The sequence below is a fragment of the Rutidosis leptorrhynchoides genome, chromosome 9 (assembly GCF_046630445.1).
Source record: "Rutidosis leptorrhynchoides isolate AG116_Rl617_1_P2 chromosome 9, CSIRO_AGI_Rlap_v1, whole genome shotgun sequence".
Taxonomy (NCBI): Eukaryota; Viridiplantae; Streptophyta; class Magnoliopsida; order Asterales; family Asteraceae; genus Rutidosis; species Rutidosis leptorrhynchoides.
Genome location: NC_092341.1, coordinates 44,538,708 through 44,610,796, shown reverse-complemented (window position 1 = coordinate 44,610,796; position 72,089 = coordinate 44,538,708). Strand labels below are relative to the sequence as shown.

The 72,089-nt window shown below is 33.8% G+C and overlaps 3 protein-coding genes across 3 annotated transcripts; 1 reads left to right on the top strand and 2 right to left on the bottom strand.

Moving 5' to 3' along the window:
* Positions 1-38,006: 38,006 nt before the first annotated feature.
* On the bottom strand, positions 38,007-39,385 carry LOC139865764 (uncharacterized). Its single transcript, XM_071853863.1, has 3 exons — positions 38,856-39,385; positions 38,553-38,784; positions 38,007-38,473 (listed from the first exon to the last, which is right to left on the bottom strand). The coding sequence occupies exons 1-3, from the start codon at positions 39,261-39,263 to the stop codon at positions 38,007-38,009; spliced, it is 1,107 nt and encodes a 368-aa protein (XP_071709964.1). The 5' UTR covers positions 39,264-39,385.
* Positions 39,386-39,480: 95 nt separating this feature from the next.
* LOC139867650 (L10-interacting MYB domain-containing protein-like) lies at positions 39,481-40,892 on the bottom strand. The gene is made up of 2 exons (XM_071856016.1): positions 40,405-40,892; positions 39,481-40,304 (listed from the first exon to the last, which is right to left on the bottom strand). Exons 1-2 carry the CDS (start codon positions 40,720-40,722, stop codon positions 39,609-39,611), a joined length of 1,014 nt encoding a protein of 337 aa, XP_071712117.1. The 5' UTR covers positions 40,723-40,892; the 3' UTR covers positions 39,481-39,608.
* A 4,168-nt stretch (positions 40,893-45,060) lies between these two features.
* On the top strand, positions 45,061-47,034 carry LOC139867992 (uncharacterized). The gene is made up of 2 exons (XM_071856335.1): positions 45,061-46,096; positions 46,154-47,034. The coding sequence occupies exons 1-2, from the start codon at positions 45,061-45,063 to the stop codon at positions 47,032-47,034; spliced, it is 1,917 nt and encodes a 638-aa protein (XP_071712436.1).
* The last annotated feature ends 25,055 nt before the right edge of the window (positions 47,035-72,089 follow it).

The following is a 72,089-nucleotide window of genomic DNA, read 5'->3' as shown; positions in this document are numbered from 1 at the left end:
CTGACGATTCACGAAGCGTTATATATAAATAGATATGTATATGTATATATATATTATAACTTGAGAATATTAATAAAGTATTAAACGTATAATACTTTACACGAACGTATTTGTTTCAATATGATTTTCGACGAAATTAAAAAAAATATATTAAATGATTGAATTATCAGAAACATTGAATTATGATTACAAGTCTCTGTTGAGAGGTCCACTATGATTTGAGAAAATCTATTCCTCTTAACAATATTCAGAATAATTTGTAAAGCTATTTATAAATAAAAACAAAAAGTGTCATTTACGAAAGTTAGACAAAAGTTAGTGGAGAATTGGTTTCCATAATATTCTATTAATCTATTTTCAAACGTACAAAGACGTTTTCAGTTTAAAAAGAACTTTATTATTAAAACGTATATAACTTTTATAAATATCTAGAATCACTTTTGATAACTCATTACTTAACCAGTATAATAAATATAACGATATTTATATTTTATTTCATTAAATATATATAACGATTTAAATTAATATTATATATATTTATACGCGTATTATACATACATAGTTTTTATACTTTTACTATACTTTAACTTTACCTTTACTTTACTTTTACTTTACTTTAACTTTAATAATTCACTTTAATAATTCATACTTTAATAATTCACTTTAATAATTCATACTTTAATAATTCACTTTAATAATTCATACTTTAATAATTCATACTTTAATAATTCACTTTAATAATTCATACTTTAATAATTCACTTTAATAATTCATACTTTAATAATTCACTTTAATAATTCATACTTTAATAATTCACTTTAATAATTCATACTTTAATAATTCACTTTAATAATCAAAAATCTATTATAAATAGAATTCAATAGGTTTCATTATTTCATAGAAACTTGAAAATATATTTCTCTAAACTCTCTCAATCGATTTATATATATATATATATATATATATATATATATATATATATATATATATATATATATATATATATATATATATATATATATATATATATTTGCTCTGTATTATTTCAAGATATTATTAGTATACATAAAATATTACGACGGAGTGCTGTCCGAGTGATTTCAAAATAGTTTTTTTGAATGAGTCGAAGCTAAGGAAATTATGGGTTATAGCTATGGAGGTGATGGGTATGGTTCATGGGTATGCTCATGAGGTCAATCTAGTGTTTATCATCTCCGTTGCGTCTACGTACTTTCCTGCAATATTGAATCTCAATATTGATACGTTCGTGAATCCGAGGCCAACCTTGCACTTGTTAAATGACATTATATGTATTTTTACTACGAAATACAGTATTGTGAGTTTCATTTGCTCCCTTTTATATATATTTTTGGGACTGAGAATACATGCGCTGTTTTTATAAATGTTTTACGAAATAGGCACAAGTACTAAAACTAATTCTACGTGGGTTTAAACCAGAAATATACCCTTAGCTTGGTAACATTAAACTACTTGTCTATGTACGGTAGGTGCGAATCCTAAAGATAGATCTATTGGGCCTGACAAACCCCATCCTGACTATGGGATGCTTTAGTACTTCGAGGTTATTTTAAACACACCTGATCTGGTGTACTTCAGAGGGTAAAACATGAACGTTAAGGCTTGTTACCTGGTGCCTACAACTTATAGAATACTTTTATACACTTGCGAGTGTACATATATTTATAAACAGAAATCTTGTGGTCTATTAATATATTGAAATGATTGTTATGATAAACCTATGAACTCACCAACCTTTTGGTTGACACTTTAAAGCATGTTTATTCTCAGGTATTAAAGAAATCTTCCGCTGTGCATTAGCTCATTTTAAGGATATTACTTGGAGTCATTCATGGCATATTTTAAAAGACGTTGCATTCGAGTCATTGAGTTCATCAAGATTATTATTAAGCCAATTATAGTTGGATGTATTATGAAATGGTGTGCATGCCGTCAGCTTTCGTTGTAAAGAAAGTTTGTCTTTTAAAAATGAATGCAATGTTTGTAAAATGTATCATATAGAGGTCAAATACCTCGCGATGTAATCAACTATTGTGAATCGTTTATAATGTATATGAACGGGTCCTTTCACAAAGTGCTCTGGTGTCAGCCAGTAAACTACCTAGGGAAGAGCTGACTGAAATGTTGTCTCAGCTTGATCGACCAGCAAGAGAAGAGGTATATGAGAGGCTGGCTACTTTGGAACAGATCAATGAGCAGCCATACTATCACTATTTTGGTATGGCTCCAGCTGCTTCTCCATGGCCTGGTACATGGAGGCCTCTCAAGTTCATCAGAGATCCCACTACTAGTAAGTTTATCATGCAACAACTTCCTGATTCGCCAGTACCTTCTGATTCGTCAGCTTCTTCCTCATCATCTTCTTCATCTGATGGTGATGCTGCTAAAGGTACTGGTAAGGAAGAGCCAGTCATTCATGATAATGTGACTGGCTCCAAAGATAAACCAGTGGATCTCACTGATGATGCTGGCAAGAATACCAGTGGTTCTAAACCTTCGGGTGAAGGTAAAAATGGTGGTGATCATGGTGACGAGTCAGATTCTGACATTCCACCTCCACCACCCCACGGAGGTACTCCTGTGTTAGCTGCTAGTGGTCGCCCCTCAACCAGCTATACTACGTTTAATGCTGATGAGGTGGCTGCCATCTCTACTTTGGCTGTCTATAAGACATTGGTTGAAGTTACACCGGATCTACAGAACACTATTCGATCTGCTATTGTTGATAGAGTGTCTGAAGCAGTACGCATAGCTGAGGAGGCTACCACTTCTTCTATTGAGAACAAGCTCAAACAAGTGTGTGCCTTTGCAGATCTAGCTGTGGAAGCCATTGTCAAACAACATGAATAGGAGGAGGATTTAAAGAAGCGAATCATCTCTCACAATGAGTATACTGAGGACATTTCCCGTTTTCAAGCTGATTTGGATGCTGCTAATCGCAGAATTCTTTTCCTTGATGAAGAAAACAGGGTATTAGAAGAGAGATTGGATTCGCAGGAACGACAAATGGCCACTATGATTCCTGCCTCAGCTTATGTTCAAATGGTGGAGTTAATGCAACACATGGCTGATCTTCAAGCTGGTGTTAGGGCTGATGTCCAAAACATGGCCATGGGTGTTGCTAGAAATGAAGTTCGTACTTCTAACCTCTGCCTAAGACAATATGGTGTAGATCCTGGTGCCCATCTGAAATGTCCCGTTCTTATTGATTAAAAACGTTCCATATTAATTGATTTCGTTGCGTGGTTTTGACCTCTATATGAGACGTTTTTCAAAGACTGCATTCATTTTTAAAACAAACCATAACCTTTATTTCATAAATAAAGGTTTAAAAAGCTTTACGTAGATTATCAAATAATGATAATCTAAAATATCCTGTTTACACACGACCATTACATAATGGTTTACAATACAAATATGTTACATCGAAATCAGTTTCTTGAATGCAGTTTTTACACAATATCATACAAACATGGACTCCAAATCTTGTCCTTATTTTAGTATGCAACAGCGGAAGCTCTTAGTATTCACCTGAGAATAAACATGCTTTAAACGTCAACAAAAATGTTGGTGAGTTATAGGTTTAACCTATATGTATCAAATCGTAACAATAGACCACAAGATTTCATATTTCAATACACATCCCATACATAGAGATAAAAATCATTCATATGGTGAACACCTGGTAACCGACATTAACAAGATGCATATATAAGAATATCCCCATCATTCCGGGACACCCTTCGGATATGATATAAATTTCGAAGTACTAAAGCATCCGGTACTTTGGATGGGGTTTGTTAGGCCCAATAGATCTATCTTTAGGATTCGCGTCAATTAGGGTGTCTGTTCCCTAATTCTTAGATTACCAGACTTAATAAAAAGGGGCATATTCGATTTCGATAATTCAACCATAGAATGTAGTTTCACGTACTTGTGTCTATTTTGTAAATCATTTATAAAACCTGCATGTATTCTCATCCCAAAAATATTAGATTTTAAAAGTGGGACTATAACTCACTTTCACAGATTTTTTTACTTCGTCGGGAAGTAAGACTTGGCCACTGGTTGATTCACGAACCTATAACAATATATACATATATATCAAAGTATGTTCAAAATATATTTACAACACTTTTAATATATTTTGATGTTTTAAGTTTATTAAGTCAGCTGTCCTCGTTAGTAACCTACAACTAGTTGTCCACAGTTAGATGTACAGAAATAAATCGATAAATATTATCTTGAATCAATCCACGACCCAGTGTATACATATCTCAGTATTGATCACAACTCAAACTATATATATTTTGGAATCAACCTCAACCCTGTATAGCTAACTCCAACATTCACATATAGAGTGTCTATGGTTGTTCCGAAATATATATAGATGTGTCGACATGATAGGTCGAAACATTGTATACGTGTCTATGGTATCTCAAGATTACATAATATACAATACAAGTTGATTAAGTTATGGTTGGAATAGATTTGTTACCAATTTTCACGTAGCTAAAATGAGAAAAATTATCCAATCTTGTTTTACCCATAACTTCTTCATTTTAAATCCGTTTTGAGTGAACCAAATTGCTATGGTTTCATATTGAACTCTATTTTATGAATCTAAACAGAAAAAGTATAGGTTTATAGTCGGAAAAATAAGTTACAAGTCGTTTTTGTAAAGGTAGTCATTTCAGTCGAAAGAATGACGTCTAGATGACCATTTTAGAAAACATACTTCCACTTTGAGTTTAACCATAATTTTTGGATATAGTTTCATGTTCATAATAAAAATCATTTTCTCAGAATAACAACTTTTAAATCAAAGTTTATCATAGTTTTTAATTAACTAACCCAAAACAGCCCGCGGTGTTACTACGACGGCGTAAATCCGATTTTACGGTGTTTTTTCGTGTTTCCAGGTTTTAAATCATTAAGTTAGCATATCATATAGATATAGAACATGTGTTTAGTTGATTTTAAAAGTCAAGTTAGAAGGATTAACTTTTGTTTGCGAACAAGTTTAGAATTAACTAAACTATGTTCTAGTGATTACAAGTTTAAACCTTCGAATAAGATAGCTTTATATGTATGAATAGAATGATGTTATGAACATCATTACTACCTTAAGTTCTTTGGATAAACCTACTGGAAAAGAGAAAAATGGATCTAGCTTCAACGGATCCTTGGATGGCTCGAAGTTCTTGAAGCAGAATCATGACACGAAAACAAGTTCAAGTATGATCATCACTTGAAATAAGATTGTTATAGTTATAGAAATTGAACCAAAGTTTGAATATGATTATTACCTTGTATTAGAATGATAACCTACTGTAAGAAACAAAGATTTCTTGAGGTTGGATGATCACCTTACAAGATTGGAAGTGAGCTAGCAAACTTGAAAGTATTCTTGATTTTATGTAACTAGAACTTGTAAAATATATGAAGAACACTTAAAACTTGAAGATAGAACTTGAGAGAGATCAATTAGATGAAGAAAATTGAAGAATGAAAGTGTTTGTAGGTGTTTTTGGTCGTTGGTGTATGGATTAGATATAAAGGATATGTACTTTTGTTTTCATGTAAATAAGTCATGAATGATTACTCATATTTTTGTAATTTTATGAGATATTTCATGCTAGTTGCCAAATGATGGTTCCCACATGTGTTAGGTGACTCACATGGGCTGCTAAGAGCTGATCATTGGAGTGTATATACCAATAGTACATACATCTAAAAGCTGTGTATTGTACGAGTACGAATACGGGTGCATACGAGTAGAATTGTTGATGAAACTGAACGAGGATGTAATTGTAAGCATTTTTGTTAAGTAGAAGTATTTTGATATGTGTATTGAAGTCTTTCAAAAGTGTATAAATACATATTAAAACACTACATGTATATACATTTTAACTGAGTCGTTAAGTCATCGTTAGTCGTTACATGTAAGTGTTGTTTTGAAACCTTTAGGTTAACGATCTTGTTAAATGTTGTTAACCCAATGTTTATAATATCAAATGAGATTTTAAATTATTATATTATCATGATATTATCATGTATGAATATCTCTTAATATGATATATATACATTAAATGTCTTTACAACGATAATCGTTACATATATGTCTCGTTTAAAAATCATTAAGTTAGTAGTCTTGTTTTTACATATGTAGTTCATTGTTAATATACTTAATGATATGTTTACTTATCATAGTATCATGTTAACTATATATATATCCATATATATGTCATCATATAGTTTTTACAAGTTTTAACGTTCGTGAATCACCGGTCAACTTGGGTGGTCAATTGTCTATATGAAACATATTTCAATTAATCAAGTCTTAACAAGTTTGATTGCTTAAAATGTTGCAAACATTTAATCATGTAAATATCAATCTCAATTAATATATATAAACATGGAAAAGTTCGGGTCACTACACCATCTTTCTCCTGCTGATGCTAACTGGAACAACTTTGCTTTCTCTGTTCCTCAGTCGGATAGTGACCTTGATGCACAGGTCTCCCCTGCTCACCCTTCTGCCCCTGCTGATGACAAAAAGGGGGAGAAAAAGTCTAAGAAAAAGTCTAAAAAGAGAAAACAATCTGAGGGGGAGCATGAGCATGAAAAGGCTCCTAAACAGCAAATGAGAGATGGTGATGATGGTGGTGATGGTACTGGCACTAAGTCCAGCAACGTTCATACCGAAGCTGGTGTACAGGCAGCTGGTGAATCTCAACCCAGTGTGTCTGCCACATCAGTGGATGATATTTGTTCCAGCAGTAAGCCCAGTTACGTGTCTGAATTGGCTATTGCTGAATCTTTTGCTGTCTCTCAAACCATTGAACGTAAATTGAAAAGAAAAATGGAGAGACATCAGAAGAGACAGCAGGAATTAGATGCTTCTTTCAACGCTAAGTTTGGGGCCCATGCTGCTCTAAAAAGACTTAAAATGGAGCGTAGGCGAACCCTCACTCCTGATAAGCGTGAAATTGATGATGATCTGATCAGCATTGAAGAATATAAAAGGGCTACACTGAAAAGAAATGCTAAGTTCATGATCAAATATGATAAAAAGAAAGCCAAGCTGTATGCTGAGCGAGCAGATAGAATAAAGAAGATGACTCCTGAAGAGATGAAAGATTACTTAGCTTCTACTGGGTTAGGAGGAGTTAGAGCTGATGTATTTATGAAATGGCTGGATGCAATGTTAGAAACCAGCTCATCTTCTCGACCAGTATCATCTACTCAACCAGCTACATAACAACAGCCAGCAGATGTTGATATTCAGGGGGAGCATCTTGCTATTGTTCCCTACATGCCACCACAAAAACCAGTATCAACACAAGAACCATCAGCTGAACCCATGCCAATTGACAACCAAAGGGTGAAATCTGCTCCTAGGGACAACCAGCCCCTAAGGAAAGGACCCCTATTTGAGGAAGCTGATGAAGATACTGAGGCAGGTGTGCCAGCTGATACTAATCAGTCAGCTGGTACTAAAGACACAGCAAGGAGTGCTGTGAATGAAGACCCAGCCAGTAGTGTGCTGCTGGGTGAAACAAGTGTTGAAGACCCAGCAAAGGTGGATATGCTGGGCGATATTCAAGATGATGATACGGTTAATCCTGCTGACTTTACTGTCTGGGGTAGTGGAGATCACTTATTTGTTCAATCACCTATCTCTCCCCGGACCCTCACTTATTTTAACAGAACACAGGATAATCGTGTTAATCAGTTTCCAGTGAGTTCATCTGGCATAGGTGAATCAATCATGTATCCTCCATCTTCCCCAAAACATCATGGTAAACACAGAACTTGGGAGGATGATTCAGTTGCCCGTGGTGAGCCAGACTTATTTAAAATGAATCCAGATGAAAGAGATGCTTACAGGCTGGAGATCGCTGTTCCAGAATTGCTTGAGCAAAGACAAGCTACTATTAATGAAAGGATACACCAAGTTAGATTGCTGCATCATCCTCTTGATCAGCCACTCTACATCACTGCCTTGACTTATGGCATTGAAATTGGTGTATACTTAAACAACAGTGGTCAAAGGCTCTCTACTGGTGAGGAGAAAGCTCAATTTCAAGAGGCTCGTCAGCTGGGTATAGATCTAAGGGAGTATCGAGCTGCCTTTAGAACTGAAGAGGGTAGAAAGATGATTGAAACAGCAAAGTCCCTGAAAATTACTGCCGATGATTATTTGTTGGGCTTACAAGCTGAAATTCAAAGAAGGGAGGCTGCTGATGCTGAACTCGCTGAGAGGGTAATGCTTCAGGAGATAGAAGACAAATTGGCTGCTGATAGAAAGCTAGATGCTGAGTCCCTCAAATTAGCTAAAGCCATTATCAAGGAACAGGATAAGGCCCTTAATGAACTAGAAGCTGCTGAGAAAGCACCTGCTATTGCTCCTATGGAAACTGCCTGAACCATAGAACTATCTGATCATTATTATAGGAGCAAGTATGGTGATGTGATGAACAGAAGATCAAATCCCAGCAAGATCATCAAGGTGCACAGAGGATCAAAAAGAGCTTTCAATATCAGCAGGGAGAATAAAGTTCAAGAAAGGATAAATTATGATGAGTTGCGATCTTTAGGATTCAGTGAATGGATGGAGATATTGGAGTATTTCATTGGTAAAGCTGAAAGTGGTATTAAAAAGTCTTTGAAGCCAGAACTCCAAGATCTCTTCAACAAAGCTACAAAATTTGGGAATGCACCAGTGGTAAACGTAGAAGAAGTACTTTCTCAAAAACCTAAAGGAAAGAAATCCACTGGTGAAGGCCCACAAAGAAGAGATCGCATTATACTACCTCCTCATATTCCTGTATTTGATCCTGCTGATATACCTATCCTATTTCCTGAAGCCTGGAGAATCAAACAAGAGGAGCTATCTGAAGAAGAATTAGATAAAGATAAAGATAGATAGCCCTCTAGTGCTTAAATTGTATCTTTTGTTTATTTCATTTTTCATTATGATGTTCCTGTAATTATTGTATATACTCTGTTGTAATGAAAGTGAAATGAGATATGGATATGGATAACTCAGCAAAAGATCCCAAAAACAAACTTAAAATGGGACAAATTTACTACCTATTCTTCATTAGGTCCCTCAGTGCTGACTTTAGTGTTTTCTCTATATGTCACAGGTTTTGTCATCATCAAATAGGGGGAGATTGTTGAGTCCCCAAAATAATTAAGGATTTAATTATGACAAAACTGTAATTTATTTGCACTAAAATGTTATGTGCAGTCCGCACAAGTTTGTTCATGTATAGTCAGTAGATATTGCTGTGTCGAGTGTTTAGTTTGCTGCTCAGTCTACCAACACAAGGTAGACAGTGTTCTTCAATCAGCACATGATGTGTACTCAGCAATTCAAGAATATCAAGTGACTCAGCAATGAAGAACCAGCACAGCTGGAATGCAGCTTTCTACACAAGACAACTATGCTCCATTATAAGCTTAGTAGTTTCCCGAGTGGTCTACATCAATGGTACTATTCAACAGAAGTCAAAGACAAAGTTGAACAGAAAAGGACACGCATCGACGGCTGACAAGTGACCTTACAAGACCACGTGGGAATGCAAAAGTTTAACGCATGTGCAGACATTGGTTATACTTTGTCAACACCTAGGGAACACAACATTCTATTTGTTTAAACAATTAGTGGTGCCAAACTGAATTGGGGTGTTCCTGCAAATAGCTACCAAAGAGGAAAGAGGAGAGCATGCTCTCTGATGCAGTTATCCCCACAAGTACAGACATCCTATGTACCAGTGGACAATAGAACCATTACACGGTTAATAGGACTACTATAAATTGTTGTATCCACTATTGTAACAACTAGTGGTGTGGGTTTATTTTTCTAGAGTCAAAAACGTGTAATAGCTTTTAGTTTACCTCTTAGCTATAATCTAGGTAATCTGTATCAACCAACTATCATTCCGCCAAGGATAGTTGTGATTCTTTGTGATTCAATCAATAAAGAATAACTGTTGAAAATTACCCGTGACTCTATTTATTTGCATGCTTGAATACTAATCGTGTTTAACTGTTAAGTTATTTAAAAGAAATTGTATTCACCCCCCTCTACAATACTCCTGTTGTTATCAAGGGACCAACAATTACATTCATTAGCAACACTTTTACATGGTTTTGTTATCAGACATTGGGAAAGAAATGTCTAACTGCATACAAAGGAAGGTCGAGGCCTAAGGATCACGTTGTCATTCACTATAAGCGATCGTATAAAAAATCTTAGGCATATTTGTAGTTGAAGATAAGTTGGTAATACGTGTAGGATGGTCAGAGTTAGTTACGGATTTAAATTGAAATCTGGAGATTGCGTGATTTTTTATGCAATTGATGAACTTAATCTCGAGATGGTAATATATAACCAAGATGGTGTTGAAAATACTTGCATATTAAATTGTATGATAGATGTAATGGATTGTGATGACCCGGGAATTTCCGACCAAATTTAAACTTCAATCTTTATATATTTCCGACACGATAAGCAAAGTCTGTAATGTTGAGTCTCAAAAACTTTGAAACTAGGTTTATATATTCAATTGATCTTTGACCGATTCCGACGATTCACGAACTATTATTTGTAATTAAATATGTATATATTATATAAATATAAACAATAGGATATATAATATTTTGATTTAATAATGTAAACTTTAATTATCTAGAATTTAAAATGTAAAATAACAATTAGAATAACTAAGAACAAATACAAGGACCAAACCCTATATTCAAAGGATTCAGGTAATTCTGGATCCGTTGAAATCTTTAGAGAATATCTTGCTCCGAAGTCATGTTAAAATCTTGCGGAAAATCTTTCTTCATCAACCATCGAACTTAGAAATTCCAAAATATCATCATCAATATCTTCGATATTTCTGAGGATATTTTCATAAATATTCTCGTCCGAAATTATATACCTCTTTGTGCTTTCTGTGTATCATTATATTGGAAATATTCAAGAGAAAATTTAGTACCGAAAAGCAGATTATGCGGAACTATGAAGAAAGCCGTGGACAAATCACAAAGAATAAGTTTAACTTCAAAGAATCTAAATGATTCAATGTCTGCTGAAATCTTTAGCGAATATCTTACTTCTGACTCCAAACTCTTGCGGACAAATTTTCTTCCCCATCATTCGATATTAGAAATTCCAAGATATCACAGTATCTTTCATTATAAATACCCTCCATATTTCTGAAAATATTTTCATACCTACTCTTATCTGAAATCATTAATCTCTTCGTGCTATCAGTGTTACATCATATAGAAACTGTTAGTTTCTATATTCTGTAAACTTTCGAGCTTAAAATATGAATGTTATTGAAGTAATGTTGGGAACTGATGCGTGAGTTAGTATAATATAATGACACTTGATCAACGTGATTATATTACAGTAAGTCATGCTGAGTTTCTAATGGAACGTGATGATTCACAGATCTTAAAGTCATCATGTACCATGTTACATAACCCTTTCATTCTATTTAACTTCTGAACATATCAAGAAAATGTATTCTTGATGGTTCTATCTTCTGTAATTTTGATAAATTTGAGAATCAAATCGTGCTATCACGTTCCACCCTGCTTAGAACATTATAATCATTCGAAACTCTATATCTACGAATTCTGGACCATTATTCGCTTGACTTGGAGTCGGGAAGAGAAAACAAGAGCATGGAGCTCCGGAAAATAAAGAAAAAAAAAATAGAAAGCCGATCATAAACACAGGAATTACAAACCGTGTATATCAATGTTTATCGCAACATAAAGACACGGGAGAATTAAAAACATTATAACCCCAAGGGAGAAGTAGAAGAAAACAGATTTCTCCGGTGATAGTTGGAAAAGGAGAATAATTGTAGCGATAGCAAGGATAAGGACAAGGATTAAAACTGGATGAAGCATATTTACTGATGATTTGAAAGTATGAATTAAAATATAGAAATTGGGAGTGGTGAGAAGTAATAGAACGGAAGAAGTTCATTTATAGTGAAAATACCAGACAGAGAAATCGAGACAGATGATCACATTTAATTATAGAGATTTTATTTTCCATAAATCCCGAAGAATAAGATCTTTTAGATTTCGAAGATTTTCTCTAAATCCCTCGAATTCCGAAATTCAACCAAGGCAACGTCAAAAATTAAAACGAAACTTCATTTATTCATTTCACTCTTTTGTGATAGCTTCATTCGTGCTCTTCGAATAATTGAATTATTTTATCTATATTATTTAATAATGATAAAAACGCTATTTATCAGCTCTTATTGGTCAGGAAAACATATTTATTGTTAGCCATGACGACCTCACTCAAATTTCGGGACGAAATTTCTTTAACGGGTAGGTACTGTGATGACCCGGGAATTTCCGACCAAATTTAAACTTCAATCTTTATATATTTCCGACACGATAAGCAAAGTCTGTAATGTTGAGTCTCAAAAACTTTGAAACTAGGTTTATATATTCAATTGATCTTTGACCGATTCCGACGATTCACGAACTATTATTTGTAATTAAATATGTATATATTATATAAATATAAACAATAGGATATATAATATTTTGATTTAATAATGTAAACTTTAATTATCTAGAATTTAAAATGTAAAATAACAATTAGAATAACTAAGAATTTTTAATATGTATAAATATGTATATGTTACTAAAATTACATAGATATAAAAAATATATTTGCTATAATTTCTTTTATTATCACTAATATCAATATCTGTATTATAAATATTACGAAAACATGTAACAGATTATATCTTCATTATGATTAAATATTATTACTATTAAAATATATAATACTCATTACTATATAATATATATTATAGTTATATAACATAATCCATAAATTGTAAAACTAACATATTAGTTATAATTGTTATAACAATATTGTTAATACCATTAATAATAATATCGATACTAGTGTTATTAATATAATTATTTTAAAAATATAATATATAGATATGTAATTTGATATAAATAAATATTATTATAAATATCATTATTTTCATTATTAATACTAATATAATTAGTATTATTATTATTATCATTATCACTAATAATATTATTACTATCATTGTCACTAATATTAATATTATTGTGATTATTATTTTAACTCTCGTTATTTTTATTAATATTATTATTATTAGTATTATTTGTATTTAGATTATTATCAATATAATTATATTTATTAATTATTAATAATTAAAAGAAAAAAATGGTACTTGTGAACTAGATTCCAATGCAGATGCACATCCCCATTGAAACTGTAGTGAGTCTTGCTTTATGTCTCTAAAATTGTACAATTGGTTAACAGCTCATATCACACTTTATTTTTTTAATTTTTTTTCTGTACGATTAAGATTCAAGTCGATTTGGTTTTTGCTAACAAACAATGGAAACTAGTTAAACTTCACTATCTGTTCTACCCTACTATTATTTTATCTGATTCATATATTTACTTATGTATTTCTGTGCTGCTCGTGTTATGTCGACACACACATCAAATCCATCCAAAACAAATCGAACAACCCTTGTTCTCTACATCTGCCATTCGACTAATCCACAATCTTTATTAAATATTACATCACTAGTATCTGATATTATTTGGCGAATTAAACAGAATTTTATAAGTATATATAATAACCGATACCTATGTTCTATAACTTTTCAGCCAGAAATCGAATTCGAAGTTCATTTCAAAATCCTTTAATGTGGTGTTGTTAGGAATGTTTTAATTAAACTTTCTCCAAAATTTTAGTCTTCAATTCCTAAAAACGAACTCGAATTCTTGAAGTCAAAGATGAGTTTCAAAAAGTCAAAGTTTGTGTTCATCGTGAAATACGTAATCGTGTTGAAGTTTTCTGTTAAATTGATGATTGAGAACGATTTTAGGAAAGATTTGAAACTAAATTCATGTTGTAAGTTTAGCTTAAAACATTCTCGAAAGCGAAGTTAATTTTTTTTTTCTTCATACATAGCAGCGAACCCTTTATAGGGTGCTGTTCGATTTTTTTTTGTTTTTAAAAAGTGTTCATTACGCTGAATTAAAGATTACAAGCGTTTATACATAGTTATGAAATCCAAAAATCAATTGATATTTTAATTGAAGAACCTCTGGTTAAGTGGTTACATGAAGAAGAAGTGATGAAACAGAATAAGCATTGATATATATATATACAGGTTGGGTATAATAACAGAAAAACGGGCTCAGCCCAACTGGTTAGGGTGTTGACGGGTTTAGGAGAGGTCGGGGGTTCGAGTCCCGGCCTGGGCAGTTTACTTATTTTTTTGAGCCATAAAAGGTAGTTCCACTTTCAATTCTTTATATTATTATTATTATTATTATTATTATTATTATTATTATTATTATTATTATTATTATTATTATTATTATTATTATTATTATTATTATTATTATTATTATTATTATTATTATTGTTATTGTTATCATTAATTATTGTTATCATTATTATGTAACATAAATATTATGGTTAATAATATTAACATTTTTGTTATTAAGAAATATCACTAAGTATTATTATTAGCATAATTATTAGTATTAATATAATTATTATTATAAGTAGGATTATTATTATTATTGTAAGTATGAAACTAATACAAACTTGTATCATTAATAATATTATTCGTATCATTTTTGAATTATTATTATTACTATTAACAAAAGTATTATCATTAAGATTAACATTAGTAATAAGATTGATACAATTATTATTGTTTTTGTGGTTAAGTTATGTATTACTATAACTATCATACTATAAATTATTATTATTATCATTAAAAATTAATTTTAACATTTCTATTACTATTACCACTAATATAATTATAAGAATCATCATTGATATTATCCTGTGTATTAACATTATATAATTACAAAAATCGTTATCATAAATATCATTAACAATGAAATTCATATTTTACAGTTATAATTACGATATTCATTATCATTACCATAACCATTAAAGTAATTATTAACATTATTATCTTTATTAAGAATAATAAGTATTATCATTATTATCGTTTTACCATTACCAACATTATTATAGGTACTACATTATTTTTAACAAAAAATTATATAAAAATATATTCAATACATATAACATAATGAAATTTATATTTTTCTATACAAAATGAATATATATATATATATATATATATATATATATATATATATATATATATATATATATATATATATATATTATTAATATAAAAATGATATAATTAATAAAATTATATATATATTTATTCGATTACAATTCTGCATATTAATGTAACACCCCAGCTTAACATGACCACAATATTGTCCGCTTTGCCCGCAGGCGCACGGCTTTTTCTTGGCGACCACACACGAGAAGCACTTTCCCAGAAGGTCACCCATCCTGGTAGTGCTCTCAAATCAATACTTCAAACCACCTCATGGAATCGAACCTAGGTCATAAGGTTGAAAGTAAATCGCACAAACCAACCAAGCTACACTCACGGTTTTTTTCATCATGTAACACCCTACCTCCTGGAAAGCACAAACCAACCTACCTCATGTAACACCCTAGGCAAATCCCACATCGCCCACGCACATGAGTGATCATGGGATTATAAGGTAATACTCATGCTTAAATGACACAACGCGTTTTGGGACCACAGGCAGAGCAGATGTGTGAGTACGTTGCAGTTAAGCGTGCTCGGACGAGAGCACTACCAGGATGGGTGACCTCCTGGGAAAGTGCTTCTCGAGTGTGGTTGCCAAGAAAAAGCCGTGCGCCTACGGGCAAAGCGGACAATATTGTGGTCATGTTAAGCTGGGGTGTTACAGAATGGTATCAGAGCCACTCATGTGCCGTTGGGGGTTGTGGGGCAAACCTCATCACGGACGATGAGTCCTTAAGGGGGGTGAATGTAACACCCTAGGCAAATCCCACATCGCCCACGAACACGAGTGATCATGGGATTATAAGGTAATACTCACGCTTAAATGACACAACGCGTTTTGGGACCACAGGCAGAGCAGATGTGTGAGTACGTTGCAGTTAAGCGTGCTCGGACGAGAGCACTACCAGGATGGGTGACCTCCTGGGAAAGTGCTTCTCGTGTGTGGTTGCCAAGAAAAAGCCGTGCGCCTACGGGTAAAGCGGACAATATTGTGGTCATGTTAAGCTGGGGTGTTACAATTAATAAATATACCAATGATATAGGTTCGTGAATCCGAGGCCAACCCTGTATTGTTCAGTTGTTCAATGTCGCCATATGTATTTTTACTACAAAATACATTAAGTGAGTTTCATTAATCCCTTTTTAAATACTTTTGCAATATATATTTTTAGGACTGAGAATACATGCGCTGTTTTTATAACTGTTTTACGAAATAGACACAAGTACGTGAAACTACATTCTATGGTTGAATTATCGAAATCGAATATGCCCCTTTTTATTAAGTCTGGTAATCTAAGAATTAGGGAACAAACACCCTAATTGACGCGAATCCTAAAGATAGATCTATCGGGCCCAATAAGCCCCATCCAAAGTACCGGATGCTTTAGTACTTCAAAATTTATATCATGTCCGAAGGAGGATCCCGGAATGATGGGGATATTCTTATATGCATATTGTGAATGTCGGTTACCAGGTGTTCAATCCATATGAATGATATTTTTGTCTCTATGCATGGGACGTATGTTTACGAGAAATGGAAAAATGAAATCTTGTGGTCTATTAAAATTATGAAATGATTATTTATGTTAAACTAATGAACTCACCAACCTTTTGGTTGACACTTTAAAGCATGTTTATTCTCAGGTATGAAAGAAATCTTCCGCTGTGCATTTGCTCACCTTAGAGATATTACTTGGAGTCATTCATGACATATTTCAAAAGAAATTGCATTCGAGTCGTTGAGTTCATCAAGATTATTATTAAATCAATTATGGTTAGATATATTATGAAATGGTATGCATGCCGTCAACTTTCAATGTAATGAAAGATTGTCTTTTCAAAAACGAATGCAATGTTTGTAAAATGTATCATATAGAGGTCAAGTACCTCGCGATGTAATCAACTGTTGTGAATCAGTTATAATCGATATGGACTTCGTCTGGATGGATTAGGACGGGTCTTCACATGGATCACCCAGAATTTTTGCAAAAAGAAGTTGTTTTCTGGGATTGCGATATTTTGATATCCCGCGGTAATGTGTTGGTAAGTAAAATATATTATCCTTTTAAATTTAAATACTCATGTTAATAATAACTTTTTATTTTTCTTTATTGGCTAATATAAAATAGTGTTGTTAATTAGTTGAATTTAGTTGACAATTTTTCATTGTAATAGATTTATATACGTATTTTGTTTTTTTTAGCGTCTTCCAAATGAACTGATGTTATTTCCGGTCCTACATAGTGGTAAAAGAGTTTCGTGTTTTAATTTTGCATGACATAGATACAAATGGATGTTGAAACAAGAAAAGTAGAAGAAAAAACCAAACCTCTGTGTGTCGTATGGATTTAGCCGATTTCGAAAAGAAAATCGACTAAAGCCTGGTACAAAATGTTTATTCACTTACCATTTTAAAGAGTGCTTTTTATCTTTTTAATATTTACAACAAATGATAACTATAATTCGTGTGATGCATACTTGAAGTAAAGGATCAATTGAATTTGTCAGTATTTTAAAGTTCTATATTAGTGTTATTTGTAGTTTAATATTTTGTTTGCAATTGCTATGCTTTTGATCAATTGATTATGTATTTTTGTAGCTGATGGTAACTGTAATTGTTCAACAATATCATCCATGCTTTTTTGATTATAATCAAAAAGTTTGTTTAATTGGTTTGATGTAGTTATTATTGGTTATAGCATTGAGCTTCCATATTAATCTAATGGGATGTAAATTCGTATAATAAATGTATTATCTCATTTCTTTGGACAACAGTGATGATGCTAAAATACCAACTCATGATTGTAAGGAGTTCCAGGCTTAATATATAAGTAGGTACTAATCAAGAAAAAGTTACAACAAAATAAGTATTTAATAATATACACGTAACTTGAAATTGCCAACCTTAAACATTCGACCACCTAATCATAAAGTAGCTAAATACCAGGGCATATTTTTCTGTAACAAAAGAGAAAAATACCAAGAAATATTTTTCTGCAAAACAGCAGGAAAATATTCTTGATATTTTAAGTTCTTCTACAAAAATCGGTTTATAACCGTTAGATCACATATTCTTCAGGCTTACTGAAAATGAAAACAGGATATATTGCAAGTGTGTTCGATTGCTTGAAAACGATGGATAGTTAACGATCTTCGAGTGATGATTTACAGGTTCTATGTTCTGGATGAGACGATCGTCGATAGGGTAATGGTAAGTGACGATTGATTTTTTTTGTGTTTGTTCTATTTTTTGAGTTTCGATAGTCCTCGTTTTGTTAAATTAGGGGTAGTTTAGGTAGATAAAACTTTGGTTAAAGAATTTCCTTGATAAAAATTAGGAAATTCCATTCCTTTTGCCTTAATTTTAACCCTAAATGAAGCTTCGTATCAAGAGGTAATTGAGTTTTAATTCGATATAAATGTTTGTAATATTTTTAATGTGTTTTCTTCTACTAAAATTCTTATCTTTGTAAAAAAAAGATACAATCTTTATGGCTTTCTTTCTTTCTTTTGTGTAATTTAATTTGAGATCAAGTTGAATCATTATGCTTATGATTTTATGATCCATCTATTCACCACACAATAAACGTATCAAAATCATATTAAATATAAACAAAACATCAACGATTGTAGCAAGGTAGAACGTATACAGATTTGAATGTTTTAATTGGATAAATGGATTTAAACTTCCAAAGTTCATTTCAAATGCTTGAAACCCCATAAATTGTCTTAGCAAGAAGGTTAATATATTCTAAAAAGCATAGATAATAAATGTAACCAAAATAAAATTAACTTTCAGCTTCATCAACATATCTAGCTCCCTAAAAACTAAACTATAAACCTAAATCATAAATCTAAACCTTAAACATACTAAATCCTAAACTCTAAACCTTAAACCCTAAACAATAAACCCTAAACTCTAAAACCTAAACCCTATACTCTAAACCCTAAACCATAAATTCTAAAATCTAAACCCTAAACCGTAACCAGTAAACCATAAACCCTAAACACTAAACCCTAAACCATAAACCCTATACACTAAACTATAAACTCAAAACCCTATATCTAAACCCTAAACCAATCCTAAAATCTAAACCACCAACCCTTCACCCTACCTAGTAAACCCTAAACCCTAAACTCTAAACCCTAAACCCTATACACTAAACGTTAAATTCTAAAATCTAAACCCTAAACTCTAAACCCTAAACCATATACCCTAAACCCTATACACTAAACCATAAACCCTAAATCCTATACACTAAACCCTAAAACCTAAACCCTATATCTATACTCTAAACATAAATTGTAAAAACTAAACCCTAAGCCCTAAACCCTATACCCTAAACCCTAAACCATAAATTCTAAAATCTAAACCTTAAAGTCTAAACCATAAACCCTAAACATTAAACCCTAAACCTGATGTTATGCGAGGGGTATATGAAATAGTATTAATTTTTACAATGAAATACTATTAAATACGATACAATTTTACACAAGATATTTATTTATTTATAGAATGGATATACGTAAACCTTGCTACAACACTTATAGGCAGTGTACCTAATCGTACAGTAGTGTAGTTTTTAGTAAGTCCGGTTCGTTCCACAGGGATCTTAGCCAAGTTTAACGCTATATTTTTAAAACTATATTTGTAAATATATAAATATATATAAGTAGTATTATTATTATAAAAGGGGGTTTTTACCGTTTAATGACCGGTTTGTCGATTTTAAAACTTTAGTCACAGTTAAAAACTAATGTAAAATATTAAAAATAAATATAACTTAATTTTAAACGTAAAGTGAATAACAATAATGAAATTGCGATAAATAAAAGTGCGATAAAATAAAATTGCGATAATTAAAAAGTACGATAATTAAAAGTGCAATAAATTAAAGTGCGATAATTAAAAGTGCAATTAAATATGAAATAAAGGAATTATGCTTATTTAAACTTCCGTAATCATGATGTTTGACGTGTTGATTTTAGTTTTATTACCATGGGTTAATTGTCCTTTGTCCTGGATTATTCAATATGTCTGTCTGGTTTTTGTCCATAACAGTCCATCAGTCATAAATATAAAGTGCGAGTGTCCTCGTCAAATTATCCTTATATCCGAAGTCAAGTATTCCAACTAATTGGGGACTTAAACTATAATTACACCAAGTGTCCTTGTATATAATTCACCCCTGTTTTAATAAGTCCATTAACTATTAATCCATTCCCGTGTCCGGTTAAATGAACGATTATTAGTACTTATAAATATCCCGCCCATCGTGTCCGATCGAGTGTATGTAGTTATTTATAGGTACGTCCAATTGTAAATCTTTATATTAAATTAACAAACTATCATTTAATTAAACAAATATAAAGCCCATCAATAGCCCATAGTCTAATTTCCACAAGTGTCGTTCTTTTGCCCAAACCCCAATTATGGTACAAAGCCCAATTACCCTGTCTTAAATATTTAGCCCAACATCACGATTACTTCGGCTTAAATAAGCATAATAATAACTTAGATACGAGACATTAATTTAAAAAAGTTGAACATAACTTACAATGATTAAAAATAGCGTAGCGTTACACGGACAGAATTTTGACTTACACCCTTACAACATTCGCTAACATACCCTTATTATTAAAATTAAAATTAAAATTAAAATTAAAATTAATATATATATATATATATATATATATATATATATATATATATATATATATATATATATATACACAAGTTTGAGAGTAAGAAGAGAAAAGATGTGTTTACATTCGACTGAAACTGCGAAATTTATAGCAATGTGGCCTCACTTTTTGGGTCATGCGACCGCATGTAATTCCCTCTTCCTGGCCATGCGATCACATAGCCAGCTGGGACAGCTCAACTTTGGTTGTTTTCTTCTTGCCGACGGTTTTATATAATAATATAATATATATATATATAATTTTAAGAATTAATTATATATTATATTATATTTATGTGTATAGTTGACTTGTAATTTTTAGTCCGTTGCGTCGAGCGTTGAGAGTTGACTCTGGTCCAGGTTCCGGATTTTCGAACGTCCTTTCGTACAATTTAATATCTTTTATTTTGCGTTTTGCGGCTTGTACTCTTCTAATTTTGAGACGTTTCTCATCAATAATTTGAACCATTTTGATTGTACTTTGTACTTTTGAGCTTTTGTCTTCAATTCGTCGAATCTGTCTTTTGTCTTCACCTTTTATTATTTAAACGAATATCACTTGTAAATAGAACAATTGCAACTAAAAGCTTGTCTTTCTTGAGGGATAATGCTATGAAATATATGTTCGCTTTTAGCATTATCAAATATTCTCACACTTGAGCGTTGCTTGTCCTCAAGCAATATAGCCTTGAAATAAAAACATACTTGAATCACTTCTTTATTCTTCACACTTTATACATCAGTGATTTCTATACGGCGTATGAACAATGGTAGTAACGATGTGGTTTACAGTCCTACATGACTATGAAAATTTAGATCCTTTAAAGAAATTGGATCTTTATGAAAACATTTGATCTTTTGAAAATTAAATCTAGCTTTTACCCTAGATAAGTTTTTCGGAATAACCCTTCACCGGTGTTTGCAAAATTGTTTTTGTGGGTTTTGAGGGTTTTGTGGGTTTCAGATTTGAAAATTTTAGCTCAAAACTTATGGTTTTGTGTCACTCACTTGCTAACCTTGTATTGGGAAAGCAACACGTCCAGTTTACTTGCTCCGTATATTACCTTTCGGTAAACTACCGTCCGGTTGTAAAGGAAAGCGTTGAACAAGCAACTGTTAAGGCAATGTCCCGTGACATGCTTTTAATTATGGTCTATATCGTGTCGGATGCAATTACTATCCTTTGTAGGAGCAATAGTAAAGCTCACCCTATAATTTTTCGGTCTGGCACAAGGTCCTGTCTTTGACCATGCTATGCAACCACCGTTCTTACGGTTGACACCCGATTTGGTTCAGGTGACCTAATGAATTCCAGGTGAATTCCTAGAATTTTACGTTCAATGGTAATGAACGCATTAAAAATGGGTTTTCAGAAAACAAATCGGTTTGTAATTTTGATCAAAATATTTTCTCGTTCAAGCTCGAGTTTAGATATCATCGAATTCCATGAGTTTGTAATTCTCAATCTTTAAAAGTCAATCTCTAGAATTGAGTAATATCAGGCTTAAAAGCTGATTTTTAATCTTTTAAGGAGATTATCCTTTTCTGGGGGTCTGATTCATTAGTCTTATCAAGCTAATTTGCCCGGCGCCCTCCCCATTTTATGAGACAGATCCTCTCATGATTAGGATAAGTCTGACCACATGGCGACCCTGTTTGATGCTGAGGTCCGTGGATTTCCAGCTGATTTTCGAGAAAACTTTTCAAGGTTTTTCGTAGGCTCTACAACTGGTCTGGACGACAACTTCCTGACCTAAATCAAGAAGCGCGTGTCTTTTTCGGAAGACTTTACTTCCTTTTAATGATGGAATTGATTCATCGTGTATATCCATCTTTTCTTTCAAATATATTATAAGAAATTGGGTAAAACTGATAAAATTGTCCAAAACAAAAGTATCTTCAGTTATTTGTACAAAAATATGTGATATATGTTTTAAATAACTTGGTAAATTTTTCCCACACTTGGATTTTATTTTCCTTTCTTTGCCTTTTTATTGTCCTCTATTCCATTTTAAATGAATTCTAACATTTTGGGTTGTTTCTCAATTTATGTCCTTTTCGAGGTAACAATAATTTCGGTGTTAACACCTAGTTTTATCGTTCATAAATATGTATAAACATGATTTTGAATTCATTTAATTGAAAATTTTGAAAAATTTTACTAGAATTAGGTAGTCAGTATATAAGACTAGGGCTGTTCTTTATTATCAGAGAGCACTAGATTCTAATACAACTACTGCGTTACTAGTATTTTTAATGGTAACCAAGTGTATAAGTCAAAAATTTTTAAAAATCCCAAAGAATTTAACCCCTTCCCACACTTAAGATCTTGCAATGCCCTCATTTGCAAGAAATCAGTAACAATTTAAATTATTGAGGGTGATTAGCGTAGAAAAATGATTAAATTTTACCAAAGTTTCCAAACATATTGGCGTTTGTTTGCTGAATAAAAAATGGTGCACATCATTTGTTCATTCCGTCTTGTTGATACATCACATTTGTTTTTCGTTTTGTCGTCAAAATTAGTAGCTTTTGCTGAACTTAATGCCAGTCTTTGAAAATGCGCTGTTTTACCCTGTTGTGTATATGAAATAAAATACATACAATACAAATATAAACATGCATGGTAATTTGAAATGGGACTTAAAATCCCACTTTCAAATCAAATATGAAATATTAGTACAACATAATAAAAATATTAAAAATTACATAAAAGTATCAATATTTGAATGTTTAAACATAAATAAATAAAAATCATAGAAATCACCAACGGGAACTATATCAATCTGGATAGGGGTTCCAGTTCATGTCGTCGGTCGGGTTCCATGGTTGGTGATAGGTGTACTGATAGACCTGGTTAGGGTCGTAGAGAGTATATGGTGGTCTCATCTCGGGCTGGTGTGGAGGATAGTAAGCGGGTCGGGTCGGTACGTAGTGATCCTGAGGTGATAGCCGACTCATGATCTGACGCTGATGATAGTCCCATCTATCATGCTGTCGTTGCCTGGAATGCTCGTACTCATTCCGGGCTTGCCACTGCTCGTACCGTCTATATCTCTCCTCGTTTGTCATTTCTACCGCATATACACGCTGGTAGACGTCAGTCATAGCCTCCCTAATGACATCCCTAATGTTATCTGCTTCCTCCATTTCCTCATCTGAACCTCTCTCTACCTGAGGATGATTACCAACATATGGTATTGCCTGATTGCGTCTGCTCTTTAATACCTTAGCACCCTGATAGACCCTCAATCCTAAAGGCTCAACCTGTTCCCTACATACCAAAAGTGGACCCCATTGATCCCTATCTATACCCAAATACTCTCCAATGAGAGTAACAAAAATACCTCCTCCTATTATTCCCCCTTCCTGTATTCCTTCCACCATCTTAGACAAATAAAAACCAACACAGTAAGGGATATTAACAAAGCCTCTTGGGTCTCGAATACACTTTAGGTAAAATAAATCATGTAAAGTCATTTTCTCCTTGTTGTGACCTCTCTGTGTAATCGAGTTAGCCAGAAATCTATGAATTATACGAAGTTCGGCTTTGTTAATATGTAAGTAGGTATGTGTTCCTGCCCGCCCAAAAACATTAAAATCTGACATACGCCTCCAGACGGCGTTAGCATCAAAATTCCTATCTACCCTTTCACCATTATAAATCAAGTTTGTACAATCGGGTAATAGCAATTCAGCGGGCGTATATATCTGTAAAGCCCTGGCCATGTCCAGCATGGACATACTGTACATCCTTCGGCCAAGTATAAATCTAAGAAAACTTCTATCATCTAACCTATCTACATCCGCATTTAACGCTATAGTACTCATAAGCTCAACGCACCATTCCTTATATACAGGCCTACGAATGGTGAATAAAAGTTCTCAATCGGGAAAATAAGAGCTGCCATACCTTTGGATCAAATGCTGTCTAACTGAGTTAACTAGTTGGACCCTTTTCAAAGGCTCCCAATCGATTACCCTCGGCACTTCTACATTTTTCGGTACGAGTTTGAATTTTTTACTTTGATATGTCGGGTAATCTTTCTACCTTCGATCAAATCTCAGATTGGGATGCAACTGTTCTTCATGAATCGTCGGATGTGCTACTATCGGATGCATCGAAAATACTATGTAGGCATCAACATATTCTTGATGTGGATCATAATAAGGTATGTGTTGATCAGGTTGTTGTTGTTGTTCCTGTTGTTGTTCTGGTTCATATTGCATTTCCGGTTCAGGTTCTGGAGCAGGTTGTCTAGATGATGATGATGCACCATCAGTATTGGTAAATCTCTGCAAAACACATTAAACACAAAATTTGTGCATCCAAATATGCATTAGTGTTAGCAAAATAACAAATTAACACAATTACAATAACATGTTTAATCCATAATAAACTTATGCTCATTTTCACAATTTTAACAATTCTACACTTTTTAAAATAAGCATATATGAAAATGTTTACAAAGTTCATAAGCATTCAACTCAAATAACATGTTAAAACAACCATTACTAGCAATTAAACAAGTTTCAAATGACATTTACATCAATTTAATCAAGTTCATGAATTTTAGACCTAAAAAGTCCACTTTAATTCTCAAAAATCATGTTTAGGATCAAAGTTTGGATCATTTAGCTGCGTAAACATGTTACACTACTTAATTTAGCAATAATTCATGATAAAAATCGGCCATAACCTATTTATGTCAAAAAGCTCCAAATTGCTCAAGAACACAAACCCTAGATTCCTAAACATTTTGAAGTTTTTGGCTTCAAATCATGTTAAATAGCATCAATCTAGGTTATACATGCATAATATACTAACAATTTAACTCTAATTACACTAGAAATTAACAAAATCAAATTAGGTAAAATATAGCTCAAGAACACTAAAAATCAAATTTAAAGAGGTTTAGGGGTGAAATTGTTACCCTTCTTGATAAACTTCTTATCAAATTCATGATTATAGCGAGAAATTTGACGAATTATGGTGCAAAATTGCGAATTTTTGAGTGTGTTTGGGGTTAGGTTCGTATATGTGTGTGTGTTTGTGGTGAAGACAGAACAACGAGCTGCTCTTGTATCTGACCAGAAATTAGGCCTCATGCGATTGCATGAGGTTGCAGTGTAAACCCCATGCGATCGCATGGGGCCCTGTTTTTTTTTATATTAAAAAACCTTATACTTTTTAAAACAAATAATTAATAAATTTTAAAAATTTGTTTCTTTTTAGGAGTGAGGGCGTTTCGAATCGTTGTCCTAGTCCGTCTCTCAACAAAATTTTAAAATTGGTCAATTCAAAACGTTGCTTTAAAAGCAAAGATTTTTGAGTTTTTTAAATGTTTTTGGCATACTTTAATTCAATAAGATTAAAAATAATGATAATAAAAGTTCTCGTCCCTCCCTTGGGTAAAGCAATTTCGGTTCAACGACCTAGTTTTCAACTCACGACGAATTTTAAAAATCATATTTTTAACTTAGTGAAATAAAGTAAATTTTTGTTTTTAAATTCACACCAAACTTAAATTTAAAATGCATAAAATTAAAAATTAATATTATTATAATTAAAAATTCACACCAAACTTATATTATATTTACATTTTTATACATACAAACTTATATTAAAAATATTAATTTTTTAAATATTTACAAACTTAAATATATTGATTTTAAAAAAAAAATTACAATATTAATTTAATATTTATATATTAATTTTAAAAACATAGTAAAAATAAAATAAAAAATCTTTTTGGTCTTTTATCCCACTTTAATCAATCAAATATTATCAAAAATATACGCCCCTCTTTTCGGTAAAGTAATTTCGGTTCAACGACATAGTTTTACTCCTGACGAATTTTTGAAATATTTTGGTTTGATTGATTAAAGATATTTATACCTTAAGAATAAACGGTAAATTTCGCAGTGATGTAATAAATTTTTGTATGATATCAATAATTTCGGTTACGCATACCTAATTTTATTGAATACCAATTTAATACTTTATAGCGAACGATTCAGCGTTTATTATCAAAAGGTTAAAAGCAAAAAAATAAAAATAAAAACTGTACATACTTACCTGTGAGAAAGAATTCTCAGAGACCTGCTTTAGCCGACTCATAGGAGAGTCGTGTGATTTGGTTTTCCATAGCTACATAAGCATAACCTCAAATCTTCAATATCTTTTCTTCTAAACATATGAATGGTCCTTCTCTGCATAGAGTAACAAATTCGGTATTTGAATATGTTTGATTGTTTGAACATTTACCTTCATGTGACCATTTTCCGCATTTGTAACATCTTTCAAGGTGTCGTGCTCTTCTTTTTGTTGCGGATTTTGATTTTCCTTTACCAAAATGTATCTTATGATGATCTTTTCTGAGTTCTTTTCTTACTCCGTCCATTTTGGCTCTTATGAATGATACCAGGTCACTCAGAAGTGTGTCATTATTACGTTTAGTAATCATAGCGTGTAGCATTAGACCATGGTTCAGATCAAAGGAATTCTTCATCTCGTAAAACCTAAAAAAAATAAAAATTCAGAATGGAGGGAGAAGACTAGTTCTTTAGGGTCTGCTAGGGAAAGACCATTCGGATTCCATTCTCGAGAACTACACGAAAACAGAATATCTAACTCTAACAGAAATACATATTACCCTAAAAAGATTCGAACCTTCCCACACTTAGTTAGCTGTGGTGTCGAAATTGTGATTAACTTCATCTTCAACTTCCATTAGATTATCTATGTAATGTTTAAATCTGTGACCATTAACCTTAAATTCAATCCCATTTGAATTTATTAATTCTACTGTTCCGTATGGGAAAACTCTTTTGACTATGAATGGTCCAGACCATCTTGATTTCAATTTTCCAAGAAATAGCTTGAATCGTGAATTGAAAAGAAGAACTCTGCCTCCTTCTTTAAATTCTTTTGAACTTCTGATTCTTTTATCATGCCATTTCTTCGTTCTTTCTTTGTAGATTAACGAATTTTCATATGCTTCATGTCTTAATTCTTCTAATTCGTTCAATTGACTTAACCGTAGACGTCCAGCTTCATGTAAATCAAGATTACATGTCTTCAAAGCCTAAAATGCTTTGTGCTCAATTTATACTGGAAGGTGACATGCTTTTCCGTAAACGAGTCTAAAAGGTGTGGTTCCAATTGAAGTTTTGTAGGCTGTTCTAAAAGCCCAGAGTGCATCCTCCAATTTCATGGACCATTCCTTCGGATTTGATCCTACGGTTTTCTCTAGAATACGCTTTAAAGCTCGGTTGGTATTTTTAACTTGTCCACTTGTTTGTGGATGATAAGCGGTTTAGATTTTATGAGTTACTCCATATCTTTTGAGAACTTTTTCAAGTTGATTATTACAAAAATGAGTACCCCGATCACTTATTAAAGCTTTCGGTGTTCCGAACCTAGCAAAAAGACGTTTTAAAAAGTTTACTACAACTCGTGCATTGTTAGTCGGGAGAGCTTGTGCTTCCGCCCATTTAGATACATAATCAATGGCAACGAGAATGTATAGATTATTATGAGATTTTGGAAATGGACCCATAAAGTCAATACCCCAAATGTCAAATACTTCACATACTTGAATGACATTTTGTGGTATTTCATCACGTTGACTTATTTTTCCGGCCCTTTGACAAGCATCACAGGATTTGCAAAGAAGGTGTGCGTCCTTGAAAATTGTAGGCCAATAGAATCCAGCATCGTAAACTTTTCTTGCTGTGAGTTGAGGCCCATAATGCCCTCCTGTTGGTCCTGTGTGACAATGGTTTAAGATTTGACTAGCTTCATCTCCGAATACATATCGGCGTATTATTCCATCGGGACAACTTTTAAACAAATGTGGATCTTCCCAGAAATAGTGTTTTATATCACTAAAGAATTTCTTTCGTTTTTGGTACGACAACCCTTTTTCAAGGAATCCACATACTAAGTAGTTTGTATAGTCTGCAAACCATGGAATTTCACTATAATCTATTTTCAATAGATATTCATCAGGAAAGTTATCTTGTATAGCCGATTCATTCAGAACTTCTAATTCGGGATTTTCAAGACGAGGAAGATGATCAGCGGCGAGATTTTCTGCTCCCTTTTTATCTCGGATTTCAATATCGAACTCTTGTAAGAGTAAGATCCAACGGATTAATCGTGGTTTGGCATCTTGTTTCGAAAATAGGTATCTAAGAGCATAATGGTCGGTATAGACCACCGTTTTAGCTAGAACGAGATATGAACGAAATTTTTCAAAAGCAAAGACAATAGCAAAGGGTTCTTTTTCATTAGTTGTGTAGTTCGTTTGTGCTCCTTGTAACGTCTTACTAGCATAATATATAGGTTGAAATCGTTTTTCAATCCTTTGTCCTAAAACGGCTCCCATTGCAAAATCACTTGCATCGCACATAAGTTCAAATAGTAGATTCCAATTTGGAGTTATCATGATCGGCGCATTAGTGAGTTTTTCTTTAAGAATATTAAAAGATTTGATGCATTTATCTGAAAAGATGAATGGAGCATCCTTTTCTAGGAGTTTATTCATAGGAGTGACAATTTTAGAAAAATCTTTTATGAAACGTCGGTAAAAACCGGCATGCCCTAGAAAACTCCTAACTCCTCTAACATTGGTGGGATGTGGAAGTTTAGCAATTACATCTACTTTACCTCTATCCACTTCAATTCCTTCATTTGAAATTTTATGACCAAGAACGATGCCTTCTTTAACCATGAAATGGCATTTCTCCCAATTAAGAGCTAGATTTGATTGTTCGCATCTAATAAGCATTCGTTCAAGATTAGCTAGACATGTTTTAAATGTATCACCGAAGACTGAAAAGTCATCCATGAAAACTTCCATGCATTCTTCTATCATGTCGTGAAAAATCGCCATCATACACCTTTGAAAGGTTGCAGGGGCGTTGCAAAGTCCAAATGGCATGCGTTTGTAAGCAAAAGTACCATAAGGGCATGTGAATGTGGTTTTCTCTTGATCCTCGGGTGCTATTGGGATTTGAAAATATCCGAAAAAACTATCAAGAAAACAATAGTAACTATTTCCGGCTAATCTTTCCAACATTTGATCAATGAAAGGTAAGGGAAAGTGATCTTTTCTGGTAGCATCATTTAATTTTCTATAATCAATACAAACACGCCATCCTGTTACAGTCCTAGTAGGAATAAGCTCATTTTTTTCATTTGTGATGACAGTCATGCCACCCTTCTTAGGTACGCATTGAACTGGGCTTACCCATGGACTATCAGAGATTGGATAAATTAAACCTACATCAAGCAGTTTAATAATTTCTTTCTTAACAACATCCTGCATATTAGGATTTAGTCTTCTTTGGCGTTGCACATACGTTTTATGACCTTCTTCCATAAGGATTTTATGTGTACAATACGAAGGACTTATTCCTTTAATGTCATGAATCTTCCATGCAATAGCTGGTTTATGGGCTTTTAACACAGAAATGAGTTTAGAGTTTTTATTTTCAGTAAGAGAAGACGATATTATTACAGGTAATTCAGATTCACCATATAAATAAGCGTATTCCAAATGGTTTGGAAGTGGCTTTAACTCTAATGTCGGTGGTTCTTCTATCGATGATTTATATCGATATCTGTCTTCTTCTTTTAGCATTTGAATTTCTTTTGTTGTTGGTTCATATCCATTAGCCATAAGTGTAGCTAACATTTCAGCTTCATTAATTGGTTCGGTTCATTCTCCTAAAGAACATTCTCTCGTTCCTTGTAATTCTGGAAATTCTTCTAATAATTCTACATGTGAATCTATAGTTTGAATATAATAACATGTATCATCTGCAGATTGTGGTTGTTGCATTGCTCTAATATGAGAGGAACTCGAGAATCTTCTTCCATGTCCAGAATAACAAAATCTACTGGAAATACTAAAGTACCAACTTTAACTAGCATGTTTTCCATTATTCCTCTAGGATATTTTACTGATCGATCGGCTAGTTGTATGCTTATTCGTATTGGTTTCAATTCTCCAAGGTCTAGTTTAGCGTATAGTGAATACGACATTAAATTTATACTAGCACCTAAATCTGCCAATGCTTCTATTGAACTAAGACTACTCAGAAAATATGGAATTGTGAAACTTCCTGGATCTGATAATTTTTCCGGTATCTTATTCAACAGCACTGCAGAATAATTAGCATTCATAGTAACAGCCGAGAGTTCTTCCATTTTCTTTCTATTAGTGATTAAATCTTTCAAGAATTTAGCATATCTAGGCATTCCTGATATCACATCAATGAAAGGAAGATTTACATTTATTTGTTTAAACATATCCAAGAATTTGGATTGCTCGGCTTCAAGTCTTTCTTTTCTCATTTTACTCGGGTAAGGAAGTGGTGGTTGGTATGGTTTAACATAAAGTTTTGCCTTAACTGTGTTATCTTCATTAACCTTTTCAACTACCGGTTCTGTTTCCTTATCTTGCTCAGATTGTGGTTCTTGTGTAGTAGGAATAGAATCATTAGAAATTACAGGTATTTCAGGTGGTTTAAGTGTAATACCACTTCTTGTGGTAATGGCTTTAGCTGTTTCATTCCGGGGGTTAGCATTTGTATCACTAGGTAGATTTTCCGGTTTTCTTTCACCTATTAACCTTGCTAGGTTGCTCACTTCTTGTTCCAAATTTTGAATAGAAGCTTGTTGATTTCTAAATGCTTGAGCATTTTGTTCATTGGTTTGTTTCTGAGATGTGAAAAACTGAGTTTGAAATTCAACTAGCTTTGACATCATGTCTTCAAAATTTGACTTTTTATCATCCGTTTGTGGTGATTTATTTTGAAAAATAGGTCTTTGCTGATTGTAAGTATTGTTGGATACTTGTTGATTGCTAGGATCTTGTTGGTTGTTGTATGGAACATTTCAGTTATAGTTCTGATTTTGATTGTAGATCGGTCTTGGCGGTTGATAATTATTCTGATAATTATTTCCAGGCCTTTGGTTCATGTATGAAACATTCTCTCTTTATTCCATTGTTTGTTCAATACTGAGATAATCTTTTGTCAAATGTGGTCCTCCACACTGCTCACAACTAATTCGTATTGAGTGGATATCTTTAGTCATCTTTTCCATTCGTCTCTTGACAGTATCTATCTTTGCGGGAATGGAATCAAAGTCATGGCTAGAATCGGCTCTAGCTGCTTTAGATGATCTAACGATATCTTTTTCTTGGTGCCACTCATGTGAGTGGGAAGCAGTGTTATCAATAATTTTGTAAGCGTCAGTTGCGGTTTTCTTCATAATGGAACCACCAGCTGCTATATCGATGTCTTTTCTTGTAGTGATGTCGCATCCTTGGTAGAATATTTGTACTATTTGACAGGTGTCTAAACCATGTTGCGGACATCCTCTCAATAACTTTTCAAATCTTGTCCACGCTTCATATAGAGTTTCATTTGGCTTTTGTGTGAACGTAACAATTTCCCCTTAAAGTCTTACGACTTTAGATGCTGGAAAGAATTGTTTAAGAAAATTTTCAACTAAAACGTCCCATGTATCAATCGCCCCTTCAGGTAACGATTCTAACCAATCTTTAGCTTCTCCCTTTAAAGTCCAGGGAAATAACATGAGATATATCCGTTCATCCTCCACTTCTCGGATTTTAAATAAAGTACAGATCCTATTAAAAGTTCGAAGATGTTCATTTGGATCTTCCTTCGGCGCACCACTAAATTGGCATTGATTAGTTACCATGTGTAAGATTTGTCCTTTGATTTCATAATCTGGCGCATTAATGTCAGGTTGAGTAATTGCGTGACCTCGGCCAGTGCGTTTAGCTCGCATTCGGTCTTCCATAGTTAGAGGTTCCAGATTCTCCATGATTGAATTTGTTGAATCTGAATCACTAGAGGATTATGATTTAATGGGTTGTTCCTCGACAATCTCCGTTTGAATGATTGGTGGTTCCGGAGGAAAGATTAATGGTTCAGGATCTCTGAATTGTCCTTGAATATCCTCCGGATTCTCAATTGTGAGATCGGGTTCAAAAAATGGATTATCGGAAATTTGAATTGGAGTACTTGGTCGACTGGATGACGATTCTAAAGAAAAATCAACGGCAACAATATTGGCTAGATGTCTTGATCGAGTTACAGGTGGTGAACGTATAAAAGGTGGTGAACGTTTTGCTCGGTGCATTCACTGAATATCCTATTAGTTATAAAAGATAAAAATTATATAAGTTATCAAATTAATAAACTTTTCTGCTTTTGCCCACGTTTCGAATAGTCAAAAGATGTAGCAGGGAGCCAAAACCCTTTAAATCGGAAGCTCACAACTCAGCCACTAACAAATTCAACTATTACTACGAAGCAGAAAATTTTAGATGTCTATCAATTTAACCACTTAAAATAATTCTTCGTCGAAGTTTAAAGAAATTTTAGAGAAGAAATAGAAAATTCTATGTCCTAATTAGTTGGATGAAATAAGAAAGAAAAAGAGCGCGTCGGAAAAACGTCGAAAAATAAAAGGTCGAAAATTAATAAAAAGAACGTAGCGCGTCGAAACTTAAAAGTCTAAAAACTAAGAATTAAAAGTTACGTCTAAAGGTATTAAAGCTTAAAAGGAATTCTATATCCAAAACGGTAATAACTTAAAAAGTACTAAAATTTATAAAACTGCGTCTCAAAATTCTAAAGCATCTAAGTCTTAGTCTAAAGAAAAAGCACTTAAGGGATTTTACGGCAAAGCCTAAAAATAAAAAAAACTATGGCAAAAACTATAACTTAGAACTAATTACGAGCGAAAAATACAAATATTACGCTAAAACAAATAAAAAGATACAAAATATAAAAATAAACTTAAAGTTATAAAAAGTACAATTTTTTTATAAAAATATTATTTTTATATTATTTATTTATAAAAGTATTAATTTTATAATTTATTAAAACTAATTAAAACAAAAAATAAAAATTAAATCTAAAAACTAAATTAATTAATTAATTAATTAACCCTAATTAGGGTTTAGAATAATAATAATAATAATTACTTCATAATTAATGCAGAACTAGGTCAACTTCGGCGTGTCAGATTCAGTCATGCGATCGCATGAGATTGGAGTTAAAACTCCATGCGATCGCATGGTTTAAATTTCCAGGCCAGATTATGGGCTTCAACAGTGATCGGCCCGTAAACTTTTATATATATTTTTTAATTTTTCTGTTTTTAAATTTATATAAAATGTATATATAACTTAAATAAAAATTTAATTTTAAAAACTAAAATAAAAATACTTTTTAACTTTATATATATTTAACAACTCTTAAAAACAAATATATAGATTTTTTTTTAAATTTTCTTTTTAAATTTTTGTATTTTTAAAATTAAAACGTATATTTTTACAACAAATTAACTAAAACTTACTAATTTTTTTTTATAGCGTTGCACTTTCGGCGTTTTAGTGTCCCCGGCAGCGGCGCCAACAATACTTGATGTTATGCGAGGGGTATATGAAATAGTATTAATTTTTACAAGGAAATACTATTAAATACGATACAATTTTACACAAGATATTTATTTATTTATAGAATGGATATACCTAAACCTTGCTACAACACTTATAGGCAGTGTACCTAATCGTACAGTAGTGTAGTTTTTAGTAAGTCCGGTTCGTTCCACAGGGATCTTAGTCAAGTTTAACGCTATATTTTTAAAACTATATTTGTAAATATATAAATATATATAAGTAGTATTATTATTATAAAAGGGGGTTTTTACCGTTTAATGACCAGTTTGTCGATTTTAAAACTTTAGTCGCAGTTAAAACCTAATGTAAAATATTAAAAATAAATCTAACTTAATTTTAAACGTAAAGTGAATAACGATAATGAAATTGCGATAAATAAAAGTGCGATAAAATAAAATTGCGATAATTAAAAAGTACGATAATTAAAAGTGCAATAAATTAAAGTGCGATAATTAAAAGTGCAATTAAATATGAAATAAAGAAATTATGCTTATTTAAACTTCCGTAATCATGATGTTTGACGTGTTGATTTTAGTTTTATTACCATGGGTTAATTGTCCTTTGTCCTGGATTATTCAACATGTCCGTCTGGTTTTTGTCCATAACAGTCCATCAGTCATAAATATAAAGTGCGAGTGTCCTCGTCAAATTATCCTTATATCCGAAGTCAAATATTCCAACTAATTGGGGACTTAAACTATAATTACACCAAGTGTCCTTGTATATAATTCACCCCTGTTTTAATAAGTCCATTAACTATTAATCCATTCTCGTGTCCGGTTAAATGAACGATTATTAGTACTTATAAATATCCCGCCCATCGTGTCAGATCGAGTGTATGTGGTTATTTATAGGTACGTCCAATTGTAAATCTTTATATTAAATTAACAAACTATCATTTAATTAAACAAATATAAAGCCCATCAATAGCCCATAGTCTAATTTCCACAAGTGTCGTTCTTTTGTCCAAACCCCAATTATGGTACAAAGCCCAATTACCCTGTCTTAAATATTTAGCCCAACATCACGATTACTTCGGCTTAAATAAGCATAATAATAACTTAGCTACGAGACATTAATTTAAAAAGGTTGAACATAACTTACAATGATTAAAAATAGCGTAGCGTTACACGGACAGAATTTCGACTTACACCCTTACAACATTCGCTAACATACCCTTATTATTAAAATTAAAATTAAAATTAAAATTAAAATTAAAATTAAAATTAAAATTATAATATATATATATATATATATATATATATATATATATATATATATATATATATATATATATATATATATATATATATATATATATATATATATATATATATATATATACGTTTGAGAGTAAGAAGAGAAAAAGATGTGTTTACATTCGACTGAAACTGCGAAATTTATAGCAATGTGGCCTCACTTTTTGGGTCATGCGACCGCATGGAATTCCCTCTTCCTGGCCATGCGATCGCATGGCCAGCTGGGACAGCTCAACTTTGGTTGTTTTCTTCTTGCCGACGGTTTTATATAATAATATAATATATATATAATTTTAAGAATTAATTATATATTATATTATATTCATGTGCATAGTTGACTTGTAATTTTTAGTCCGTTGCGTCGAGCGTTGAGAGTTGACTCTGGTCCCGGTTCCGGATTTTCGAACATCCTTTCGTACAATTTAATATCTTGTATTTTGCGGCTTGTACTCTTCTAATTTTGAGACGTTTCTCATCAATAATTTGAACCACTTTGATTGTACTTTGTACTTTTGAGCTTTTTGGTCGTTTACGTCTTCAATTCATCGAATCTGTCTTTTGTCTTCACCTTTTATTATTTAAACGAATATCCTTTGTAAATAGAACAATTGCAACTAAAAGCTTGTCTTTCTTGAGGGATAATGCTATGAAATATATGTTCGTTTTTAGCATTATCAAAACCCAATACACTAAACCCTAAACCCTATACACTAAACTCTAAACCCTTAACCCTATATCCTAAACCCTAAACCCCAAATCAATCCTACACACTAAACCTTGCACTACCAACCCTTAACCCTACACATTAAACCCTAAAACCTAAACCATAGATTCTAAATCTAAACCCTAAACTCTAAAACCTAAACCATACACACTAAACCCTATACACTATACCGTAAACCCTATTTCTAAACACTAAACACTAAACCCTAAACCATAAACCATAAAAGCCTAAACCCTAAACTCTATACCATAAATTCTAAAAACTAAACCCTAAACTCTAAAGCCTAAACTCCAAACTCTAAACCCTTAACCCTAAACCCTAAACACTAAACCGTAAACCCTATACGCTAAACCTTAAACCCTAAAGCATAAATTCTAAAATCTCAACCCTAAACCCTAAATCCAAAACTGTAAACCATAATCCGTAAACCTTAAATAGCAATTTCTAAACCTTAAACCATAGTAAATTGAAGGATGTCATCTACTCTAATGTTTAGATCCTTGACAATCTCTTTCCATCGTGTGTTCAAAAGCAGATTATCTCCATCCCATTTCATTTCAATTTGGTCCTGGTAACCTTCGGAAGTGGTAATGAACATCATATGAATTGGTCTATAACTTTTTTATTAACCTGGGTATCCAACCATTTTTTTAATTGACTAATCTCAGGGCGAATACCCACTTTGCGAGCAGTCCGAAGTCATTGCAGACGAACCTCTATGTCCATGAGGGAGAATAACTTTGTGAATGGCAGGAATCGAACCCTTGACCTACACATTGGAAGGTCAAAGTCTTACCATGCCACCACCACCACCCTCATGGTTAATTGGTCTATAGTTATTGTAGTGAGTTTTGACCCACTTAATTGGCAATTTCTGTGAATATAAAAAAAATTATATTTAAGTAAATTTTTATTTGTTAAAGAACATAGTAAAGTATTTTTCCAAAAGAAGTAGTTTTAACAACAATTTACATTGAGCGCTCCATGAAAGTATAAGTATCAGCGGTAACGACAGCAATAAATGATGGTAGTCCTATTGATGAAGTCATGACCCTTAAGTTGTTATCTGTTTTGAAAAAATAGGAGTCTTAACATATATTTAACGAAGCTTAATCACAAATTAGATAGACATATATTTCAAATTGCATAATTTTGTATTGTACTTAATTTTAAGATTTACCAAAAGCATCAAATATGTAATTTACCCATATTTTATATACTTAATACAGTATCTAATGTCTGGTACTTGAATAAAAATAATAATCAAAATTGAAGCTCATGTTTTATTTAATTAAGTTATGCATGTAGGGTATGTTTGGCAAAACTAGTTGTTAGCTGTTAGCGATTAGCTGTTAGCGATTAGCTGAAAGCTGTTAGCGATTAGCTGTTAGCGATTAGCTGTTAGATGTATATAATTGTTTGGCAAAGTAGCTGTAGCTGTTAAAAAAATAAGTAAAATGACAAAAATAGACATTAGAAAAAATAGTTAAATTTCATCATTTTTATTTTAAATTTTGATTTAACAAAACGCAGCCATTAACAAATAACCGAAAACATATATTGTAATACTAAATTATTTTCGACGAGCATTCCATATTAAAGTAGCAATATCGTTACGAACATGTTTCATCTCATTACTTCTTCCTTCAAATATTCCTTCGGCGCTTCTGTCACGGTTACTAACATCAATAAGCTCATCTCGTGGTATGTAATTTGGATGTTGATCAATTATTGCAAACAAAATATCTTCTTGGCTGTTAGTACGGATGTAGTTATGCAACGCAAATGTAGCCGTTATAACATCAATTTGTGTTTGCACACTAAACCTTGGCATTTCACGAAGTATGCGAAATCGTTTCTTCAAAATTCCGAATGACCTCTCAATATAACTTCGTAGAGATGAATGTGAACGGTTGAATGCTTCTTGCATATTATTTGGGGACTCCTTTTGAAATTGGGATTGATGGTATCTTGTCTTGGGATATGGAACAAGGTATCCCTTTCTGTCTGGATATCCTTTATCAACCAAATAATATTTACCTGATAAAAAAGTTTAAACAAATCGTGTTGGAATTTGAAAAAAGTAACATGAATAAATAAAATATATATGTATATTTACCTTCAGGCGGTTGTGGAAAGTTCATTGACTTATTTTGGATTGAGTGCATAAACACACGTGTGTCATGTGCTGATCCCTCCCATCCGACTGATACATATGTAAAACACATATCAAAATCACACGTTGCCATTACATTGAAAGTAGGTACTCCTTTTCTACCAATATAAGGCAGTTGTTGACTCTCTGTGATGCATGCCCTTATATGTGTACCATCGATACATCCGATGCAATTCTAAATATAATTTCAACGTTAGAGACGTAAAAATTTAAATAAATAAAAGATGACCTTAATAAATACATTACCTTGAAATAGGGCATATATCTTTTGTCGTTCATGATTTGAGGTGGTATTAGTTGAAAAGTTGGATCTTTTGGTCTTATAATGTCGCGTGCTAGACCTTGAAAACCTTTATCTCTACCAATAATTGCATTTAGAACCTCATGAAATGCTCGACTAATAGTCTCTCCTGAACGCTGAAAACGCTCCATAACATCTCTATTAGATAACCCCAATGCCAATGTATACATAAATATCCCCACCATCTCAAATGTGGACATTTTATCAGATGACTGCAATCCATAGTTTGTTTCAAGTTCTCCACAGAGTTTCCTAAACAAATCCGGATGCATTCTAAATGCATTTACACATCGTATTGGATGACCATTTAAAACTTCCATCACCCAAGCCTCGCCTGTTAGAGATGATGTCATGCACGGTTCCTTGTATATATACTTATAATAATATGCCGCAACAAGATCATTAGTATAGCACGAATCCAACAACAAATTAAAACAATGTCGTTTGTGTATCTTCTTGCGTATCTCACTATTCATATTAACCCTGTCAACAAATTCATAATACTACTTCAAACCAAATGATATTATGAATATACTTTCACTAGCAATTCATTAACACAAAATATTCGCAAGTAGAAATTTTATATAAAAAATATACCAAATAACATCCAACTAATTTATGTCAATAACACACATAAGAAAAATAAAAATGTTTCAAACAAATTGTTTAAACTCAGAAAAACTATGCTAAAAGAAACTTCAGGGATTTTGTTTTCGTTGCAGCCACGCTAGCCTGGCATTATCACTTCGCATATTGATGAATATTTCTCTTTTCACCGGATCTTCAAATAAATCAATTGCAAACAACCACAAATCCCCTGCTTCTGTCATTAATCCTACATCAACCATCCGGTTAAGCTCACCTACAGCAGCTCCAATAGTAAACTTAGTACTTTCATCAAGTTTGGAAGAATCTGCTTCTAATATCTGTAGAGCACGTTGTTGCACCACACTACTTTGCGCTAAATGGTTCTTAAGCATTAAAGATCCCGTTGATTCTCTTCCTTTACGTTTCATGTTAGCTGGTTTGGGTTTAGTGTTTATTTTAGAAGTCATGTCAAATTTTTTAGCAACCTCACTTGGGACTGGTGCCGATGTAGTTTGTTGAATGGCTTCATTAAGAAGGTTGCTATAGAAATTGGGATCTTCTGTTTCTAAGTCCTCTAGATTTGAAGGTGTGTCATTGTTAACTTGATAATCATTTGCATCAAAAACCATATCAACATCATCATCCACAAGGTTCTCAACATGCACATCATTGATTGTACTTGAATCCATTGAAGGCGCCACACAATTCGACCCACTAGCAACTACATCCCCAAATAACTGATCCCATTCGTCTTGTAGTTGTGCTGATGGTTGATTTCTTCTAATTGCTGCGTATTTAGAGTTTTCCTATACACAATATAATTGTGAATCATTAGTTAAATTAAATTAATTATATCATCATAACTTTATTTGTTGTTAAAATATTAAATAACTTATATTAACTTACCGTAGTTTTAGTTTTCCACCATTCATTAGAACAATTAAGTTGCTTCGTACTTTCATTCCAACCAAGACCAGTCTCTCCGTTCTTCAGTGACTTCCAGAGGTTGTAATCCTTTCTCATACTATCATACTTGTTCTTTAGAGCACATTTACTGTTGAATTTATGTTTTATAGCTCTTTCAAACTCTGGTTGAAGGGATACCCATTTAAATGGAGAAGTTCGACCATGCTTCGTGATATATTTATTTAAGAACTGACAAAATTCCAAAACCATCTCTTTTGTCCAGTTTTCTTTTTTTGCATTCTCAGGTTTTGAGGCCATCTAACAACATGATGAGATTCGAATGATACTTTAATACTTAATTTAAACCAATTGATTATCTTAACCTTATAAAAGCACTGTACACCTAATTCCATTACTGGCGCACGGTAATGGCGGGGGTCAAGGGGGCTGCGCCCCCTTGCGGGGTCCAAGGGGCAGCGCCCCTGGCGGGGTCCAAGGGGCAGAGCCCCTGGCTGGGGCCCCGCTATGAAAAGGACAACTAAATTATCTACCCATTTAGACACGATGACATAAATTGTAGCCTGGTGTTGGTAACCTTGTAGCACTAGTTAGAAGATAAACAAATAAAAATAAAGGGACATGACAAACTGCTCTGCAGAAAGAAGCTAAAAAGGTTGATTAATTTACTTTGAGATATGAAGGAAAGTAATTTGGAGGTGGCAGAATATATGAAGCACAAGTACTTTCTTTACCCTATCAAGTATAAACACTACAAAATCCAATGCATCCAACCAATCGATACCCATTATTTGTGCATCGATACCCATTATTTGTGCAGGTAGCAGAGCATAGAAAAAACTTACATAAATAAAAGACAACAACCAATCTATTTGTGCAGGCCTACACTTTTATTACTATTTTTACTATTCTAATTTTTAAGCACCTACAAAACATTCAAAGGCTAAAGCCTATCAACAACAGATGCTATGAAACGAGATGAGTTGTTTGCACATATTCGCAGATTAACATCTTAAAAGCAGAATTATAATCACAAAATCAACAATCGATGATTAACAATCATGGTTAAACTGTTTTTATTGAGTATTAATCATAATCAAATAATAGCCGCTATCACACAACAATTACGGTTTACAGCATTATCAAGATGAGTAACATGTTAAAAGCAATAGAGCATTCAGAATTGCAGATCAATAGCAACCGATTAAACTCACAACATCATCAACGGACGATTAATAATTGCATATCACAGCGGCATCAATAGAAGATTAAGAATTAGGGTTTACCTCCAAGAACAATTGCAGAGGCGATCGTAATAAAACACACCAGAAGAGTAACGATCCTATTAGGGGAATCGGCTTTTATTAGGGTAGATAACTGATTTACGTGGGAGATTTATGTAATCGTGGGAGGGTTTTTAGGTAATTAAATTCGTGAAAAAGCTCTAGATTATTTCAAACGCTTGTACTAGTAGCGTTTCAAACAAGGGCTTTTTCCCATCTCAAAAAAGATTTAAGCTTTGTCACCAAACCAAGTTTTTTTATTATGCAGGAGCTTTTTTATAAAAACTAAAAGCTAGAATCTCCAAAAATCTCCAATAATCTTCTTGCCAAACATAGCCGTAAAATAACAAATTGTAACAATGATTTAGATTTTCAATGAAGAACAAATATTTTATATTTTCCAAAATTATCCAAAAAAAATCCATTCTTTTAACAATAAACGAATTCAATCACGTGTCAAATCTTCTATATACATCCACATCGATTTTTCAGTTTTTTTTTTTTTTTTTTTTTTTTTTTTTTTTTTTTTTTTTTTTTTTTTGTAATTTAATGAATGAACACAATGTTTGTTACTGAATACTATGAAATCATGCAAACAATTTACTTATTATTATGCTTAACTTATGATCCATGTTATTATACATATAAATTTATCTTTAATCCAAATAAAAAAATTAAGATACCGTAGTATAAACCCTAACAAATGTTACAATGTTTTTAGAGTAACGATTAACCTATAAAGCACAACTGTATGAATTTTAAGTATAAGGAAATAATACGAAGAAAAGAAATCTAAGAAAGATACGTACATATGCGTCGTTATCGGAGTAGTTTCTTCCGGTAATGTATTGTGGTTGTCTAGAATTTTAATAGAGATGAGAATTTCTAAAGCATGACGATTGAAACAATTGAATTAGAAAAATGATGAATACCCGTAATCGATTGTGACGGTGGAGATGGCAATAGCGGCGGCAACAGAAATGACGATAGTCGTGGCAAAGGGTTAGTTGTTCATCACAGTTAAAGGATTCAAAAGGGAAAAAACTAATTGGAGATGATTTTGGATAAGTCCAATTGCAGATGAAATAAGGAATTGAACATGATATTAGATGAAGAAGATGAACGTGAGAGGAACCAGACATGAAGAGTGGAGTAAAATCATTCAAGATTTGAGAAAATGAAAGGTATTAGGTTATCCGTGTTGATTATCCATTATTTGTAATCAAAATTTGCAATGAAGTACAAATGTATGTTGTATCAAATTACAACCATTGTCCAATGTGTATGTTGCTTGGTCTTTGACCAAAGCAGTCAACATTTGTCAAACTCTCATGATAATGAAATTGAAACGATCCGAATAGTTTTCTATGCTCACTGTACAGTTCGACCAAAGTAGTCACTATGTACGCTCATTGGACATTGACTAATCAACATTTGTCAAACTGCATTTTGCCATGAAGTTTTTACAACATTCTCAAATCGCACTAAACATTCCTTAAATAAAATTTCAAATTGGTTTCATACAATTATATTAAGTAAATGCATATATTTTCGTTGTTTTTTTCTTTTTCTTTTTTTTTTATGCTTGAAACAATAAGTTATAAGCTGAGACTTGCAAAACTAATCTCAAGTTGTATCTTATACCCAAATACACTGCCAGGTAGTATTTTATACCCAAATACACAAACACTATTCTCTTATAACATTAATACCCAAATACACAAACACCATTCTCTTCTGACATAAGTTATGATACACGATCATTTTAACACATTTACGATGTATGTTTGAGTTATAAGTTCAAATTAAGTGGACGACATTGATGGTTGGAATTTGGTGACCATACTTATAAGTTCAAATTAGAAAGAGTGTCCAATAAGTTTAAAGTAAAGGAAACATAAAAGTAAAAGCCCAAAAATTCAATAAACCCACCCGTAGTGCAAAGAATTAATCAAATAAATTCTTATAATAATACTTTAAAAAACTCATAGGTCTGCATACTCAAAAACATGTCCAAAATAGTGAATAAATTGTACGATCGAGTGAATTTGAGCCAGAAGAAAGAAGTAAGAATCAAATTAAATAAATCACACACTCTCATGAGATTAGAGTTTGAGGATAATGTCATCGCGAAAACGTCATAAGATTCACAGCCACCACCAAGATGACTCGGCAAATCTTTAGAAGCCTCAGACTCACTCCAACCATCAGACCATGAATGACTTTAACCCAACCTTTTAGCGTTGATCGACTTGTAAGGTGTTTTTGAGCGATTTGTAAAGTATGCTGATAAATTTAATCTAATGGTTGAGGCTCCTATTCATAACGCTCAATCTAGCAAGAGCTACCATCTTCAAATCAGGCATAATTATTAGCAACCTCCAAATATATTAAAACTTCTAAAATTGTAAGTTCAACTGAAATAAGGACAGGATATTTATATTTGTATATCAAGAATTAAGAAACTATTATAGCAATTTAGTTCTCATAATCAATAAAGCATAGTTGATACAATACTATACTCCGTATAACTCAGCTCAGACCACCTATTATGCATAGCCTATTATGCATTCTACCTGCCTAAGACATATTGATTATGCACATAAAAGCAATAACAACAAGCCTATAAAATCCGTATACCAAATAATATAATATCACGCAATAAAATTATAGTTCAAAAAATCATAAATAAAAGTATAGGGCTAACATACCGTGATTGTTTAAACGCTAAGACTGAATCGAATGTGATGGTACCCTGATTGTTTATCTTCAAGATGCTAATCTTGTTCATCCTGAAATTAGGGCTAACATCAGAGATCATACAAAAAAGACATCGTAAACTCTGATTGAGGTTTTAGTGGTGGAACTATGGTCGTGGTGTCACAGAGAGAGTATTTTGTTATGAGTCAAAATTAGCTGGTTAAAAGTCAACTGTAAATAAGAATAAAGGGAAGTCCAGATCACGTGACCGGCACATGAGACTTAACTGTACTTAACGTGTTGGTGACGGGGCTGTTAGTGTTAACAGAATCTCAACAGATTCTGTTAGATCGTTGATGGAAGTTAGGGCAAACGAGTTTAAGAAGTCAATTGAACTTCATTTCAGCTTAGTTTTTCATTTTTCACTCGATTGTATAATCAAGTTCTCCCAATTTCTTGTAATTCAATTTTCATTACTTGTAATTCAATTTCGATTCAAGTATCGAATTGCAATTCAATTTCGCAAGCTTCGATTGTTCTAAGCTGTCAGGTTGAATTGAGATTAGTTGAAGTTAATTACTTAGACTAATCATAACATTGGTATCAGAGCGATTTCCTGAGAATTAATCGTTTCTTTTTTGATTAAGGTGAAGGAATGGTAGCGGCAACAAGAAACAACGCAGGCGGTACCGGAGAAGACGCCGGAATTGAAGCCATAAGAGCTTCAATTGAGGAGTTGACTCACGCCGTAACTCAAGTGAATGGACGAATTAACAGAGTTATAATGCAACAACAATACTTGTCCGATGACGTTCAACGAATTAGGAATGGAGAAGGTATGAATCCTAGAGGTCATGTACAGTTGACTCGCTTGACTAAGCTTGAATTCCCAAAATTCGAAGGAGATGATGTTAGAGGCTGGATCTACAAATGTAAGCAGTTTTTTGAGGTAGATAAAGTTGAAGAAACAGAGAAGGTCAGAATTGCATCGATTCACATGTATAAGAGAGCATTGAGTTGGCATCAACAATTTGTACGGATTAATGGTGAAGAGGTGGATTGGACTGTTTATGAAGAAGCGGTATTGAAAAGATTTGGTACTACTGTAGAAGATCCACTATCTGAACTCAAAAACTTAAGGCAAATTGGATCTGTTGATGCTTACTTTGATGAATTCGAGAGGTTATTGAATAAAATTGAAGTAAGTGAAAAGCATGCTATTAGTTTGTTCTTGGCTGGATTGATGAAGGAGATTGAGCTTTCAGTAAGAATGTTCAAGCCAAGGACACTTGAAGATGCTTATTGTTTAGCAAAATTACAAGAGGATACTATAGCTGTTTCCAAAAGAAGAAGTACTCCTCTGCTATCAACACCTAGATCAACCTTCATTGCAAAGAATAACACTTACACACCTGCAATGACAAACACTGTAAGTCAACCTACTGCCAATAACCAGTTAGCACTACCTATAACTCCATACAATGCTGCCACAAAAAATGGTAGTAAAAGGCTAACTCAGAAAGAAATTGAAGAAAAAAGGGCAAAACACTTGTGCTTTTACTGTGATGAGAAATATTCAACAAGCCATAAGTGTAGTGGACAGCTGTATACCCTAGAGGTTGTTGGTAGTGAAGTCATAGAAGAAATAAAGTGTGTGGATGTTAATGAGAATGATGGTGAAGTTGGTACAGGTTTGTCTACATTAGGTGAATTCAGTTAACCACACATATCATTGAATGCTTTAACAGGAGCTAATACTTATCAAACCATGAGAGTGACTGGCAGTGTAAATAAGTACAAGGTGCACATTTTGATAGACTCTGGTAGCACTCATAATTTCTTAGATTATGAGACTGCCAAAAGGTTAGGGTGTAAATTGAGTACAACTGCACCAATGCAAGTCATTGTTCCTGGTGGGAGTAAGCTGTTGACAACAAGTGGTTGTGATAAAGTAGTTTGGGTGATTAATGGTGCTACTTTTTCAAGTGATATGGTATTAATACCATTGGGAGGTAGTGAGATGGTTTTGGGAATACAATGGTTGAAAACATTAGGTGATATTAAATGGAATTTTGATGAGTTGACCATGTCATTCAAGTATAAGGGCAGTAAGGTGGAATTAAGGGGAACAAGGAAGTCAAAGTTGCAGTGGATGGAGGCAAAAAGGATACCAAATGAAGCACAATGTGCACAAGCTCAGTTGTCATCAATGATATTATGTGTGTACCCTGTTACCATCTACCACATGAATCAAGCTGTAGCTGTCAAAGAACTCCCATTGCCTAGTGTGATAGAAGAAGTTCTGGTCAACTATGAAGATGTATTTGCTATGCCAACTAAGCTACCACCCCAAAGAAAAAAAGATCATAGAATTCCTTTGAAGGAAGGCACTCAACCCATTAATATTAGACCTTATAGGCATCCACCTACTCAAAAAGATGCTATAGAAGCCATGGTTGCTGAACTGCTGGAGTCTGGAGTAATAAGGGCAAGTCAAAGTCCTTATGCAGCTCCTATTGTGATGGTTAAAAAAAAGATGGAACCTGGAGGATGTGTGTGGATTATAGAGAACTTAACAAGCATACCATCAAGGACAAATTTCCAATTCCAATCATTGAGGAGCTTATAGATGAATTGGTGGGTTCAAAAGTCTTTTCAAAGCTGGACCTAAGGTCAGGATACCATCAAATACGCATGTTTGAAGATGATATTGCCAAGACTGCTTTCAAAACACATGAGGGCCATTATGAGTTTTTAGTAATGCCATTTGGCCTTACTAATGCACCATCAACATTCCAGGCACTAATGAATGAGGTATTCAAGCCCTTTTTGAGAAAATTCACACTTGTCTTCTTTGATGACATACTTGTTTATAGTGCCACTTTGGAGGAACATGTGCAGCACTTAACCCTAATACTGGATACTATGCGTGCTCATGAGTTGTATGCTAAGAAGAGTAAATGTGTTTTTGCTACTCAAAGTGTAGAGTATCTGGGGCATATTATTACTGAGAAAGGGGTGAGTACTGAACCTACCAAAATAGAAGCTATTGTTAATTGGCCAATTCCTAAGAATTTGAAACAGTTGAGAGGATTTTTGGGCCTCACAGGTTATTACAGAAGGTTTATTAAGAACTTTGCATCAATAGCTCAACCATTAACTAGCTTGTTAAAGAAAAATGCGTTTGTGTGGAGTAGTGAAGCTACAGAAGCTTTTGAGAAGCTTAAGATAGCAATGCAGACATCACCAGTTCTTAGTTTGCCTAATTTTGACAAATAATTTATCATAGAAACAGATGCATCAGGTCTTGGAGTTGGTGCAGTCTTGCAGCAAGACGGCCACCCTATTGCTTACCTCAGCAAAACACTAGCTCCTAGACACCAAACTCTTTCTACTTATGAGAAGGAATTCTTAGCAGTCATTATAGCTTTGGATAAATGGCGTGGATATCTATTGGACAGACATTTTAAAATCCAAACTGACCATGTAAGTTTGAAGTATTTGTTAGATCAAAGGATAACTACACCAACTCAGATGAAATGGTTGCCTAAATTGATGGGCTTTGACTATGAAATCCACTATAAAAAGGGGAATGATAATGCAGCAGCTGATGCTTTGTCCAGGATGCAGGGTGGGGGACAATTGTTCCAGATACATGTGTCCACAATTTCAAGTAATATGGAGAATTTGGTGGTAGAAAGTGTGAAGAGAGATGTGGATCTGCAGCAGTTGATTAAAAAATTACAAGTGGGTCAAGTTGTTTCTAAGCACTATGAATGGAAACATGACAAGTTGTGGAGAAAGAAAAAGTTGGTGGTGGGAGCAAATTATAATTTGAGAAATGCATTAATCACACATTTTCATAATGACCCTACAGGAGGCCATGCTGGCATGAATGGGACTATTCAAAGGTTGACTGTTGGTTTTTATTGGAAAGGTGTAAGGAAAGATGTAAAAAGATTTGTCAGATCATGCCAAGTTTGTCAAAGATGTAAACCTGACCTTGCTATGTCCCCAGGTCTACTGCAGCCTCTACCTATTCCAAAAAGAGTTTGGGCTGAGATCTCAATGGATTTTATTGAAGGGTTGCCAAGTTCTGGGGGTAAAAGTGTAATTCTGGTAGTGATTGACAGGCTTAGTAAATATGCACATTTCATTGCCTTATCTCATCCTTTTACAGCCTCTCACATTGCCAATGTGTTCATTGATCAAGTTTACAAGTTACATGGGTTGCCTGAGGTCATCATTAGTGACATGGATAAGATTTTTGTAAGCATCTTTTGGCAAGAATTATTCAAATTACTCAAAGTTAAACTGCAGTTGTCCACAGCTTACCACCCTCAAACTGATGGGCAAACTGAGATTGTGAATAAGAGTGTTGAATGTTACTTAAGGTGCATGACTAATGAATCACCAAAAGATTGGATCAAATGGCTGCCACTTGCAGAGTATTGGTACAACACAAATTTTCACACTGCTATTGGCACAACTCCATTTGAGGTGGTGTATGGTCAAAGTCCAAAAGATGTGGTTCATTACAACAAGGGAGACAGTAAAGTGGATATGGTGGATAGGTCACTGGCTGTAAGAGAAGAGGCAATGGCTATGCTGCAATATCATCTTACAAGGGCTCAAGATCGCATGAAGCATTATGCAGATCAGAAAAGAACTGATAGGAATTTCAATGTTGGTGATTGGGTTTATGTGAAACTTCAGCCTTACAGGCAAATCACGTTACGTGGCAGTTCATACAGCAAGCTATCTCCCAAATACTATGGTCCTTTTGCAGTTTTACAAAAGATTGGAATGGTTGCTTACAAACTAGATCTACCATCTACAACAAGAATTTATCCTGTGTTTCATGTTTCACAACTCAAGCTACACAAGGGCAACACACCGGTTCATATGGGTACAATTCCGGCCACAAATCAAGATGGAATGTTGTTAGCTGAGCCATGGAAGATTTTGGATCGCAGGCTAGTAAAAAGGGGTAATGTGGCTTCTGTTGCCCTCTTGGTTCAATGGCAGAATGGTACTGTAGATGACGCGACATGGGAGCAGGTTGAAAATTTTGTGCTTCGTTTCCCAAATTTTCCTATTGCTTGAATAGATTCTTGAGGTCAAGAATCGTTTGAAGAGGGAGCTATTGTTATGAGTCAAAATTAGCTGGTTAAAAGTCAACTGTAAATAAGAATAAAGGGAAGTCCAGATCACGTGACCGGCACATGAGACTTAACTGTACTTAACGTGTTGGTGACGGGGCTGTTAGTGTTAACAGAATCTCAACAGATTCTGTTAGATCGTTGATGGAAGTTAGGGCAAACGAGTTTAAGAAGTCAATTGAACTTCATTTCAGCTTAGTTTTTCATTTTTCACTCGATTGTATAATCAAGTTCTCCCAATTTCTTGTAATTCAATTTTCATTACTTGTAATTCAATTTCGATTCAAGTAACGAATTGCAATTCAATTTCGCAAGCTTCGATTGTTCTAAGCTGTCAGGTTGAATTGAGATTAGTTGAAGTTAATTACTTAGACTAATCATAACATATTTGGGTGGCGGAGATTAGAGCGTACATGGAAGGAGGAAGAAGAATATGGGTTTCAAAATCACGGATATTGATTTGAGCGTATGAATGATCAGATTACATTAAAATATTAAGAAGGGTAATTTTGGGAGATTAGTTTAAAGAATAGATTTATTAGCTAATAGTGATAGAGGATAAATATTAGCCATTGGATGAAAGGGTATCATCAGGTAATTTTTTAATCTAACGATAATTAAGGGAGTTTTGAAAATATTTATTAGCTAATAAAGACTCTCTTTTAATGTATAGTAGGATAGGATAGGATCTAGAAATTTATGAGCTCGTGTATAACAACCCTCACTTTTCCATTTTGAATTTACCAAAATTTTTCTTAGGGTTTCATTGTCATATTCGGTGTATTATCATTAGGGTTGTTATTCAGATATAATAAGTGCCCGAGTAATTAAACGCTCTGTAAATTAATGCTTGTAATTAATAACCTAAAACCTCAACCTCATATATTAATTAAAACCCTAATCTTATAAACCCTAACCTAATATTAAATTAATAATATAAACAATATGTAATAATTTATATACATTTAAAACTAATGTGAACTAAGTAAAATTTTTTAAAAGACATGGCTAATAAATAAATGATTAAATAAAATGTATTTTAGATAAATGTAACTTTAATAAAAAAATATAAAATATAGAAATAAATTATGAATGTCGAATAAAAAAATAAAAATAAATAAACAATAATAATAATTCGGCTATATAAAAAAAAATAGAAAACTTGATCCCTAAGCTAATCTAATTCTAATCTATTTCAAGTTCCTTTCATCCTAATCCAATTCAAGTTCTTTATCACCAAGTTTCATGAATCCTAATGTAATCTCAACTCTTGATTTGTTCCCTATTTAAAGCCTCATGATGTTCCATAAATTGCATCACAAAAATCTCTCCCTTGTTGCTTGCTAGTAGTCGACAATTTGCAGCCCTTTTCCCTTTCTTTTTGTCGACCCAAAACAGCTCCCAAACCATCCTGCAAGTCGACATCCAACAGCCCTTTAAACCCCCACAAAAATAGCCTGTAATCGACACCTTCTACAGCCCAAAAATCGTCACTTTTCTACTGCTATTCAGCCTCCTGTTTCGCCACTTTTACAGCCCTTTGTCCTCCTGTTCTTGCTACAAGTTTCGCCATCAAACAGCCTTAAATTCGAACCAATGTTGCTGCATAGTTGCTGCTATTTTGCTGTTTCTATCGAACCAAATCAGACCCAAGAACAAGTTATTTGGGTCGTGTTTTCTAGCTGGTTTTTCTACTTCTTTACGCATCATAATCATCATCTTGTTCTTGACCTTAATCTCTAAAGGTATCTGAAATGTCCCGTTCTTATTGATTAAAAACGTTCCATATTAATTGATTTCGTTGCGAGGTTTTGACCTCTATATGAGACGTTTTTCAAAGACTGCATTCATTTTTAAAACAAACCATAACCTTTATTTCATAAATAAAGGTTTAAAAAGCTTTACGTAGATTATCAAATAATGATAATCTAAAATATCCAGTTTACACACGACCATTACATAATGGTTTACAATACAAATATGTTACATCGAAATCAGTTTCTTGAATGCAGTTTTTACACAATATCATACAAACATGGACTCCAAATCTTGTCCTTATTTTAGTATGCAACAGCGGAAGCTCTTAATATTCACCTGAGAATAAACATGCTTTAAACGTCAACAAAAATGTTGGTGAGTTATAGGTTTAACCTATATATATCAAATCGTAACAATAGACCACAAGATTTCATATTTCAATACACATCCCATACATAGAGATAAAAATCATTCATATGGTGAACACCTGGTAACCGACATTAACAAGATGCATATATAAGAATATCCCCATCATTCCGGGACACCCTTCGGATATGATATAAATTTCGAAGTACTAAAGCATCCGGTACTTTGGATGGGGTTTGTTAGGCCCAATAGATCTATCTTTAGGATTCGCGTCAATTAGGGTGTCTGTTCCCTAATTCTTAGATTACCAGACTTAATAAAAAGGGGCATATTCGATTTCGATAATTCAACCATAGAATGTAGTTTCACGTACTTGTGTCTATTTTGTAAATCATTTATAAAACCTGCATGTATTCTCATCCCAAAAATATTAGATTTTAAAAGTGGGACTATAACTCACTTTCACAGATTTTTACTTCGTCGGGAAGTAAGACTTGGCCACTGGTTGATTCACGAACCTAAAACAATATATACATATATATCAAAGTATGTTCAAAATATATTTACAACACTTTTAATATATTTTGATGTTTTAAGTTTATTAAGTCAGCTGTCCTCGTTAGTAACCTACAACTAGTTGTCCACAGTTAGATGTACAGAAATAAATCGATAAATATTATCTTGAATCAATCCACGACCCAGTGTATACGTATCTCAGTATTGATCACAACTCAAACTATATATATTTTGGAATCAACCTCAACCCTGTATAGCTAACTCCAACATTCACATATAGAGTGTCTATGGTTGTTCCGAAATATATATAGATGTGTCGACATGATAGGTCGAAACATTGTATACGTGTCTATGGTATCTCAAGATTACATAATATACAATACAAGTTGATTAAGTTATGGTTGGAATAGATTTGTTACCAATTTTCACGTAGCTAAAATGAGAAAAATTATCCAATCTTGTTTTACCCATAACTTCTTCATTTTAAATCCGTTTTGAGTGAATCAAATTGCTATGGTTTCATATTGAACTCTATTTTATGAATCTAAACAGAAAAGTATAGGTTTATAGTCGGAAAAATAAGTTACAAGTCGTTTTTGTAAAGGTAGTCATTTCAGTCGAAAGAACGACGTCTAGATGACCATTTTAGAAAACATACTTCCACTTTGAGTTTAATCATAATTTTTGGATATAGTTTCATGTTCATAATAAAAATCATTTTCTCAGAATAACAACTTTAAAATCAAAGTTTATCATAGTTTTTAATTAACTAACCCAAAACAGCCCGCGGTGTTACTACGACGGCGTAAATCCGGTTTTACGGTGTTTTTCGTGTTTCCAGGTTTTAAATCATTAAGTTAGCATATCATATAGATATAGAACATGTGTTTAGTTGATTTTAAAAGTCAAGTTAGAAGGATTAACTTTTGTTTGCGAACAAGTTTAGAATTAACTAAACTATGTTCTAGTGATTACAAGTTTAAACCTTCGAATAAGATAGCTTTATATGTATGAATCGAATGATGTTATGAACATCATTACTACCTTAAGTTCCTTGGATAAACCTACTGGAAAAGAGAAAAATGGATCTAGCTTCAATGGATCCTTGGATGGCTCGAAGTTCTTGAAGCAGAATCATGACACGAAAACAAGTTCAAGTAAGATCATCACTTGAAATAAGATTGTTATAGTTATAGAAATTGAACCAAAGTTTGAATATGATTATTACCTTGTATTAGAATGATAACCTACTGTAAGAAACAAAGATTTCTTAAGGTTGGATGATCACCTTACAAGATTGGAAGTGAGCTAGCAAACTTGAAAGTATTCTTGATTTTATGAAACTAGAACTTTTGGAATTTATGAAGAACACTTAGAACTTGAAGATAGAACTTGAGAGAGATCAATTAGATGAAGAAAATTGAAGAATGAAAGTGTTTGTAGGTGTTTTTGGTCGTTGGTGTATGGATTAGATATAAAGGATATGTAATTTTGTTTTCATGTAAATAAGTCATGAATGATTACTCATATTTTTGTAATTTTATGAGATATTTCATGCTAGTTGCCAAATGATGGTTCCCACATGTGTTAGGTGACTCACATGGGCTGCTAAGAGCTGATCATTGGAGTGTATATACCAATAGTACATACATCTAAAAGCTGTGTATTGTACGAGTACGAATACGGGTGCATACGAGTAGAATTGTTGATGAAACTGAACGAGGATGTAATTGTAAGCATTTTTGTTAAGTAGAAGTATTTTGATAAGTGTATTGAAGTCTTTCAAAAGTTTATAAATACATATTAAAACACTACATGTATATACATTTTAACTGAGTCGTTAAGTCATCGTTAGTCGTTACATGTAAGTGTTGTTTTGAAACCTTTAGGTTAACGATCTTGTTAAATGTTGTTAACCCAATGTTTATAATATCAAATGAGATTTTAAATTATTATATTATCATGATATTATCATGTATGAATATCTCTTAATATGATATATATACATTAAATGTCTTTACAACGATAATCGTTACATATATGTCTCGTTTAAAAATCATTAAGTTAGTAGTCTTGTTTTTACATATGTAGTTCATTGTTAATATACTTAATGATATGTTTACTTATCATAGTATCATGTTAACTATATATATATCCATATATATGTCATCATATAGTTTTTACAAGTTTTAACGTTCGTGAATCACCGGTCAACTTGGGTGGTCAATTGTCTATATGAAACATATTTCAATTAATCAAGTCTTAACAAGTTTGATTGCTTAACATGTTGGAAACATTTAATCATGTAAATATCAATCTCAATTAATATATATAAACATGGAAAAGTTCGGGTCACTACAGTACCTACCCGTTAAATAAATTTCGTCCCGAAATTTTAAGCTGTTGAAGGTGTTGACGAATCTTCTGGAAATAGATGCGGGTATTTCTTCTTCATCTGATCTTCACGCTCCCAGGTGAACTCGGGTCCTCTACGAGCATTCCATCGAACCTTAACAATTGGTATCTTGTTTTGCTTAAGTCTTTTAACCTCACGATCCATTATTTCGACGGGTTCTTCGATGAATTGAAGTTTTTCGTTGATTTGGATTTCATCTAACGGAATAGTGAGATCTTCTTTAGCAAAACATTTCTTTAAATTCGAGACGTGGAAAGTGTTATGTACAGCCGCGAGTTGTTGAGGTAACTCTAGTCGGTAAGCTACTGGTCCGATACGATCAATAATCTTGAATGGTCCAATATACCTTGGATTTAATTTCCCTCGTTTACCAAATCGAACAACGCCTTTCCAAGGTGCAACTTTAAGCATGACCATCTCTCCAATTTCAAATTCTATATCTTTTCTTTTAATGTCAGCGTAGCTCTTTTGTCGACTTTGGGCGGTTTTCAACCGTTGTTGAATTTGGATGATCTTCTCGGTAGTTTCTTGTATAATCTCCGGACTCGTAATCTGTCTATCCCCCACTTCACTCCAACAAATCGGAGACCTGCACTTTCTACCATAAAGTGCTTCAAACGGCGCCATCTCAATGCTTGAATGGTAGCTGTTGTTGTAGGAAAATTCTGCTAACGGTAGATGTCGATCCCAACTGTTTCCGAAATCAATAACACATGCTCGTAGCATGTCTTCAAGCGTTTGTATCGTCCTTTCGCTCTGCCCATCAGTTTGTGGATGATAGGCAGTACTCATGTCTAGACGAGTTCCTAATGCTTGCTGTAATGTCTGCCAGAATCTTGAAATAAATCTGCCATCCCTATCAGAGATAATAGAGATTGGTATTCCATGTCTGGAGATGACTTCCTTCAAATACAGTCGTGCTAACTTCTCCATCTTGTCATCTTCTCTTATTGGCAAGAAGTGTGCTGATTTGGTGAGACGGTCAACTATTACCCAAATAGTATCAAAACCACTTGCAGTCCTTGGCAATTTAGTGATGAAATCCATGGTAATGTTTTCCCATTTCCATTCCGGGATTTCGGGTTGTTGAAGTAGACCTGATGGTTTCTGATGCTCAGCTTTGACCTTAGAACACGTCAAACATTCTCCTACGTATTTAGCAACATCGGCTTTCATACCCGGCCACCAAAAATGTTTCTTGAGATCCTTGTACATCTTCCCCGTTCCAGGATGTATTGAGTATCTGGTTTTATGAGCTTCTCTAAGTACCATTTCTCTCATATCTCCAAATTTTGGTACCCAAATCCTTTCAGCCCTATACCGGGTTCCGTCTTCCCGAATATTAAGATGCTTCTCCGATCCTTTGGGTATTTCATCCTTTAAATTTCCCTCTTTTAAAACTCCTTGTTGCGCCTCCTTTATTTGAGTAGTAATGTTATTATGAATCATTATATTCATAGATTTTACTCGAATGGGTTCTCTGTCCTTCCTGCTCAAGGCATCGGCTACCACATTTGCCTTCCCCGGGTGGTAACGAATCTCAAAGTCGTAATCATTCAATAATTCAATCCACCTACGCTGCCTCATATTCAGTTGTTTCTGATTAAATATGTGTTGAAGACTTTTGTGGTCGGTATATATAATACTTTTGACCCCATATAAGTAGTGCCTCCAAGTCTTTAATGCAAAAACAACCGCGCCTAATTCCAAATCATGCGTCGTATAATTTTGTTCGTGAATCTTCAATTGTCTAGACGCATAAGCAATCACCTTCGTTCGTTGCATTAATACACAACCGAGACCTTGCTTTGATGCATCACAATAAATCACAAAATCATCATTCCCTTCAGGCAATGACAATATAGGTGCCGTAGTTAGCTTTTTCTTCAATAACTGAAACGCTTTCTCTTGTTCATCATTCCATTCAAATTTCTTCCCTTTATGCGTTAATGCAGTCAAGGGTTTTGCTATTCTGGAAAAGTCTTGGATGAACCTTCTGTAGTAACCAGCTAGTCCTAAAAACTGGCGTATGTGTTTCGGAGTTTTCGGGGTTTCCCACTTTTCAACAGTTTCTATCTTTGCCGGATCCACCTTAATACCTTCTTTGTTCACTATGTGACCGAGGAATTGAACTTCTTCCAACCAAAATGCACACTTTGAAAACTTAGCGTACAATTCTTCCTTCCTCAATACTTCTAACACCTTTCTCAAATGTTCACCGTGTTCTTGGTCATTCTTTGAGTAAATAAGTATGTCATCAATGAAAACAATGACAAACTTGTCAAGGTATGGTCCGCACACTCGGTTCATAAGGTCCATGAACACAGCTGGTGCATTAGTTAAACCAAACGGCATGACCATAAACTCGTAATGACCGTAACGTGTTCTGAAAGCAGTCTTTGGAATATCATCTTCTTTCACCCGCATTTGATGATACCCGGAACGTAAGTCAATCTTTGAATAAACAGACGAGCCTTGTAGTTGATCAAATAAGTCATCGATTCTCGGTAGTGGGTAGCGGTTCTTGATGGTAAGTTTGTTCAACTCTTGGTAGTCGATACACAACCTGAATGTACCATCTTTCTTCTTGACAAACAAAACAGGAGCTCCCCACGGTGATGTGCTTGGTCGAATGAAACCACGCTCTAAAAGTTCTTGTAATTGGCTTTGTAGTTCTTTCATCTCGCTGGGTGCGAGTCTGTAAGGAGCACGAGCTATTGGTGCAGCTCCTGGTACAAGATCTATTTGAAATTCAACGGATCGATGTGGGGGTAATCCCGGTAATTCTTTCGGAAATACATCAGGAAATTCTTTTGTGACGGGAACATCATTGATGCTCTTTTCTTCAGTTTGTACTTTCTCGACGTGTGCTAGAACAGCATAGCAACCTTTTCTTATTAGTTTTTGTGCCTTCAAATTACTAATAAGATGTAGCTTCGTGTTGCCCTTTTCTCCGTACACCATTAAGGGTTTTCCTTTTTCTCGTATAATGCGAATTGCATTTTTGTAACAAACGATCTCTGCTTTCACTTCTTTCAACCAGTCCATACCGATTATCACATCAAAACTCCCTAACTCTACTGGTATCAAATCAATCTTAAATGTTTCGCTAACCAGTTTAATTTCTCGATTCCGACATATATTATCTGCTGAAATTAATTTACCATTTGCTAATTCGAGTAAAAATTTACTATCCAAAGGCGTCAATGGACAACTTAATTTAGCACAAAAATCTCTACTCATATAGCTTCTATCCGCACCCGAATCAAATAAAACGTAAGCAGATTTATTGTCAATAAGAAACGTACCCGTAACAAGCTTCGGGTCTTCCTGTGCCTCTGCCGCATTAATATTGAAAACTCTTCCACGGCCTTGTCCATTCGTGTTCTCCTGGTTCGGGCAATTTCTAATAATGTGGCCCGGTTTTCCACATTTATAACAAACTACATTGGCATAACTTGCTCCGACACTACTTGCTCCGCCATTACTCATTCCGACACCATTTGTTCCTTTCGTTCTATTAACCCCTGGTCCGTAGACCTCACACTTCGCCGCGCTATGACCATTTCTTTTACACTTGTTGCAAAATTTGGTGCAGAACCCCGAGTGATTCTTTTCACACCTTTGGCATAGCTGCTTCTGATTGTTGTTGTTGTTGCGGTTATTATTGTTGTTGGGATGATTGTTGTAGTTGCTGTTGTTGTTGTTGTTGGGCCGTTTGTTGTAGTTGCGATTGATGTTGCGATTGTTGGGATAATTGTTGCGATTATTGTTGTAATTGCTGTTGTTGTTGTATTGGTGATTCTTATCACCGTTTTCCTCCCACTTTCTTTTGACTTGCTTCACATTGGCCTCTTCAGCAGTCTGTTCTTTAATTCTTTCTTCAATTTGGTTCACGAGTTTGTGAGCCATTCTACATGCCTGTTGTATGGAGGCGGGCTCGTGTGAACTTATATCTTCTTGGATTCTTTCCGGTAATCCTTTCACAAACGCGTCGATCTTCTCTTCCTCATCTTCGAATGCTCCCGGACACAATAGGCACAATTCTGTGAATCGTCTTTCGTACGTGGTAATATCAAATCCTTGGGTTCGTAACCCTCTAAGTTCTGTCTTGAGCTTATTGACCTCGGTTCTGGGACGGTACTTCTCGTTCATCAAGTGCTTGAATGCTGACCACGGTAGTGCGTACGCATCGTCTTGTCCCACTTGCTCTAGATAGGTATTCCACCATGTTAACGCAGAACCTGTGAAGGTATGCGTAGCGTACTTTACTTTGTCCTCTTCAGTACACTTACTTATGGCAAACACCGATTCGACCTTCTCGGTCCACCGTTTCAATCCGATCGGTCCTTCGGTTCCATCAAATTCCAAAGGTTTGCAGGCAGTGAATTCTTTGTAGGTGCATCCTACACGATTTCCTGTACTGCTAGATCCAAGGTTATTGCTGGTATGTAGCGCAGCCTGTACTGCGGCTATGTTTGAAGCTAGAAAAGTACGGAATTCCTCTTCATTCATATTCACGGTGTGTCGAGTAGTCGGTGCCATTTTCTTCAAAATAGTTAAATGGAACAAGTTAATCATACAGAATATTAAGAGTAGTTAATAGTATTTCGTAGCATAATATGAACTCATTTATAAAAGCTTTTTCTTCATATTAGCGTTTTATAAGTTTAAATTCGGGTAGTACCTACCCGTTAAGTTCATACTTAGTAGCTAATATACAATTCAACTACTACAATTCTATATGAAAAACTGATTATAATAATATTTCGCGTTCAAACTTTTATACAATATTTTACAAACTTACAATATCGCTTATTTTACATAAAGCATGAAATATAGCACACAATAACTTTGATACAAGATAGTTGTGAAGATAATTCTAGCTAGTACACAAGTCGTTCAGCAAAGGCAATAAAGACACGTAATTCATACGTCCAGAAACAAGTCATGCATTCTGGTTTTACTAGGACTACTTCCCATCCTTGGTCTTGTGCAACATAACCGTTATGGCCGTTGATAAGACAGCGTGTTGTAACGTCGTCAAAGGGACGAGGGTTACGTAATGTCCAACAGTCCCGTAATAATCTAAAAACCTCATTTCTTACCCCAATTACCGACTCCGTCACTTGTGGAAACGTTTTGTTTAATAGTTGTAGCCCAATGTTCTTGTTCTCACTTTGGTGAGAAGCGAACATTACTAATCCGTAAGCATAACATGCTTCTTTATGTTGCATGTTAGCCGCTTTTTCTAAATCACGAAGTCCAATATTCGGATATATTGAGTCAAAATAATTTCTTAACCCGTTGCGTAAAATAGCATTTGGGTTCCCCGCAATATATGCGTCAAAGTAAACACATCGTAACTTATGGGTTTCCCAATGTGATATCCCCCATCTTTCAAACGAAAGTCTCTTATAAATCAAGACATTCTTGGAACGTTCTTCGAATGTCTTACAAACTGATCTCGCCTTAAATAGTTGTGCCGAGGAATTCTGGCCGACTCTAGACAAGATTTCATCAATCATGTCTCCGGGTAGGTCTCTTAAAATATTGGGTTGTCTATCCATTTTGTGTTTTTAAACTGGAAAATAGACAAGAGTTAGATTCATAAAAAAAATACTTATTAATACAAGCAATTTTTACATATATCATAAAGCATAAGAACACTATATTACATATATTACACCACACGAATACAACTATCTTATTCCGACTCGCTCGTTTCTTCTTCTTCGGTTTTGGTTCGTTTTGCCAAGTTTCTAGGGATATATGATGTTCCCCTAATACGAGCCGTCGTTGTCCACATTGGTTTAGAAAAACCTGGTGGTTTAGAGGTTCCCGGGTCATTGTTACAACTTAAGGACTTCGGGCGTTGACGATACATATAAAGTTCATCGGGGTTGGAATTAGATTTCTCTATTTTTATGCCCTTTCCCTTATTATTTTCTTTTGCCTTTTTAAATTCAGTTGGGGTAATTTCTATAACATCATCGGAATTCTCGTCGGAATCCGATTCATCGGAGAATTGGTAATCCTCCCAATATTTTGCTTCCTTGGCGGAAACACCATTGACCATAATTAACCTTGGTCGGTTGGTTGAGGATTTTCTTTTACTTAACCGTTTTATTATTTCCCCCACCGGTTCTATTTCTTCATCCGGTTCCGATTCTTCTTCCGGTTCTGATTCTTCTTCCGGTTCCGACTCTTATTCCGGTTCCTCTTCGGGAACTTGTGAATCAGTCCACGAATCATTCCAATTTACATTTGACTCTTCATTATTATTAGGTGAGTCAATGGGACTTGTTCTAGAGGTAGACATCTATCACATAATATCAAACGCGTTAAGAGATTAATATATCACATAATATTCACATGTTAAAAATATATAGTTTCCAACAAAATTTGTTAAGCAATCATTTTTCAAGTAAACACGGTCGAAGTCCAGACTCACTAATGCATCCTAACAAACTCGATAAGACACACTAATGAAAAATTCTGTTTCTCTAAGACCAACGCTCTGATACCAACTGAAATGTCCCGTTCTTATTGATTAAAAACGTTCCATATTAATTGATTTCGTTGCGAGGTTTTGACCTCTATATGAGACGTTTTTCAAAGACTGCATTCATTTTTAAAACAAACCATAACCTTTATTTCATAAATAAAGGTTTAAAAAGCTTTACGTAGATTATCAAATAATGATAATCTAAAATATCCAGTTTACACACGACCATTACATAATGGTTTACAATACAAATATGTTACATCGAAATCAGTTTCTTGAATGCAGTTTTTACACAATATCATACAAACATGGACTCTAAATCTTGTCCTTATTTTAGTATGCAACAGCGGAAGCTCTTAATATTCACCTGAGAATAAACATGCTTTAAACGTCAACAAAAATGTTGGTGAGTTATAGGTTTAACCTATATATATCAAATCGTAACAATAGACCACAAGATTTCATATTTCAATACACATCCCATACATAGAGATAAAAATCATTCATATGGTGAACACCTGGTAACCGACATTAACAAGATGCATATATAAGAATATCCCCATCATTCCGGGACACCCTTCGGATATGATATAAATTTCGAAGTACTAAAGCATCCGGTACTTTGGATGGGGTTTGTTAGGCCCAATAGATCTATCTTTAGGATTCGCGTCAATTAGGGTGTCTGTTCCCTAATTCTTAGATTACCAGACTTAATAAAAAGGGGCATATTCGATTTCGATAATTCAACCATAGAATGTAGTTTCACGTACTTGTGTCTATTTTGTAAATCATTTATAAAACCTGCATGTATTCTCATCCCAAAAATATTAGATTTTAAAAGTGGGACTATAACTCACTTTCACAGATTTTTACTTCGTCGGGAAGTAAGACTTGGCCACTGGTTGATTCACGAACCTAAAACAATATATACATATATATCAAAGTATGTTCAAAATATATTTACAACACTTTTAATATATTTTGATGTTTTAAGTTTATTAAGTCAGCTGTCCTCGTTAGTAACCTACAACTAGTTGTCCACAGTTAGATGTACAGAAATAAATCGATAAATATTATCTTGAATCAATCCACGACCCAGTGTATACGTATCTCAGTATTGATCACAACTCAAACTATATATATTTTGGAATCAACCTCAACCCTGTATAGCTAACTCCAACATTCACATATAGAGTGTCTATGGTTGTTCCGAAATATATATAGATGTGTCGACATGATAGGTCGAAACATTGTATACGTGTCTATGGTATCTCAAGATTACATAATATACAATACAAGTTGATTAAGTTATGGTTGGAATAGATTTGTTACCAATTTTCACGTAGCTAAAATGAGAAAAATTATCCAATCTTGTTTTACCCATAACTTCTTCATTTTAAATCCGTTTTGAGTGAATCAAATTGCTATGGTTTCATATTGAACTCTATTTTATGAATCTAAACAGAAAAGTATAGGTTTATAGTCGGAAAAATAAGTTACAAGTCGTTTTTGTAAAGGTAGTCATTTCAGTCGAAAGAACGACGTCTAGATGACCATTTTAGAAAACATACTTCCACTTTGAGTTTAATCATAATTTTTGGATATAGTTTCATGTTCATAATAAAAATCATTTTCTCAGAATAACAACTTTAAAATCAAAGTTTATCATAGTTTTTAATTAACTAACCCAAAACAGCCCGCGGTGTTACTACGACGGCGTAAATCCGGTTTTACGGTGTTTTTCGTGTTTCCAGGTTTTAAATCATTAAGTTAGCATATCATATAGATATAGAACATGTGTTTAGTTGATTTTAAAAGTCAAGTTAGAAGGATTAACTTTTGTTTGCGAACAAGTTTAGAATTAACTAAACTATGTTCTAGTGATTACAAGTTTAAACCTTCGAATAAGATAGCTTTATATGTATGAATCGAATGATGTTATGAACATCATTACTACCTTAAGTTCCTTGGATAAACCTACTGGAAAAGAGAAAAATGGATCTAGCTTCAATGGATCCTTGGATGGCTCGAAGTTCTTGAAGCAGAATCATGACACGAAAACAAGTTCAAGTAAGATCATCACTTGAAATAAGATTGTTATAGTTATAGAAATTGAACCAAAGTTTGAATATGATTATTACCTTGTATTAGAATGATAACCTACTGTAAGAAACAAAGATTTCTTAAGGTTGGATGATCACCTTACAAGATTGGAAGTGAGCTAGCAAACTTGAAAGTATTCTTGATTTTATGAAACTAGAACTTTTGGAATTTATGAAGAACACTTAGAACTTGAAGATAGAACTTGAGAGAGATCAATTAGATGAAGAAAATTGAAGAATGAAAGTGTTTGTAGGTGTTTTTGGTCGTTGGTGTATGGATTAGATATAAAGGATATGTAATTTTGTTTTCATGTAAATAAGTCATGAATGATTACTCATATTTTTGTAATTTTATGAGATATTTCATGCTAGTTGCCAAATGATGGTTCCCACATGTGTTAGGTGACTCACATGGGCTGCTAAGAGCTGATCATTGGAGTGTATATACCAATAGTACATACATCTAAAAGCTGTGTATTGTACGAGTACGAATACGGGTGCATACGAGTAGAATTGTTGATGAAACTGAACGAGGATGTAATTGTAAGCATTTTTGTTAAGTAGAAGTATTTTGATAAGTGTATTGAAGTCTTTCAAAAGTTTATAAATACATATTAAAACACTACATGTATATACATTTTAACTGAGTCGTTAAGTCATCGTTAGTCGTTACATGTAAGTGTTGTTTTGAAACCTTTAGGTTAACGATCTTGTTAAATGTTGTTAACCCAATGTTTATAATATCAAATGAGATTTTAAATTATTATATTATCATGATATTATCATGTATGAATATCTCTTAATATGATATATATACATTAAATGTCTTTACAACGATAATCGTTACATATATGTCTCGTTTAAAAATCATTAAGTTAGTAGTCTTGTTTTTACATATGTAGTTCATTGTTAATATACTTAATGATATGTTTAATTATCATAGTATCATGTTAACTATATATATATCCATATATATGTCATCATATAGTTTTTACAAGTTTTAACGTTCGTGAATCACCGGTCAACTTGGGTGGTCAATTGTCTATATGAAACATATTTCAATTAATCAAGTCTTAACAAGTTTGATTGCTTAACATGTTGGAAACATTTAATCATGTAAATATCAATCTCAATTAATATATATAAACATGGAAAAGTTCGGGTCACTACAGTATCCCTAAACCCTAGCTTAATCTTGCTTTTAAATCTATTACTTTTAAGTTGTTTATAAGTATTATGATCATGATGTTAGATGATAATGAATATGATTAATGAATAAGTTAAACGTATGATAAAAGATTATGATTTTAAGATTATGAGTTATGAATAATGCATGAATAATTATAAGGATATAAAGCTAGATATTAAGGTAATGAATATGAACTAAGTAATTAATTTGATCATGAAACTAGTAATGGTCATGTAAGAATAATGATAAACTAGATAATAATAATAGTTAAAGATGAAAGATTTTGATCATGATTATGGTATATGAAGATAATGGTGATTAATAAGTTATTAGGTTAATGTTAGTTATTATGATAAAAGATTGAACATAAATTGGAGGTGATTATGATTACTTGAATAAAGATTTATGTTAATGGTAGAAGTTTATGTTTAGTAAATAAATAGGTAATGATTATGATTAAATGGTTTGGTTGGTAATATATGAAAGAGGATTAGTAAACAATAACAATAATGATATACATGCATGCATGCATACGTACGTATGTACATGTATACATTGTAGATATATGAGTGTGTGTATATGCAAATATATACATACATGTATATGTATGTGTATATATGTATGTATATGTACGTGTGTGTGTGTGTATGAATGAGTATGTATGTATAAGTATATATACTTAGTAAATATAAAGTTGATAAGTAATAGTATGTGTATATATATATGTGCCATCTTTTTATTTATATATATAACACTTACATATAATATATATATATATATATATATATATATATATATATATATATATATATATATATATATATATATATATATATATATATATATATATATATATAAACACATACATGATGATAATAATAAAGAATAATAATAATATTATTATGACTTATAAACATATCTATATGGTACACTTTAATTACACTAAGTATATTATCACCTATATATATATATATATATATATATATATATATATATATATATATATATATATATATATATATAATTAATAAATACATTAATAATTTGTTATGTGTATACACCTATAACGTGAAGGTTATAATTAAAGATAACGTACAAAGTCTACAAACATCACCGCTACTTGTGGCCTAGGGTGGTCCTTGTTGCCTTATGGGAATCGCTTATGGATTTCGAATGCCATGACTTAGATTCTGGTCAAGAATCTTGGGCGCCAGGTAACAACAGATCATTCAAGTGACTTGCATGATAGCAACGAAGTTTGGGCAAGATTGTACAACACCTTTGTGAAGAATTATAGCCCGAAAATACTAAAATTTAGAAACTTGCTATAAGTGGAAGCTTTCCATAAATAGTAGGTTTTCAAAAATAGAAACTTTTGAGAAATTGGAACTTTTCTCAAAAACTGTCACTGTTAATATAGTTGCTAAATTAATAAACAAACTTTATGTCTGTTAGACATTAACTAATCAAAGATTATATCTCTAGGTTGAGATCTCCGATTACATACTCCGTTCATACTACTTGCGTGGAATTACTTACTTGCTACTAAGGTGAACTTCATAGCCCCATTTTTACTATTTATTAACTATTTTACAACTTTTAGGGTGAGATACATGCTTGCTTTTAAATGATTTACAATTTAGACACAAGTGCCTAAACTTTTTGATATGCAACTTCGTGAGACTTTTGTTAACTTGTATTGATTGTATCTTTACATGCAAATCCCCACAATAATATCGTTAATTGCTGGAATTGAAATGTTGCAAGCTTAATTATTGTGAGTAGGCCTATTGAGAGTGATGTCTCTACCCATTGACCTATCGTTAAGGGGGTACATAATAATGATTGCCGACACCCATACAGTGTCAGGGGTTTTATGTTTAGCTCGATATTATAACTCATGGCATATTGATATTTTGATGTTTGAACTAAATCTTGTGGTCTAAAAACTTATTATGATTATTAAACCTATGATGTTCACTCAACCATTGTGTTGACATTTTAAGCATGTTTGTCTCAGGTGAAGATTAGCTTATGTGCTGCCATATGATGCTTAGCTAGCTGTTGCATTGGAGTCCACATATTTTGAACTTATCATTTGTTATTTACATATGAATTTCATTATGTAAAACATTGTTATGTTTCCGCTGCAAATCAAATTTTGTTAAAACGTCTCATGTAGAGTCGTTCTCGCTTATATATACTTATGTTGTGATATTGTGAAGTCATATTTACCCCGGCCCTATTTGGGGGTATGACAGAGTGGTATCAGAGCCAGGTTGTTATAGAGAACCAGGATTGCATTTTATGTATGCCTTATGTGCTAGTTAAGTGCCTTAGTAATCAATAGGTCTATAACCTTTCCTGACTTAAGATTTCTAGTGCCTTTCCTATGCATTTTATTTCGTGCCTATATGTCTTCCTTAGAACCTACCTAATCATCTCTCTTTCTTTTCATTTAGGATGTCTCGCCGTAACCCAATCATCATTTCTGACTCCGAGGGATTCGACTCCGAACAATCTGTCCGCACACTGACTTATGGACCCGTCTCTCCACCAACATCACCAGTTTACCAACCGGCTACACCACCCACATCACCTGTTATCATGGCTCCTTCTTTAAAAAGAAAGGAACCCGAGACATCAGTTACCGAGAGTTCAAGTTCATCTAAAGAACCCCGTCTTACCACTATTCTCGTGTTTTGCACCAAATCTGTTGAACATACTATGGTAAAGAGTGATTTACATGAAGTGAAGATAGAGTTTGGTAAGTTAATGGAACTTCTTGATGGTCACTTTAGTACGCTTGAAGATCAACAAGAGGAATTATCAACATACTCATATGATGTGTATAACATCTTTAGAAAGACTGCTATGAGACATGATAGAGAAATTGAGCTGCAAAATCAAAGGATTGAGGAACTGGAGAAGGATGTGCAGTTTCTCAAGGATCTTCTGTAGGAAAAATTCAAGACCCAACCCCCATCTCCTAAGAAGAATTAGATTTTAGGATTTCTTTTTCTATTTCTGTATTAGTTTTCGTTCATTGTAAAGGCTTTGCCTAAAACTACTATCCTTGTTTCATTTCGTGTTTATTCTTATTTTGCTTCGTGTTTAATAAAAGATGTTAGTTATCTTTGTGATGTTTAATGAAATTCAAGTGTTTTTAATACATCTCGTTGTTTCCCCTATCTATCATTTTATGCGTTGTGTGAATCTTGCGCATTTATTTAGCAAATTTATAATTTACTAGCACCATTAACTCTTCAACTAATACTGTTTTGTGTATTGAAGATCAATGGCTCATTCAACTCGTGGTGCTACCAACGCTCTTCCAAATGTTACTTTGACTCCCGCACAATTTCAACAACTGCTTGCTGCCACTCAAGGCAACAATAATCAAGGGAACAACCAAGAAAATCCACCTACATCATGCACCTATAAGGAGTTTATGAACTGTAAGCCTCCACCCTTCAATGAAAATGAGGAAGCAGTCGAGTTGACTCGTTGGTTCAAAAAACTCGAATCAATCTTTCGCATCTGTAACTGTGCGAATGTCGACCGAGTAAAGTATGTCACTCATACACTAAGTGGTCTTGCTTTGACTTGGTGGAACGCTTATGCCTAAACTGTAGGGCTAGATGCTACTAATGCCATTCCATGGGCCGTCGTAAAACGGATGATGATTGAAAAATTCTGTCCAAGGAACCAAATTCAAAAGCTAGAGGTTGAGTTTTGGGAATTGAAGGTCAATGGTACTTGTAAGATTCTGTTTTCACAGAAGGTTGGGACGCCATCCAAAATTGTGGGATGCTGTCCTTTATTGAAGGGCTGGACGTCGTCCAGTATTCTGGATGCCGTCCAGATGAACTGGCGAGCCAGCTGTTTTGTTTTTAAATATTAAAAATGGGTATTTTGGTAATTTCACCTTGTGCACGAATTTAAGGCCCTAGATCAGTTTTTGGAGCACCATTTACTCCATCTTCAACCACCACACCTCTTCCAAATCAATTTAGAGAGAGAAAGGGTTTCTAGAGTGAGAGAGCTCAAATCAAGGAAGAAGAAGGTTGAATCAGGTCTAAGTGCGTGTTCTAAAGTTGTTCATCTAGTCCCTAGCTACATTTTGATTGTAGTGGTAAGTCTTAACCTTGATTTCCTTGTTTAATTATTTAAGGGTTAGGGTTTGGGTTAGTGATGAACATAAAACCCAATTGTTAGTGTTTTGGGGGGTTTTTGGGTAAGATTGAGTCATGAAGACTCAATGATAACTAACCTAGGGTTTCAAAGTGTTAATTGGTGTTTATGAGTCTTAATTGGTTAGTTAATCACTAGCACACTTTGATATTAAGTAAGTGGGTGTTAGTTGGGGGTGTTGATGACCCAAAATGGATGTGCTAACCTTGAGATGGGTCAAAATGACACTTGGGTGGTGAGTGAGTTTGTTCACCAACTTGAATGTATGATTAATATTGTGTATAATGTAATAGGTGCATTACGTTGAAGGTTACGAGATCGAATTATCATTCACCAAAAGATGATAAGGTGAGTGGAATAATTATACATGTGTGTATGTAATGTATTTACTTGTGCGAAGTGCGATGTGGGATTTAAATTTGGGTATGCGATACCACATTGTGTTAGCATGGGATGAGGGTTTAAAGTTCGGGCGTTCGATACCCATTCTCATGTGTGGCATGTGATATGGGTTTAAAGTTCGGGCGTTCGATACCATATCATATGTATGTGTGCGGGCGTGAAGCGTGGGTTTAAAGTTCGGGCGTTCGATACCACATTTCACGTGACGGGTGGGTTTAAAGTTCGGGCGTCGATACTACCTAAGGGACTAGTGATGCATACTAGTGGCATCTGCGTGGCTAACGGTTCATTCGCGAGAATTATTCCCTTGTGTTTTGGTTAACCATGGTTAAGAGATGTAGTGTAGCATATTATATTTGTTCGTGTTATATGCTATTGATGTGCTAGCTTGTGTTACCGGAGATTTAGCGTTATACTTTGCGATGGTATGCTAATTTAAATGCTAGCGTGTATGAGGTAAATGTGTAGTGATTGCAAGTAAGTAGGTTATATATGTATGTGTATAATTATTGCATTCACTAAGCGTTTTGCTTACCCTCTCGTTGTTTACCTTTTTAGGCTCCGACGTGAATAAGGGCAAAGGCATTCGGTTGGATTAGTGAATCTCGGGGGATTAGCTTTTTGGAAGTTCAGCCAAGATTGAGTAGTTTAACCCCAAACACCATGCTCTAGTGTCGTTTGGAAATTAAACTTGAATGGTCGAAACTTGTATTTTTGAACGAAACTCGTAAAACGGTTGACGTGGGCCCGATGTTGTAAAACTTGGTTTTATTGTAGAAACTCCTTAGTTTTAATTATGCTAAAATGTTGTGAAAAGCGTTTCGTTTAAAAGTGTCGGGAAGTGAGTTTTCCGCTCATGTAATTTGGACATCTTGGTCAGAATCTGGCAGTTCATTTGGACGCCGTCCAGATTTTCTGGACGCCGTCCAAGTCTTCTTTGATGGACGCCGTCCAGATATCTGGACGGCGTCAAGATGTGTTGAAACATAAAAAAAAATTTGGGTCGTATTTTGGTATAACGAGGTTTGGGTTGTTACAAGTGGTATCAGAGCATGGTCTAAGGGATTTAGGCGACTTGAGATAGGTGCCTAGACTTAGACTTTATTGTGTATGCGCGTTATGCGGGACTTGTAGGAGATGGGTCGGACCAGGGATTTGTTAGTGCCTAGGTTTAGGTGAACTAACTATGCGCAAATTGTTTTGTGTTGTGTTTTGCAATCATCAAGCGAGATAGACATTGTACTAGCGAGTTAATGTGACGTGCTCACGTAACAATAATTAGCTACCATTGTTACGGGTTCAAATCGTGTCAAATAAGCGATGTACAACGATTGTTGAGCAAGATGGGGCGGTGAGGTGTACATGAATATTATGTTGTATCCTTTCATTTCATTATTTAATCTATTTCTGTTTTATAGTATGAAGACGAGAAACTAACCCGAGAACCATGAAGGAGGTACGAGCGAGGACCTCGAGTTTACGGCCAAGGTTGAGGCCATTATTAAAAAGCAAAGAGCGGAATTTCTTGAGGATGTCCGAAAGGTTTTCCAAGAATCGGTTGATGGGCAAGTAACCGAGTTAATCAATGAGCGAATGAATGCCGCAATTAAAGAGGCATTAGAAGCTAGAAACATTCATCCTCGGGGCGAGGGGGTGATGGTAGTGGTGGGCATGGAAGGCGAGACTTCCATTACAAAAATTTCAAGGATGCTCAACCTCCTATGTTTAATGGAGTAAGGGATCCGTTGAAAAGCACATGTTGGATCTCCGACATCGAGGGGGCTTTCCGTACCGCGGAGTGTCCTCCCGAGAAGAAGGCGAGGTACGGTTCTAGTATGTTGCGTGAAGAGGCCAAGTTGTGGTGGGACGATAAAATCCGATTATATGGGAAAGAGCAATGCATGAGTTTGACGTGGGAAGAGTTTAAAAAGGAATTTTTCAAAGAATACCGAACTCCTTCTGACCTTGATAGAATCCGGGACGAGTTGCACAATTTGCGACAAGGTTCAATGGACTTGGTTACTCTCAAGTCTACCTTCTTGGCAAAGATTCGTTTTTGTCTGGAGTATGTTGGTGATGATCACAAGTTGATGCTAGATTTTTATCGTACACTAAGCATGAGTTGAAGTGTAAGATTAGTCGGGGAATGGCTAAGTCTTTTTTTGATGAATTGTTTGAGTTAGCCCGGGGTTTCGAGCCGGAGGTTCCAAAAAGTAGTGATTTCTCTTTTTCTAAGAGAAAATTTGAAGGTTCAAGTCATTCGAACTTTTCCAACAAGAAAAACAAGAGGGGTTTTGAAAGTGTTAATAGCGTGAAAAAGGGTGGTCCAGAAGTTTTCTCCCTACTTGTTATAATTGTGGGCAAAAGGGTCACATCTCTCGTGAATGCCCAAAACCGCCTATAAACAAAATCACGTGTTTCAATTGTCAAAAAGAAGGGAACCGAAAGACGGATTGTCCCGATTTGTATGGTGGCCAAGTGAAGAGGTTAGAGAGAGCGACGGGTATGGCTAGGGGTCGCAACTACTTGATGACCAATGATGAAGCCAAACAATCCAACGAAGTTGTCTCAGGTGCTTTCATGGTTAACTCTAATTCAGCAAGAATCCTTTTTGATAGCGGTGCTAATTAACGTTTGTATCTCCGAGATTTGTTTCTAAGCTTGATAAACCGCTAGCTAAGTTAAGTCATCCAGTAGAAGTTGAAATAGCGGATGGTAAGACGGTGCTAGGGGTTGATGTTTGTAATGATTGTGATATTGTGTTTGGTTTCGAAACGTTTAAAATTGATCTTATCCCGATGACTTTGGGTGAATTCGATATTGTCGTTGGTATGGATTGGCTCAATCGTTATAGGGCCGATATTGCATGCCATGAAAAATGTATTCATGTGAAGACCCCAAGTGGGGGAGAGTTAATTATTCATGGCGAGAAACGAAGAAGAATTGTGCCATTATGCACCTATGCACGGGCACGGCGTTTTCTTGTTAGTGGTGGCATGACTTTTTTTGCTTATGTAGTACATGAAGAGCCACCACCCATTCATGAAATTCTGGTGGTTAATGAATTCGAA

What these genes read in the sequence shown, in the direction of transcription:
- LOC139865764 (XM_071853863.1), bottom strand. Translation starts at nt 39,263, where the DNA reads ATGACATCATCTCTAACAGGCGAGGCTTGGGTGATGGAAGTTTTAAAT. An exon ending in GATATATGCCCTATTTCAAG is followed by an intron (nt 38,785 to 38,855) that starts GTAATGTATTTA and finishes AATTATATTTAG; the next exon opens with AATTGCATCGGATGTATCGA. An exon ending in CTTTCCACAACCGCCTGAAG is followed by an intron (nt 38,474 to 38,552) that starts GTAAATATACAT and finishes CTTTTTTATCAG; the next exon opens with GTAAATATTATTTGGTTGAT.
- LOC139867650 (XM_071856016.1), bottom strand. Translation starts at nt 40,722, where the DNA reads ATGGCCTCAAAACCTGAGAATGCAAAAAAAGAAAACTGGACAAAAGAG. An exon ending in GGTGGAAAACTAAAACTACG is followed by an intron (nt 40,305 to 40,404) that starts GTAAGTTAATAT and finishes TATTGTGTATAG; the next exon opens with GAAAACTCTAAATACGCAGC.
- LOC139867992 (XM_071856335.1), top strand. Translation starts at nt 45,061, where the DNA reads ATGGTAGCGGCAACAAGAAACAACGCAGGCGGTACCGGAGAAGACGCC. An exon ending in TGATGGTGAAGTTGGTACAG is followed by an intron (nt 46,097 to 46,153) that starts GTTTGTCTACAT and finishes ATGCTTTAACAG; the next exon opens with GAGCTAATACTTATCAAACC.